Source organism: Rissa tridactyla, chromosome 9, assembly GCF_028500815.1.
Source record: "Rissa tridactyla isolate bRisTri1 chromosome 9, bRisTri1.patW.cur.20221130, whole genome shotgun sequence".
Taxonomy (NCBI): domain Eukaryota; kingdom Metazoa; phylum Chordata; class Aves; order Charadriiformes; family Laridae; genus Rissa; species Rissa tridactyla.
In genome coordinates this window covers 21604626-21674108 of record NC_071474.1, presented here as the reverse complement: position 1 = coordinate 21674108, position 69483 = coordinate 21604626, and the positions used below count along the sequence as shown (strand labels likewise).

The 69483-nt window shown below is 49.9% G+C and overlaps 2 protein-coding genes and 1 long non-coding RNA gene across 3 annotated transcripts; all 3 read left to right on the top strand.

Moving 5' to 3' along the window:
- The first annotated feature begins 15228 nt into the window (after positions 1–15228).
- LOC128914940 (nucleoporin NUP35-like) lies at positions 15229–24562 on the top strand. The gene is made up of 10 exons (XM_054214663.1): positions 15229–15256; positions 15981–15986; positions 18561–18688; positions 20222–20282; positions 20891–21032; positions 21426–21495; positions 21586–21714; positions 23274–23444; positions 23841–23871; positions 24347–24562. Exons 1-10 carry the CDS (start codon positions 15229–15231, stop codon positions 24457–24459), a joined length of 879 nt encoding a protein of 292 aa, XP_054070638.1. The 3' UTR covers positions 24460–24562.
- Positions 24563–32233: 7671 nt separating this feature from the next.
- LOC128914652 (uncharacterized) lies at positions 32234–36665 on the top strand. The gene is made up of 4 exons (XR_008468374.1): positions 32234–32427; positions 33058–33116; positions 35074–35170; positions 36222–36665. It is a non-coding gene; the product is annotated as an uncharacterized LOC128914652 (long non-coding RNA).
- A 325-nt stretch (positions 36666–36990) lies between these two features.
- LOC128914939 (uncharacterized) lies at positions 36991–62443 on the top strand. Its single transcript, XM_054214662.1, has 7 exons — positions 36991–37973; positions 39031–39191; positions 39761–39947; positions 46396–46474; positions 51826–52172; positions 60155–60240; positions 62383–62443. Exons 2-7 carry the CDS (start codon positions 39142–39144, stop codon positions 62441–62443), a joined length of 810 nt encoding a protein of 269 aa, XP_054070637.1. The 5' UTR covers positions 36991–37973; positions 39031–39141.
- The last annotated feature ends 7040 nt before the right edge of the window (positions 62444–69483 follow it).

The window sequence follows — 69483 nt, the reverse complement described above, 5'->3', positions numbered from 1 at the left end:
CCCCGCAGCCGGATAAGTGATTCCAGTCCTTCCGTGCCTTGTCCGAGAGCTGGAAAACCATCTTTTTTCCCCTGATTTTCCTCACCAGGGACTTTTCCCAAGGTGGAAATCTTGGGTGGTGGTTTGGGCGCAAACTCCAGTACAAACCTGGAGAAACCAAGATGACATGGCCAGAAAATGTCAGGGAGGCCAGAGGTACCACCTGGGACACCACCATGTCCAGCAGCTGGGGGACCTGCGACGGAGGAGCACAAAGATGCCACGATGTCCTCAGCATGGCTGAGGCATTTCATATTGGAGGAGCCCGAGGCAGTGAGAGTTGGTAGAACCGTAGCTCTCGCCTGGCCCGAGGGGCTGGCGGTGGGCCACATGCAAGTGGTGCTGGGGCTGAGACTAATGCGTTTGTGGGTTTGGCGTTAGTCTGTAAAGCTCGTCCTTGCAATTGGCAACTAGATAGCATGGCTTTGACAGGAGTGCTTGGGCTTCTGATTTAAAAGGAGCAGTTAGTTGCCCGGCTCAGCGCCCCTTGTGTTGAGCAGAGCGAGCTGCCACCCCCACTGGAGACTACTCCTATCCTGTGTTTTGGATAGCCACCTCCTGCCAGATGTGCTGCTGGATTCCTGTTGTCTTGAGGCTGGTTGAAGGCTCTGCTCCGCTGAGTTGAAATGTGGCAAATTGGGTCTCCCCAGGCTGGTTGTCATTTCCCACCTTGTTTCCTCTGGGCTCTTGGGGAACTCGTGGTTCCCATCAAGTCACTCGCTGCCTCTTCCGTTTGACGTGCATTCCCTTCTAAACACCAGCTTACAGAAACGGAGCCTTCTGACTGCTTTCTAGCGTTTGGTAAGGGGACTAAGTGAAACTCCTTGGCAAACTGAATCTGAGCCAAAAGCTCAGATAATAAGGGTTGAAATACAGCTTTTTAGTATCTGTTTACATTATGTCTTGCCTCTTCTTAAGACTCTTATGGAAAACTTTGAAAGAGGCTCTACATCTTCAGTGTCTTCAGTTTGTACTCCACCTACAAAATCTGCCGGCACACCAGTACAGCCTGCAAATTATACTACAAGGATTTCTACAATGAGACTTCTTGCCACAGCATATAAAGCTTCGACTACACTACCAGGTAATTTAAGGGGAACAGACGCATGTGTTTCTTTGTGCTGTCTCCTCTGAAGTTACTGAAGTAGTACCACTTGGAATTGGAAGAGTAAAAGTGAGGAAAAACTCGTGGGTTGAGATAAAGACAGTTTAACAGGTAAAGCAAAAGCTGCGTGCAGAAGCAAAGCAAAACAAGGAATTAATTCACTGCTTCCCAACGGCAGGCAGGTGTTCAGCCGTCCCCAGGAAAGCAGGGCTCCATCACGCATAGCGGTTACTCAGGCAGACTAATGCCATAACTCTGAATGTCTCCCCCCTTCCTCCTTCTTCCCCCAGCTTTATACACTGAGTCTGACATCATGTGGTACGGATTATCCCTAAATACATAAGGAAGGCGCTGGAGCCAAAGTCAGTAGTTGGCTGACCTATTTTACCAAAAAGTAACAGATTTTAACGTGTGATAAGTTGATGCTTTTTTTCTGCCAGTTTTTTACCTTAGTCTCGTTTCTCATAGCTTTAGGAATTATTTTACTGATAGGTCATTGCAGTTTCCTGTGGAGTAAAAGTACTTGGGAGTAGCGGATGTTCTTTACTTTGCTCTGGAGGCAGTAAATAGGAGAAGAAGAAAGTTTAGAACAGATAAGTCTGTGCACTTCTGGGCAGTATCACGAAGAAATTTTTTTCATGTGGCTTCTGCTGGTAAAGACCACTGGAAAGACTTAATACGTTGCCTTAGTGTCAAGCACTAGTTAAAACCCAGCATCAATGGTTTGGGTTTACCAAGGATGAGAACATTCCAGTCCCACACAGCACAAACCACTGCACGGCTTTGTTCCAATGTGTTCCTGATAATATCATTATTCAATCTGTGAGTGTACAGGGGCCATGTGTGAAAGGGCAGAGAATATTGAGAATTACGTGTTTGAAGACTCTCTGAAACACTTGTAAGGTCTTCAAGTAAACATTTTCAGGGCTAGCTCCTGTGGTTAGGTGGTGTTGCATTTAAAAATACAGTTCTTCCTGTTTGTTAATAAATTCTTCCTGTCCCTGCTGCTTTGCAATAAGGAAGGATTCTCTTCTAACTGTAGCTAGAGGTGACTTACATTAAAACCAAAGTTACGGACTTCAGCTAGTGAAGTCCGTAACATACTCGTGAAACTCAGTCCTGGTTTCAGTTGTAGGGGATTTATAGAATCATAGATTCATAGAATGGTTTAGGTTGGAAGGGACCTTATAGATCATCTAGTTCCAAGCGCCCTGCCCTGGGCAGGGACACCTTCCACTAGACCAGGTTGCTCAAAGCCCCATCCAGCCTGCCCTTGAACACCTCCAGGGATGGGGCATCGACAGCTTCCCTGGGCAACCTGTTCTTCTAAGATTGTGGACTACATTTTTCACAGGATTATGGCTTTAGTTTAACAGAAAACTGTCATGAATACTTATTTTCTTTTATCTGCCTCGATCACAAGCATGTTACTCAGTATCTAATTCACTTCTCTTAGATCTGCAGCATTTTAAATCCTAAAAGGATTTATTGTATTGGTTTAATGGTAGTTTCACTGCGATTTGAACAGGTATTTTTTTTGGTAAATACTTTTATAATTTGGAGAAAGTGTTGATTTGTCCTCCTTTTTCCCTCCCACCCCTCCTCAATGTAGCTTTCTGGTAACATTCAAAGTGAGTGACGTTTCTTTGGGTGATCCGTTTACACTAACATAAAATGAAGATCAAATGTTAGAGTACCTCATGTCTGCCTCTCATTTCAAATTGCAGGTATCTACCTCCACTGTGCGGCAGTTCTTCAGAAACGTAATGAGAGGTTTAACTGATATGCAATGGCATGTGGTATCTTAATTATACTTTAGTTAGGAATGAGGTTAGGAATTAGTTAGTACTGTGAGAAGATAGCCACGCTCAAATTTCTCTTAGTTGAAGTGCTTTCATAATAAAAGAAGAAAGGACAAAGATGACTTTATTAAATGTCTCAAATCAGGAGTAATTCATACTTCTAAACATTGCTATCATGAAATAGTCCTCAAACTTTGTTTAAAATCTTACCAATATTCACTCATCTCCATTTTGAGAGGGATAAGTTGAACAAATGATATTTTAGCAGAATATACCACAAAATTCATTTTGTATGGACATAATTGCTTTTTTTTTTCTGATAATCTGAGTCCATGTGTAAAAATACAAGACTCGCATCAGTTTTCTTTAATTTGGCTGTAGATGACGAGACCACAGATGAGTCTGCAAAAATGTACGGCTTAAGTATGTTTAGAAAAAGTAAAGTGATAGTAAGCTGTTCAGTTGTTAAGTGAGTGAAAACAACATGAACGGGCTGACAAACAACTCGGAATCAGGGGTTGGTTTACTGAATTTCAGACTGCTGATGAGAAGGCTCTGGAATAAACGGTCTAGATCTTGAGTAAAAACATCACTCCTCAGGCAACTTCATGCATTACTTTGTGGTAATGCTGCCTTTTTTTTAAGTGCTTAGACAGGACTGAAAGGTGTTTTTTTGACATGGTGTCTCCCAATAAGTATCAAAGTGCAATCAATACTGTCAAACTTCCATCAGTGTTTATAAATGAGAGTTCAGTTGGTGAAGTTACCTTTAGAAATGAATGCGTAATCAATTACTTTGTAAAATGTTTTTGGTCTTCTATTAAGGAATCCTTTGACTCAAGTATGTTGATAGTTCTGTGGTGTGGATTATCCAGTTATTATTAATAGACAATTTGTTTTGAACCCTGAAGGTAGTCCAAAATTGTTTATCAGATACAGTGCTGTAGCTTAATTCTGCTGTCTTGTTCCTGTTTGGATTCTGTGTTCATCTCCTGATAGATGTGCTTCTGAATTTCTGCTGTTTTGAGGCTGGTTGAAAGCCGTGAGTGTAGTGAGGTTGAAGGCCCCACTGAGTCTAAATGCAGCAAATTGTGGTCTTTGCTGACTTTGAGATGTGAAGATATGTTATCAAATGATTCTAGATAATAATTCCAGATAATAAAGATGGAAATACTGCTTTTTAGTATCTGTTTCCATTATATTATTCCTCTTACATTATATTATCCCTTTTGTAATTATCTCTGGAATCACCTTCTAAAGCATCAACGTAAAGCACTCCACCCACTTTCCCTGTCAGCGACAAAGCAACATTAATTGTAATATAGTATTAAATTGCAAAGTCCCATTTTCCAGCCATTGCTTATCATCATCCAGTTTATAATTTGGCCACCATTGGTTGCAGTGTCTTTTCATTTCATGGCAAGTCATCAGATCTCCTCCAAACTTGTTAAATACAACCCAGAGGACTACGGGGAGGAATCGTGGATTGGCTTTATCCCATATTCCACTTATATTCCACCAATATTCCACTTATATTCAGTTTATAGTCCATTTGTATCTAAACCAATATCTCCTCTGTGCATGCGCGGCTCTGACTTCCATTTGTCAGCAAAGGTAAACTTTTCCCCTGATACCAAGCATCTATGTACGACTTTATAGTCTTCTGCGGAACTAATTAAATTTGATCTAATTTAACTAATTAAATCAAATTCATTTGAATGATTTTAATTGAACTAATTAAATCAAATTCAGGAATTTGACTCGGTTTCACCCTTGCACAGATCTCTCTTTTGGGCGTTGCACCTTTGAGTGGCTCACTGCCCTGACACCGCAGGGGATTCGGAGGATTCCCTGATCAACTGGACGGTGCGCACTGGTGTCCTCTCCCATCTAATTCTCTGCCACCGGGGACGGCAAGACGGTCCGGGCAAGGCCTTATGGCTGTCCCACCCGGGTCACCAAAAATGAGGGTTCTTCAGCCGCTGTGCGAAAGCCAGTACACACACGGAGTGGAGATATTTGTTTTTATTTCAGTTCTGCAGAATCAGGTGCCGGGCATTTATCAACAGCCAGCACAGGTCATGTTTCCAACTGCCCAATCTTTCTATTGATGAAACACAGCTAGTTGGTCAATAGTGATTCACTCGCCACTCCTGACTGTACAGATGCAGCTCGGGTCATGTTTAGACCATTGAGGGAGGTTACCTAATTAGCATGCTCATTATTTGCAACAGAGGGGGTGTTTTAGCATTATCGTTGCCCCAGGTTAGTTTGGGATACACTCTGGGCTCGACTTTGGTCCAGAAGTTCCATTTTTTGCTGTCTTCTGTCTAAGTCAGCAGCTGCAGCAGAACAAACACGTGCGACACGTCCTTTGGTTTCACACCCTCTTTGACGTCAGGCACCTTCTGTGGTGTCTCGGCCACATCCCGGCCAAAACCTCTCGACCAACAGGCTTTTCTCTGTGGAGGTCACCGATGGGCGCCCAGGGCACAGGACGAAGGTGGCGCTCGTCCTGAGTAAAGTCCCCAGAGCACCTGGGGAGAAACGAGGTTTCTGCCTCGGGGCGCTTGGGGCTTCACCGATGGGAGTCCAGAAGAAGCGCCTGCGCGGGCAGATTCCGCGTCTTCTGAGGTGATTTTCCCGCATGTGCTGAGCGAGGCTTCTGGAGCGCCGGTGGCCCCTCGCTCGTCGGCTCCCGGCCCGCAGGAGCGGCTCCCCCCGGCCCGACACCCGAACGCGGTCTGCCAGCGCAGCCCCGTCTGTTTCTCGGGGAAAGCCCTTGGCCGTGCAGACGCCTCCGGGCCCAGCACAGGCTTCCCCCGGCCCGGCCCGGCCCGGCCCGGCCGTCTTGGCCGCGGGGCCGCCGCCCCTTCCCGGCCCCGCGCCCCCTGCGCCTCTGCCCCGCGCCGCCGGGCCCCGCGCGCGCCGCTCCCGCCGGCCGTTGGGCTCGCGCGGAGCCGTTGGGCGGCGCGAGGCGCCTCGGGGGTGGCGGTTGCCCGGCCGAGGTCGCCCGGCTCTTCCCCCCAGCGCTGCCCGCGCTCCGCTGGCCGCGTTTTAGAGACTTTTGGAGTTAGCGCAGCAGACGAGGCGATGGCTCCCGGCGCCCCGGCCTCACCCAAGGCAGGAGACGAGGCTCGGTTTCTGCCCGAGTTCCTCACGGGCACTTTACCCGATTCAGTGGGTCGGCCCATACCAGATTTACGCGGCCGCACAGTCAGCGTGTGGGAATTTTGGGCACTACTTGCAGGTCAGAGTTGGTTGCGTGCTGAAAACTTGTCCTGAAAGTCAAAATTTGGTCTGTCTTGCTGCTGCGCTACGTGACTGGTGCAAAGGCTTGAATTCGGCTTGAATTCTTGTGGTTTTGTAACTTACTAGAAATGAGCTCAACTCGTTGAATGAATGGGGAACTCAAGTGTACTCAATAGAGTTTGGCTAAATTCTTCCAAGTAAACTTAAGTTTAATACCTGTTTGAAACATGGCAGGTTTGGTACCAGGAAAGGCTGTTGGACAGGGAAGATAATAGGAACCTCTCCTAATGTAAAATCAATTCATACGGCTCGTTACAAGTCAATTGCGCGTGCAGACCTCAATGTTTAAAACAGAGATGTCTGCTGGCAACCTACAAGCTGCTTGGGCAGGCTGCTGGTTTCTTTGCAATGAATTCTAAGAAGTCACATACAGATTGCCAGAGTTGTAACAACTGGATGGAGAAAAACTGCAAAGCTCGTATTACTTACTATCTAGTGGTTGTATTTCCAGGCCGTGTGTCTGCTGTAATTGGGCTGGAGTAGTGACTTTTCATAGCTGTAAATGCTCCGCTCTTTCCAACCACTGACTTTATCTGACCAGAAACAGTCCTTTCCCATGCTTCTAAGGTGGTGGTACTGTATGTCTGTGTTCTTCTCTGAGCAGTATGAGTGAGTAGTTGACAGCCTCACTGATTAACTTCATGGCATGGGCGGCCTTGGCTTTTGTATTAGATCAGTTGGCGTTATTGAAATACCTGATGGTGTTAGCGTGCTAGTCATTTTGGAAGAGAAACTGAGGATTAAAAAACGTGCAAGACAATTGTCGATATTCCTGTCTTTCAATTTCAAGCAGAATTGGACTCCGTGATCCCTATGGGTCCCTTCCAACTTGAGATATTCTAGGGTTGGCGGTCCACTGGTCTCCTGCTTGTCGATCTTTTCTGCCCTGCCACCCCCCTGTCTAACAATAAGCTCCGCTACCTACTTCAACTGAGCAGTCAAGTGATAGTTGGTTCTTTTTTGGTGAATGCGATTCTGTTGATACAAGGAGAAGGCCTCACTGAACGAGCAGTCTTTTGTGTGTGTGTGTTGCCTTCTGAAAAGTTTATTCTGCAAGTTTGAGTTCTCTGGGAAGGAGGGAACCCGACTGTCCTAAAGGACAGGATATTTAAAAAAGCCCCAATAAAAATGAGCAGCTATCAGAAGGCATGTTGCTAGGCCTCCTGGTGCTCCAGTTTGTTTGATCTTGTACCTACAAAATGCCATGGTTCGGGCTAAAAATGTACTGAAATAGTTTTGGATGTTGAAATCCTTCTATGTTAAAAAGAAATAACTCCTTCAGTGCAGTTGCGCTAAGTGGTTGAGAGGAAAAGGAAGCGAGTGCCGAGGCTTACAAGTGGGGGTGATGCTCTCATGATTTCTAAGCCTTTTAGACAGTGAAAATCGGATGCTGGTGACTTGTGATCCTGGCATCCTTTCCATCGGGAGGCAGGTGAATGCGTGAGTTGCTCTACTCCAGCAACAGTGAGATGCCTGTTTTGAAGAAGTTAACCTATAAGTTTCTGAGCATCAGTACCTAAAGCTACTTGGTTTCCCAAAGCATACGGGATTGGTGTTAGGTAAGGGTTTTTTCAGGTCCTGTTCCCTAAAGCCCACCCGAAGCCTAACTAAGCTTTCTTCTTGTAGACCTTGTAAGGCTGAGTAATCAGCTGGAAATTCCAGAACGTAAGAGTTGAGGCTCCTGGATGTCCAGACTCTCTGCTAGACTCTATGTCAGAATGTAAAAACATTGTCACATAACTTTTCATGAACAACTTTTAGTCGTCTTGTATTAAGTCTACGTGGAAACGTCTGTTCTTAGTCTTAAAAGCCAGGAGTAACTTAAGGCAAACAGTTACTCTTCTTGTCTGGTGCTTAAGTTCCCTGGAAATGATCTCTGCTGATCCGAGAAGTGTACCTGTAAGAATGATTTGTTACGCTTTCTGTGTTTTAATGCAGGCCAGCTTTTCTATAATACAGAGCCCATTGGCTTGACACTTGAACAAGATGTTCAAATTTCCAGTGGGGCACCATCAGATCCCTTGTAAACCAGTGCAGAAAGGTATGCCGCTGCAAAGTGGCTACATGAGTACCATGGTGCTGGGACTGGAGATGGATCTTCTGCCAGTGAAAGTGGCCCATGGGTTGGTGAAAGAGCAGACCTACTTTGAGGATTTCATAAGTTGAGATATAAAAAGGATATAAATTGGGAGATAAATATCATAAGAAAGAGCCCCAAGTAGAACTAGAATGTCCAGCCCAGCAGAGCTGGGCTCAGCCTTGGTTTCTCTCCTTCCCCGTCCTTCATGTTCCTGGGTGAAAGCTCAGGAGGCCTCCACTGCCCTGGCACGTAGGTGCCCTCCATGCTTCTCAGATGCACTCGCATCCTCTCCTGTCCCCTTCATGAACATTTATATATTTTCCACATTGCTTGGAGGGCTCAGTTGCCCTCTCTTGCCCCAGAAAGCAGGTTCCTTTATATAGTGACCATGGAAAAAGTCCCTCAGATGGAAAAGGTCCTGAGGGAAAGGCCCTCAGGTGGCCCCACTTCCAGCACCACACCAGGCTGAGGTCAGAGGCACAGCCCGCTGGAAAAACCCTTCTCCCCCGTTCCGGTGAACGACCGTTGTGAACAATTAAAGAAGTCGACACTCTTGCAACTTCTCCGTTGTGTTTTTATTCATCTCTTTCCTGAGCTCCTTGTGTCCCAAAGAGAGATGGGTTTCTGCAAAAGAAGAGAGACTCTTCTAAAACAACAGTGCAGGTTTTGGGAGATCTTTGCCCACACGCAGACCCCTTGCGTGGCTTCAGGTCGGGACACTGAGGGCAGCGTAGCTGTTTCTCTCCCTCCATTCACCCTTTCTCTGCAGCCTCTCCAGCAGCAGCGGTTTGCTCCCAGGCTGTGCCAGACCTTCCCCAAAAGCCTTTCTCTTCCCACCAGGAAGCTAAAGGAGCAACGAGCTGGGAAGAAACAGTCCCCTCTCGGGCCCAGAGCAGCCTTGCGCTTAGTTAGGCCGTCTACACGTGGCCAAATAACATGGCCTCGTGTGTTTCCTGAGGCTACAGAAGAAAGGGCAACATTGGAAAGTGAGGACCTCGCCCCTGGTGATGGAAGAACCCAAGGGGGGGGACCTTAGCCATGACATCAATCATAGAATCAGAACTGAGGGCTCTTTGAGGAGTCCCCACTGTCCCTCCAGCTCTGCGTTTCTGCAAGGAAATAGCACCCAAGGATGGCACAGGTCCACATCACGTACCTGTTTTGCTACCGGAAGTCCTGTTCACTCCAGCCAGGGCCACTCCATCTTGGAGACCACTGATCTGGCCTTCAGTGGTTGGCGTTGCATAGATGTGGATGCCTCGTACACTGGTGGCACCAAAAGGGAGGGATCAAAGGTGTATCCCGCTAATATGGTCTTCTGCGGTTCTTTCAGCACTGACCAGAACATCTCAGGCCTTGATTTTAGCAATTGTTCTGTCTCAGGTCTTGGTGGTTGTGGAATGAAGACCTTGCAGGTGAGCTCCTCAGGCAGCCTAGCCTCAGAGCTCGCTGGCAGCAATTTGCTTTGGAAGGAAACTGTCTTTTCTTCCTGTCCTTCTCCTCTGCCCTTGAGAGGTTTCGCTGCCTGTGCTTGGCTCTGCGTTGATGCTTGGCTTTTCTGCAGGGATCTGCCTTTGAGCTGGCTGGTCACAGGCTGCCTTTTTCCAGAGGAGTCTCTCGGGATCCTTGGAAGCCCCCTGAAAGGACACAACGGGAGCAGTCTGCGTGAGGACACAATGGGTTTGCGGCCACATCGTGCCCCTGTGAGCCATGTGCCTCTCTAAGCCAGGCCCCCTGAGCCAGAACACTGGGCCGACACACGGCTGTCCCGGTGCACAGCTCCGGAGGCCACGCTGGGGCTCTCCTGAGGGGAAGGAGAGGAGCCAGCCCTGTGAAACTGGGGGCTCCCGGCAGCCTCATCCCACCCCTCCGGGCTCTGCCTTTTCCACTGTTGGGTGGTGATGAACAGTGAGAGTTTGGGGTGGGGAATGGGCTTGTGCTGGGTCAGCAGACAATCCTGTGCAGATGCCAGCCCTGAGCTTCCAGACTCACCTGATGTGAGACTTCTTCCTCTTCTCCGTCTCCTCCATTGCCTGGAGCTGTCGGGCTTTATTACGCATCAAGGTGGAATAAGTGTGCGAGGACAGTTGAGGAAACCTCACTGGAACTGGGAAAGAAAGACCTTGTCAGAAGAACTTGGCTGAGATGCTGCCGCCCTGAGGAGGAGCTGGGTGGTGCCAGTGACGGGACAGGGGCTCTTGCAGAGGGGTCGTTTCCCAGGGGCCTTGAATTGTCATCCTCCCACTGTTCCCTTGGGCACATCCCAACCTTTGGGTTCGGTTCTATGGAAGCCAAAGTGTCGTTAGCAAAAAAGGCTGCGCCAAGCTGTCATGAAGCTTCGGCACAAGTTGGAGTCTTTTGACAATCATCGCCGAAGGATTTTGCCCAATATATCACAGAAGCTGGTTGGCTATGTATGGAAAGGAGCCGGGAGTAGCTTTACCTTCTGTGCCTTGTCCGAGAGCTGGAAAACCATCTTTTTTCTCCTGATTTTCCTCACCAGGGACTTTTGCCAAGGTGGAAACCTTGGGCGGTGGTTTGGGCACAAACTCCAGTACAAACCTGGAGAAAACAAGATGACATGGGCATGACCCACGGCACCATCAGCCCCTGCTGCCATCACCTGCTCACAAGCAGATTTTGGCATTGCACACAAAAATGTTTTTTTCCCAAGCTGACTACACCCCATCCCAGAGGACCACCCCGGGAAATGGAGTAACCCTGCAAAGAAGTCCGGGCCATGATGGCAAGAAGGTGTCGCCTAAAGTCCTTCATCTTTCCCATCAGATCTGCCTCACAGGAGTGACCACGGGCTGGGGACATCCATGACAGTCGCTGCCTGGTGCCGCGGTGTCACAGGGAGCAAACGCTACCAGACCACAGCTGAGCAGCTAGAGGCTGCTTCCACAGATGTACTCACTCTGGAAAGATGATGACACGGCCAGAAAATGTCAGGGAGGCCAGAGGTACCACCTGGGACACCACCATGTCCAGCAGCTGGGGGACCTGCGACGGAGGAGCACAAAGATGCCACGATGTCCTCAGCATGGCTGAGGCATTTCATATTGGAGGAGCCCGAGGCAGTGAGAGTTGGTAGGACCGTAGCTCTCGCCTGTCCCGAGGGGCTGGCGGTGGGCCACATGCAAGCGGTGCTGGGGCACCGCTGTGGGAGTGCACAGGCCGTGGAGAAGCCAAACCGCTCACCTTAAACCCAGCTATTGCCAAGTTCTTCGTCCCAGACATCCTCTCCAGAAAGGTGCAAAAATACTTCATTTTTACCCTCCTGTCTTCGATGAGGAGCACTCCTACGTCCCTCAGGACAAGGGCGATGTTCTCCCTCTTCCCCAGGCAGTGGGACAGGAGGGAAGTGGTGCCTTGGATGCAGGCCTCCGCCTTCAGCCGGGACACAGAGGCTGCCGCGGCCACCTTGGCGTATGCGAGGGGCTCCACCTCCTTGTTGCCTGGAAAACCACAGGAGAGGGATGGAGACACTCAGCCAGTGGTATCCTTCTGCAGGCATTTCCCAAGGGCTGCGTATTACAATCATGGCACCACCCAGAGGAACCCCATTTTTGGGCCTGCTCTGCAGAGGGGGAGTTGCTTTCGGGAAGCATTTTGGATCCAGGGAAGGGATGCAATGACTGTGCAGCCAGCCCGGGTTTAATCCGCCGTCTTACCGGGCAGGTAGGCCTTGTCATCCGTCAGGTTGTGGCCAACTGCAAGGCTCACGGCCAGGTGAAACGTGGGGCTCTGGATAGTCACGGCCCTGTCTCGAACCTGGATCCGTTGGAGGACAGTGTCGAAGGAGCCGAGGGAGGGAATCCGGACCCCCTGCAAGTGGACGAGAAGGGAAGGGCCCCAATACCGCGCCCTGGGAGACAGCAGTCGTGACCGGCCGCCAACTTGATTTAAATCCATTCACCACCACTCTCTGGGCTTGGCCATACAGGCAGTTTTTACCCAGTGAAGTTTATGCCTGTCCAAGCCATGAGCAGCCAGTTTCTCCAGGACAATGCTGTGGGAAACGGTGTCAGAGGATATGCCCGCATGGGTCCCCAGCCTCAGAAACTACTTGAAAATTTCACTAGAAATCCTGCTCCAATACACTTTTTTCCTCTTCCCACTCTAAAAAAAATCCTCTGGCCAATGTTTTGAAATACTATTGAAGCAGCCAAGGCTTAATCCAGAATTACAGCATAAAACAGTTGCATGCAGACAGCAAGTGGTTTCATCTCATATTAAAACGTGTGCAAGCGGGACTTTCATTGGACATTTAATTTCCTTTTTCAATATATATAATAAAACTTATTTTCTTTGCAGAAAAATCTCAGTCTGAATAACAAAGACCTTTCAGGAACTTTAACAAGGTTTAGTAAAAGAATGATGTAAAAGAATTAAAGAAAAGCTCTGTACCCATCACTAGCTACAGAACACCATGGTTCCCTCTATTCCTGTGAAAACCAAGCTTTGAAAGTTGGCCAAGTGGTGAAAACAATCACAGGCGAGTCTTTATAAAAAGCTAATGTCGGTTTAAGTACGATGCATGATCAACCACTTCACGAAAAGTTTCCTGCAAGTCTTCAAAAGCAACCCAAAAAGTAATTGTGTGTTATGTACTACTGCCCAGAAGATTTAACAGTTATTGTCTATGTATGCACATTTTCTCTCACTTATTTAGAGGGATTCCATTTTGAGTAATGCCTTAACTCAAAAAAATTGTGACACTTTTGTTCAGAAGCCAGGCTGGCTGGTTTGTGCTGGAGCTGCTGCAGAGCCTTCAGCGCCTGCTCCCAAGGACCCCAGCACAGGCAGCAGCAAGGGTCAGAAATATGCACAGTGCTGGGATTGTGCAGGCAACAGGACGCCATCTCCCTCCGGACCAGAGCGTCCTTCTCCCCCAGAGGCTGGTGCTTCTCTTTGCTCAGGTTCCTGTCCGGCCGTTGGAGAAAAGCACACCAGCTTTTAAATATCCTTACTCTTGAAGCAGCGCTCAGCCATCTCTATGTATCTCTAAGGATGCTGTGATGCTATATGATATCAAGGAATGTAGACTATGAAAAGACTGTTAAAAATCTATTTATAAAGAGATATTCAAGAGTCAAAATATATGTCTAAACAGATAGCTAGTCTAATTAGATGTTCTATATAATAGGTGTTAACATATAAGCCTAAATAGATCTAACTCGTAACGGATATTCTGTAGAAATGTAAATAGCCAATTTGTATTCTCTGAGGATATATATGTGTGTAAATAGATACAGAAGTGGAAATGTCTGTGCCGTAGGAGGTTTCTAAAATGCAAAGAAAGCCTATTTCTACCTCTAAGGATTCTATGACATTATATTGTATAAAGAAGTTTAGACTACGAAAAGTCTATGAAATTTGTCCTCACATTCATCCTCATACGTCTCCTCCTTTTAGAAGGAGGAAGATAATTGTACAAGATACAAAGGAATTATATGTGAATTCAGTAATAGTGGTACAAACATTATCCTTGACAAATATATTGTCAAAATTGGGCCGACCAGTGCGCCAGGCTTTTTTCGTGCTTTCGCAAATAAACCTCTACAGTTTTTAAGAAGAAAAAGCCGTGTTTTGGTGAATCCCGGCCGCACGGCCGCACGGCCCCGCCGCCATGGCACCAGCCCCGGCCCTCCCCATGGCAAGCGCTGTGGCGCGCATGCGCGGGAGAATGGGCCAATCACAGCGCGGGCACCGCGCTCCCATTGGTCGGGTGGGGTCGCTTCGCCGCGCTCCGATTGGCCGGAGCGCATCGCCGGGGCGGGGCAGGGTAGGGATTGACGGCGAGGATTGACGACCAGTGGAGCCGAGCTGCCTAGGAGCGGAGTGGGCGATGGCCAATGGGCGCGCGGCGTGGGCGGGCCGTCGGCGGCGGGCCGTAAGGGAAGGGGGCGTGGGGAAAATGGCGGGCAGGTGGAAGCGGGCGCGGAGGGGCCCGTGGGGAAAGCGGGTCCTGGCGGGCGGGTCGTCGTGGTCTGGTCTGGTCCGGTCCGGGGCCGCGGCGAGCACGTCGTGAAGCATCGGGACCTCGTCAAGGTGAGGCAGGGGGCGGCGGGGTCCCGAGGCGAGACGGGGGGACGTGAGGGGGGCACGGGGAGCCTGCGTGGTCACTGTAGTGTCGGAGGGGGCTGGCTGGGCCCGGCTTCCCGCGGGGTCCCTTCGGCCGGGAGGGGTTGGGGTGCGCTGCTGGCGATGCCGGAGCAATGAAACCCGGAGCGGCGGTCCTGGAGCGGCGGCCGGGCCGAGCTGGTGCCGCCCCGCAGGGACGCGGGGCCGGGCCCTCGGTAGTTCCCCAGCGCTCCCCACAACCGTCTCCAACAAGTTTTTTTGCCCTACGTTTAAAAGTTAATGAGTTTCCTCTCAAACGTGCCCCTCCGTGCAATTGAGTTATGATAACGAAACCCCCCAAAATGAGACAACTCGTGGAGATCTGGACCGTTTCTGGACACATATGGCTTGCGTGCAAATGTCCTCGGGGTACAGATGGTCTGCACGTCACGCTCTGAGGAGACAGTCTGCTGAGAGAGGGGAAGACACAAGGTCCTGGGGTTTTTGTTTGTTTGTTTTGTGGGGATGTGAGTTTTTGGGGGGGCGTATGTGTGTGTGTGTGTGTGTGCTTTCAAAAAGAGAGTGCGATGTTGACTGCAGGTGGCAGCCTGCAGAGCTCTGCTGCTGCCTGAGCTCTCCCTGTCTTTTTCCCTCCTCTTTCAGGGCTGTGACTTTCAGTCGGGTAATTTTAGAAGAGCAGTTAAGTGACTTGTCTGTGTAAAAGTGCTGGTAATTGCAGGAAGGTAACTGCTTGAACCCGTTGTGAAAATCTTGGCTACAAGTGGAATTTCTGAAGGAAGAGCAGCCGTGTCAGGAAGCGAATGGCGAGTTGCGCGTCCTCTGAAAGGGGTGCGGGTGAAGCTGAGCTTGGGCGTGCAGCCTGCGCTGTCGGGGACGCTCGGGGGCTCCTCGCCAAAGCAGCCGGGCGTGCGCGGGCACCCGCAGGGTTGCGCTCTGGTCTGAGAGCGTGCCCTGCTTTTGCTGTTGGGAGAGGGAATAGAGCGTGTGCCCGGTAAAGCCAAGGGCAGCCAAAAGCTGGGAGGGAGCCTGCGCGGGTTTGGTGGCGCAAGGGCAGTTTGAAAAGATCGTGGCCGTTTGGAGAAACGGCCTGGGAAAAACAGCTGCTTTGTTGCAAGGAGGCAGTTTGGAAGGACACGTGGTTGCTGCACCCTTTAAGAAAAATATTCAGCTCAGGACGTACAGGGTGAGGAAACCTAGGCTCTGCTTGGCTCGAGAAAATGTCCGTAGGCGTCTGTGCCTGTCACCTGCGTGTGCTGGGGAAAGTGGCTCTGGGGGAAGTAAAGCTGCCAGCGAGTCAAAAAAATGCCAAGCTCTAGTGGCCGGTATCAATTACTGTGCCAGAGATGGTGCCCAATGCTTTTTCCTCCACTCGGCTGCAGCCTCTGCAAACCCCCACGGAAGAAGGAGGCCTTGGACTGCTACCCAGCTTTGGGCTAATGTTTTTTTTTCCTCTCTCGGCAGAGTGTCAACTGCCAGCGTTTCTCCATGGTTGCCCTTTTGTTGTGCGGTGACAGCGCAGGACCGATGGAAAGGATCCGGAGTGCTCTGTGAGTACGAGGTACGTCTGCGATGGGTGTCTGCTTTCTTCCGAAAGTCCTGGTAGTGTGGACTTTGAAGTTAACACGAAGGCTTCGTCAGCTCTCCTTCTATAGTTTTTGTATGAAATATTTTAACAAAACAGTACAAATAATATAAGGTCTGTTCTGGCGCACGTTAGGCCCATGCAAGGCGTACTTCCCTGCGTTTGCTTTCTCTTCCTGAAAGCACAGTCGTCTTCTCTTTCTGCGTGCTTGCTCTTAAGCGATGCTGTGAAAATAATTGTGGACTAAAAGGGGGAAGAAACTGTTTGTGAGATTTCAGATGTTCAGGAGAAGCAGGCTCTGTGTTCCTGATAAAAGCTTTATGCTTTTCAGTCAGTCAGTGTTTAGGATACCTTATAGCAGGACTCGAGAAACCTTACGGAGATACTGGCACCTGTCCTAAAGCAATCGAGGTCCAATTGCTTTTCCACGAAGCATCAGCAGCCTCGTAACTAGTGAGGGTGAGTCCTGCTGTGGTTTTGCCGAGTGGTTGCTTCCATGGTGTCCTTTGTCCGTAACATAAGGTGTGTCATTTTGATGTTGGTCGGAAAGAGATTTTCCAAAATAGAACCGTTTCTCACTGAAGGCGCTTGCCTTTTTATGAAGTTCCCGTCAGAGCGGGTCCTCAGAGATGAAGCACTGGGCCATAGAAGTCGTGAGCAAGGAGACTTTGCGCTCTCTTTGCACTTCTTTGCCGGCCTTTGTGCTCTCGATTGTAACAGTGGAGATATCATAGAACCCTGTTCCTATGGATTGCAGCCCCGGGGATTTGATTTCCTCCCCCCCACCCCCGACCTTCGAGAGTAAAACCATTGGGAGGGATCTCTTATCTCGCTGATTTTTCTATGCTAAATGAAACTTTTTTAAAAAAAAGCTGAAACTGTGTCATTTACAAACTGACTGGCAGCGTTTAAAACTGCCACTGCTAATTAGCTGTGGCGTACATTTGGCGAGGCGCACTGAAGCAGTTCGGTATTTGTTGCACGTGTTTAAAAGGAGAGGCAACTGAATGTAATGGGCTATTTTCCCCTGGTATTTTGACGGGGAGCTCTGGACTTGTGCATTTCTGTATGCCATCACCTCCTGGAACAGGTAGATGTCCTGTGAAACTAGATGATCGACATTCTTACGGCTTTCCTCAATAGACAAAAATCATTCCGAGGTTTCTGAGGTGATTTTCCCGCATGTGCTGAGCGAGGCTTCTGGAGCGCCGGTCGCCCCTCGCTCGTCGGCTCCCGGCCCGCAGGAGCGGCTCCCCCCGGCCCGACACCCGAACGCGGTCTGCCAGCGCAGCCCCGTCTGTTTCTCGGGGAAAGCCCTTGGCCGTGCAGACGCCTCCGGGCCCAGCACAGGCTTCCCCCGGCCCGGCCCGGCCCGGCCCGGCCGTCTTGGCCGCGGGGCCGCCGCCCCTTCCCGGCCCCGCGCCCCCTGCGCCTCTGCCCCGCGCCGCCGGGCCCCGCGCGCGCCGCTCCCGCCGGCCGTTGGGCTCGCGCGGAGCCGTTGGGCGGCGCGAGGCGCCTCGGGGGTGGCGGTTGCCCGGCCGAGGTCGCCCGGCTCTTCCCCGCGGCGCTGCCCGCGCTCCGCTGGCCGCGTTTTAGAGGCTTTTGGAGTTAGCGCAGCAGACGAGGCGATGGCTCCCGGCGCCCCGGCCTCACCCAAGGCAGGAGACGAGGCTCGGTTTCTGCCCGAGTTCCTCACGGGCGCTTTACCCGATTCAGTGGGTCGGCCCATACCAGATTTACGCGGCCGCACAGTCAGCGTGTGGGAATTTTGGGCACTACTTGCAGGTCAGAGTTGGTTGCGTGCTGAAAACTTGTCCTGAAAGTCAAAATTTGGTCAAGATAATTGTCGATACTCCTGTCTTTCAATTTCAAGCAGAATTGGACTCCGTGATCCCTGTGGGTCCCTTCCAACTTGAGATAGTCTAGGGTTGGTGGTCTCCTGGTCTCCTGCTTGACGATCTTGTCTGCCCTGCCACCCCCCGGTGCCTCCAATACAAGCCGCTGAGGGAAATATTCATGAAATTGAAAATAGTCATGTGAATTTCACCTGGTAGTTTTTAAAAGGGTTTAGTACAGCCTCAGGGTGTCAACTCGAGGAAAGAGGGAACCAGGAAGACGGTAACACAGGCCTCCCAAAAGGGGTGGTTAAGTATGTCACTGGAACTGGAAACCTTGCTGGGAGGAGAGTGCTTTGTAGAATACACTGTAACAGTTCTTGGATGTCTCTGGGGTTTTTTGTTTCTTCTGGTTGGTTGTTTTTTTTTTTTCCCCTTGGGGTAAACATACAAAATGTTCAGAGATATGCCAAGGTCTTTCAGTCAGTTTAATTCTTGATACTTGTGTAAGGAAGCAGGTTGTGACACCTGTGCGATATTTACATAGAACAATCCAACCTGAAGAGTTTGGTAGGCCAGATGGTTTTGCAGGCCTCCAGTGAAAGAATCAACAGCCTTCCCTGGCCAAAATTCCTGTTGAACTTTCAAGAACAAGTAGCAGCAGAGTAAAATTCCAAGACTTCTCAGGCTCTTCGTTTGTTCCTTTTGATTGCAGGGTTATCGTCCTCAGTACCAGAAGTCCCTAAGGGTAAAGATAGAAGTGGTGCTCCACCAGTCAGAAGCCTCTATGACGAATTCTTTAGACCGCAACTTGGATCAACACCTCTAGGCTCAAGAATACCAGTAAGTGGCTTAGATACCAGCCTGCCCGTAGGGGAAGATGTGAGGTAGTTTCCTGCTTCAGTGAATTCCTTTAACTGAGTTGTATCAACTGCCGTAGCAGAATGCCTGGTGGGTTCTTCGGCTCATGCTGTCGCGTAGTCTGGTTGCTTGGTGAGCCTGTTCCTGTGCGGCCCAAACGCGAGCTGCAGTGGTGGAGCTGTCTCCTACTGGGTTTGAGTTTGGCTACTGTAGAGAATGACAAATGCAAATCCTGCCTCTGCTATGCTTTGTCCATGACAAATGCAGTCTTGTTGCAGCTTTTCACCGTCCGGTAAATGTATTGGGCTGCTGATTGCCAGAAGGGTCCAAATATGTGTTATCTTTTCTTTTTGTGGGCACTAGAGGCATTTCCTGAACTAGGAGGAATTTTGCGCTGAGAGCGATATCTCGCCAAACTTTGGGCCGGGAGGTGGGGTTGATTTTGAAAGAGTAACAGTAAAATTTCTAGAAGGTCATTCTAACAATAAGCGCCGCAACCTCCTTCAACTGAGCAGTCAAGTGATAGTTGGTTCTTTTTTGGTGAGTGCGATTCTGTTGATACAAGGAGAAGGCCTCACTGAATGAGCAGTCTTTTGTGTGTGTGTGTTGCCTTCTGAAAAGTTTATTCTGCAAGTTTGAGTTCTCTGGGAAGGAGGGAACCCGACTGTCCTAAAGGACAGGATATTTAAAAAAGCCCCAATAAAAATGAGCAGCTATCAGAAGGCATGTTGCTAGGCCTCCTGGTGCTCCAGTTTGTTTGATCTTGTACCTACAAAATGCCATGGTTCGGGCTAAAAATGTACTGAAATAGTTTTGGATGTTGAAATCCTTCTATGTTAAAAAGAAATAACTCCTTCAGTGCAGTTGCGCTAAGTGGTTGAGAGGAAAAGGAAGCGAGTGCCGAGGCTTACAAGTGGGGGTGATGCTCTCATGATTTCTAAGCCTTCTAGACAGTGAAAATCGGATGCTGTTGACTTGTGATCCTGGCATCCTTTCCATCGGGAGGCAGGTGAATGCGTGAGTTGCTCTACTCCAGCAACAGTGAGATGCCTGTTTTGAAGAAGTTAACCTATAAGTTTCTGAGCGTCAGTACCTAAAGCTACTTGGTTTCCCAAAGCATACGGGATTGGTGTTAGGTAAGGGTTTTTTCAGATCCTGTTCCCTAAAGCTCACCCGAAGCCTAACTAAGCTTTCTTCTTGTAGACCTTGTAAGGCTGAGTAATCAGCTGGAAATTCCAGAACGTAAGAGTTGAGGCTCCTGGATGTCCAGACTCTCTGCTAGACTCTATGTCAGAATGTAAAAACATTGTCACATAACTTTTCATGAACAACTTTTAGTCGTCTTGTATTAAGTCTACGTGGAAACGTCTGTTCTTAGTCTTAAAAGCCAGGAGTAACTTAAGGCAAACAGTTACTCTTCTTGTCTGGTGCTTAAGTTCCCTGGAAATGATCTCTGCTGATCCGAGAAGTGTACCTGTAAGAATGATTTGTTACGCTTTCTGTGTTTTAATGCAGGCCAGCTTTTCTATAACACAGAGCCCATTGGTTGGAAGCGTGCCATCAACTCCTGGATCAGGTAGATGTCCTGTCAAAACAGATAATCGGCTCTCTTACTGCTTTCCTCAATAGACAAAAATCATTGCTGCATCAGCTCCTTGCTAATTTATGAAGGAGTTGCATCTTTCTTTACTAGCTTTGCAAAAGGTACGTGGATGTGAAATACTTTTCCACTCTGAGAGCGACTGAATTGCAATCAACTTTACTTACGCCTTCTTCAAAATGTGTTGTTGAACTGAGCACAGAGGTGGTTGTACTGGAGTGAAGCCACTGAGACGGATGGGTCTTCTTCCATCTTCATAAAGTTTCCTATCTTCTGTATGAACCTGTGGCTTCTTGCTAAGCTTAATTGTGCTGCCTTGCTCCTGTTTGGGGTCTGTGTTCAGCTGCTGGTGTCCAGGGCTGAAGGGGAAAGTTAGGGTGTGAGTCATAAAATTTCCTAGCATGCTTGCAGACGTGAAGGTCGGGTTGATTTGCTGGTTGTCTGTGTCTGCAGGTGAATCTCCCCCAGGCTCTTCCATAAGCAAATGAAACGCTTGCTACTGACTTGATTCTTTCCGTGTAGGCTCCTAAGCTTGTCTGTCTGGCAAAAGTAATTTGTGAAAGAATGCCATTTCAATTTGACAGCTTCAAGTACGTTCAGTCCTGCAAGCGTTGGGCAGCCTAGGAAGACGACTCTTTCTCCTGCTCAGCCAGATCCTTTTTATACTCGAGGTGATTCCCAGAGGTCAGAGGATCAATGGGATGCCGCATGGGTAACTGTATTTGGGTAAGTGGATTTCCAAAGTATTAGAAAAATCAGGGCTGAAATCTCGGCAACGTGTGGAAAGAGGTACTTGGACGTGCTCTCTTCTGGCATTCCTAGGTTCTGCCGGAAATACAGCTGTGGTTAAAGCCAGTAACTGCACCGATGTTAGTGAAGCACCTGAGCTTAAGCTGCCTGTTATTTTTTTTCAAGTTAGAAAGGCAGCCTTCTAACCATTGAGGTGTGGTGAAGTAAAAGAGCCTAGCTGAGAATATTCCTCAAGTCGCTGCTTCTAAAATGGCACGAACGCCCTTGGCTCTTTTGGATTTCTGAAAACCCTTCATAGGGTTCTGTTGTAGCACCAGACTCCATAAACTACTCATTGTAATTTTTTGCATATTTTTTCCCATGTTTCAGATTTCCTCAAGCATCAGCTTCCTATCTTCTTCTACGATTTGCTCAGTATGGAAACATATTAAAGCATGTGGTATGTCTTAGCTTGAGATTAATTTCTGAAAAGCTTCTGGCTCGTTCTTTAAAAGGCTGAGTGTCACAGTTGTCCCTTAATGTCACCTAGGTGTCCGACACAGGAAACTGGATGCATATTTGCTATCAGTCTAAGCTTCAAGCCCGGAAAGCCTTAAGCAAAGATGGAAGAATTTTTGGTGAATGTATCAGGATTGGTGTCAAGCCATGTACGGATAAAGTAAGTTAACAGCTGTTTTTATTGAAGTAGAAGGCACTGTGGTTTTGGGCTTCCTCTTTATTTCTCCCGACGTCTTCTATTTTTTCCGTTTTGAATTGCAAAGCCTAGGAAGTTAACTTCTGTGGGCAGAGTCTCTTCTACCTTACATAAGCGTTTGGCAAAATTTCCTGCCGAGAAGGTTCACGATTGGAAACTTCTGTGCTGCTTGGAAGTCACCCTGCCCCCACCAAACCATGTTCCTTTCTTTTCAGTAGGGGCTGGAGTGGGGCTGGCTGTATTTCAGGCTAATTTGATCACGGGCTATTAGTTTTTAGGCGTCGACAGTGCTCTGCCCATGAATTCCTGCAACTCTTTGCATTGGTTACCGTACAGGTGCGGGCTTCTGGTAGGGCTTCTGGTCTCTTCTTACCTTCTTTGCTGTTTTGGCGTCCAGTTTGTATCAACGACTGAATTGCCCAAAAGCTGAAACTCGAGAAGCAACGATCCAAGACACGTAATTGTCAGGTCTCTGGTCTTTGTTGCTTTGAATTTTCTGTCTCTTGTGCATGGTGTGTCCACTTTCAAATACCAATGAATAAGCCCATAATCCTTAACCTGTATTTTTGGAGGCAAGGGAGAATTCTGGAGACTAATGCGTTTGTGGGTTTGGCGTTAGTCTGTAAAGCTCGTCCTTGCAATTGGCAACTAGATAGCATGGCTTTGACAGGAGCGCTTGGGCTTCTGATTTAAAAGGAGCAGTTAGTTGCCCGGCTCAGTGCCCCTTGTGTTGAGCAGAGCGAGCTGCCACCCCCACTGGAGACTAGTCCTATCCTGTGTTTTGGATAGCCACCTCCTGCCAGATGTGCTGCTGGATTCCTGTTGTCTTGAGGCTGGTTGAAGGCTCTGCTCCGCTGAGTTGAAATGTGGCAAATTGGGTCTCCCCAGGCTGGTTGTCATTTCCCACCTTGTTTCCTCTGGGCTCTTGGGGAACTCGTGGTTCCCATCAAGTCACTCGCTGCCTCTTCCGTTTGACGTGCATTCCCTTCTAAACACCAGCTTACAGAAACGGAGCCTTCTGACTGCTTTCTAGCGTTTGGTAAGGGGACTGAGTGAAACTCCTTGGCAAACTGAATCTGAGCCAAGAGCTGCAAGTTGGTAAAGGATTGGAGTCGCTCCTGTAGGGATCGGGTCAAAGATTTTGAGAAGTATTTAGAAAGAGGTGGTTATGCTACGTATGTTCAGCTGGGCCTGAGAAAAAGATACTGCTTGAGGCTTGCTGCAAGTCTGACAATTTTTCTATTTTCTCTCTACTCTTTCAAACTTGGCTGCCACTGAGTACGTGCAGGGAAGAGATTTCAAGCTTCCACTGCTTCGCAACGGCATAATGCAACGTATCAATGCTTGCGGTGGGGGAAATGCGTGGTGGTGCTCTGTACTGACAGGCAATGTACCCGTGGTCTTTGCTGACTTTGAGATGCGAAGATACGTTATCAAATGATCCTAGGTAATAGTTCTAGATAATAAGGGTTGAAATACAGCTTTTTAGTATCTGTTTACATGATGTCATGCCTCTTTTTAAGACTGTGATGGAAAACTTTGAAAGAAGCTCTGCGTCCCCGATGTCTTCAGTTTTCACTCCACCTACAAAATCCGTGGCCAGCACACCAGTACAGCCTGCAAATTATACGACAAGGTTCCCCACAATGAGACCTCTCGTACCACCATATAAAGCCTTCGCTAGTGACTACCAGGTAAGTTAAGGGGAACAGAAGCGTGTGTTTCTGTGTGCTGTCTCCTCTTAGTTGTATGAGGCTGTACGCACGTTCACTTCAATGTGAGCTTAGCCTTCACCTTTTCCTCCTGTCATTTCTTTCAAGATGTGTTTCAAGTACAAACTCTCTCTGTTCAGTCTCAAAAATAATAACAACAATAGCAGTAGTGATGACGATAATAATGATGATAGTAGGAATCAAATAAAGCGATTGATGACTTGACGTGATTCCAGAGGTTTTGAAAATCTTTCAAACCTATTTTGTCAAAATCTAGTAACACTTTGGAAAAGAAAAAAACCCTGTGTATTTTAAAAAGAATTAACTGTGTGATCGCTGATTCTCTTTTCTCTCTTCCTCTTTCCCGCTGCCTTCTAGGTGTTTTTGGACGGAGAATCTCCTAGGAAAGGTGAAAGTATGGCATTTTAAACAATGGCATATGTGTTTGGCTGGTAACACACAGGAGGGAGTAAAACACCAAGTTGGTCAGGGTTTGAAGTAGGCTACTGGCATCCGTGGTTAGTTGTATAACTCCTGGTGGCGGTATTCTAACTTACGTCTCACCTGTTATGCCTTCAGTTAATTCAGCAGATATGTAGCTTGCACTTTGAAGGATGGTAATGTAGACGTGATTTTAAAAACTGAGTAGGTGTAAAGAGAAGTGCTTTTTTCCCATTTGTGCTCTATTGTGTGATTGTAGAAAACGTATCAGCACTGACCATTTTTTTTCCCTCTGTAATTACTTTCTGTAAATTACTTCCCAGTAAGTTGGAAATGTTTAAAATGGGGGCTTTGTTTCGCGATGCCTTTGAACTTATTTTTTGTTTGGTTGTGTGTTTTGTTTTTTTTGTTTGTTTGTTTTTTGTTTTTTTTTTTTTTGAAAGGTGGTGGACTCCTTGGAGGAAGAACACTGTGCACAGCTGGCTCCCCAGGACTGGGACTGTTCTTAGTATTTGTGATGTTAATGTTTTTTTTAGCATTCATTGCTGTTTTATAATTATCTCTGGCATCATGTTCTCAATGTCATAGCAACTTTTTAACTCGTTGTTTTATAGATAAAGCTAAATAAAGTTAAGTTTTTCCTTGTATTGTTTTTTAAATGGCTGTGAGGACGTTTTTCTGTAATGCATATAAACTGTGCTTCTATCAACAAAGTCATATTTTCCACTTCTTGGGAAGTAAAACTCAAGGGATCAGGGCCAGCCAGCATGGGTTTAGGAAAGGGAGGTCCTGCTTAACCAACCTGATCTCTTTCTGTGACGACGTGACCTGCCTTCTGGGCGGGGGGAAGGCTGTGGACGTTGTTTGTCTGGACTTTGGTAAGGCCTTTGTCACCATCCCCCACAGCATTCTCCTGGAGAAGCTGGCGAATCATGGCATAGACAAGCGTACTCTTTGCTGGGTTAAAAACCGTCTGGATGGCCGTGCCCAGAGAGTTGTGATTAATGGGGTGAAAGCCTCGTGGCGGCCCGTCACCAGTGGTGTCCCTCAGGGCTCAGTTTTGGGGCCGGCTTTGTTTAATGTCTTTATCAACGATCTGGATGAGGCGATTGAGTGCACCCTCAGTAAGTTTGCAGACGACACCAAACTAGGTGGGAGTGTTGATCTGCTGGAGGGTGGGAAGGCTCTACAGGGGGACCTGGACAGGCTGGATCGATGGGCCAAGGCCAACTGTATGAGGTTTAATAAGGCCAAGGGCCGGGTCCTGCATTTCGGTCACAGCAACCCCAAGCAATGCTTCAGGCTTGGGGAAGAGTGGCTGGAAAGCTGCCCGGCAGAAAAGGACCTGGGGGTGCTGGTGGATGGCCAGCTTAACATGAGCCAGCAGTGTGCCCAGGTGGCCAAGAAGGCCCACAGCATTCTGGCCTGTATCAGGAATAGTGTGGCCAGCAGGAGCAGGGATGTGATGGTGCCTCTGTACTCGGCACTGGTGAGGCCTCACCTCGAGTGCTGTGTTCAGTTCTGGGCCCCTCTGTACAAGAGGGACATTGAAGTGCTGGAGCGTGTCCAGAGGAGAGCTACCAGGCTGGTGAGGGGTCTGGAGACCAGGTCCTATGAGGAGAGGCTGAGGGAGCTGGGCATGTTTAGCTTGGAGAAGAGGAGGCTGAGGGGAGACCTCATTGCCCTCTACAGCTACCTGAAAGGAGGTTGTAGAGTGGTGGGTGTTGGCCTCTTCTCCCAGGTGAATAATGACAGGACCAGAGGAAATGGTATGAAGTCGCGGCAGGGGAGGCTTAGATTAGATGTTAGGAGGAATTACTTTACTGAAAGAGTGGTCAGGCACTGGAACAGCCTGCCCAGGGAGGTGGTTGAGTCACCATCCCTAGAGGTGTTTAAGAAACATCTAGATGTGGCACTTCAGGGCACGCTCTAGTGGCAGAGAGTGTAGGGGTTTTTTGTGTGTGTGTATGGTTGGACTCGATGATCTCAAAGGTCCTTTCCAACCATGAAGATTCTATGTTGAAATCAAGAGCATGTCTGAGAAGCTGTAAATTCTTATGTCCTATATAATGTCATGCAACACCTTGATTCTTCTTCAAGTTCTTCAGTTTTGTAAGTGAACTTTCAGCTTAAATAGTTTATTGCTGATGTAAGCAGATGCGATTGAAGTGACCCCAAAGTTCTGGTCTCTGTAGAGAAGTGCTGGGTACCGTTCATTGCAGTCCTTCGTGTGTGAAGATGGAGACTCTCTTCTGATTAGAAGCAGCGTGAAAGTAAGGAATTTCTCTGAACAGCCATTGTTTTATTTTGCTCAATTGTTTATTGCATCAGATTTCGATATAGTTTACTGCAGAAATCGGTTTATGAACATAGGAATGTAGGGATGAACTGAATTTTCCGTATGAAAAACGGAGAACTTTTTAATGATTTTTTTTTTCCCTTCTATCCTGTATGTCAGGCACCTATTTAGCACCTTGTTTAGCTGCCTTTGGAGCTCTGTGTGTTCCGTGAGAATCTGTCCCTTGTTGCAGAATTAAGTTCCAAAAAAAGCTGTTTTCTTTTTCAAGGATCTCTCCTGCCTCCTGGTGTCAAGACGGTAATCTTGACTACAGGGACAAGGATAACCTGATAAATGGATGTCTGTGGAGATCTTGGAACTTACAGTTCTGTGGTGTGGGTTATCCAGTTATTAACAATAGACTGTTTCTTTTGAAACCTGTAGTCCAAAATTGTTTTCAGATACAGTGCGGTAGGTGAATATTTTTATTGGAACCCAGACTGGGGGAGCTTTTGTTTTTTGGGTGCGAGTGTGTTAACTGGTTGTTGCTCTTTTGCCAAAACTCCCGTTTCCTCCTGGCAACTAAACGTGCAGCTGGCTTGGAAGAATCATAGTTGCAACACTGTCTGTCATGACATAAAGCACTGTAAAACGAATTTATTAAGCTGTTTAGATCTGTTAATATATTAATAACATACATTATGAATTCAACTAGTGACAGTTTCCAGTCTCCTGCTCAGAAATTTTCAGCAATCCAGACTGCAACAGAAGTTAGACCTTGTTCCATAAAGTCATAAAACTGTAATGAAAATTCCTCTTTATTTAAAAAAAAAAAACCCAAACAACAAAAGGTTTTGCTGCAAAGGAACCAACTTTTCTTGGCATATCCTGTTTTCTCAGCTGGCAAGTACTTTGACTTGCTGGGCTTTCTCACTGAGTGCTCTGAGATCTCTCTTCACAGCTTGCAAATTTGATTTGTTTACTGTGTAGGTTTGCACCGGTGGATAAGATCATGCTGCTGACTTCAGTGAAATTGAGCGAAGGCTTGCAATATTTTACAGGCATGCAATATGATAGCATGTAGTATCACTTTTCAATAGATGAAATAGAGTTAAAATTGTCCCATCATAGGATACTGTAATGGGATATTGATTTTTAGGTGCCACAGTTTCTCTTTCTTTGTAATTGCACGGTGCTTGTGAACGTATGAAAATGTTCCTTTGCAGATTGGAGGTCATAAAGATTGCAGAGGTCAACCTTATATACAGGCTAGAGGGCAGTCTAATATTAATTGCATCATTTTTTCCAGGTGCTGCATTAACAATGGAGCTTGCATATGTATTGAATAGTGTAGGTTTTGTTCTCGCTAATGGTAAATTGAACAACAATACATTAATTGTTATTCCTATGCACTTATTTAGACTTACCAGCTTTCCCGTTTCTAGCAAATGCAGTAGCTCTTTCGAATGAGAAGTATCAAACCGCTTTCACTCCAGGTAAATTGTAGGAATGAGATAGGATGAACTTACATCTTGACTTAAAGGCTTAAAGCATCTTTCTAAAAATTAATCTAATGTTGTTCACAGATACTTGCATAATTAACAATTTTAAATGTACTTTAATTATTTTTTTACAGCGACAACTAGCCTGATAGATATACAATGATTAACTGCAATATTAGTATTTTAATGGAGTAGGTGATGATAATGACTGTCTTTTCAGTTTTGACCATTTAGTCCTCACTGAGCATCTTACTAGGTGAGTCTTGAAATGTTTTTTTAGCTCTCTGTGTAATTGTCATTCTGGAACACAGAACTATTTGTTTTGGCGCCTCTGTCCTCCTGCTGGTTTTAGACTCCCGTTCTTGTCATAGTGACTTTTGTAAGCACCATATAGACGCTTTGCAAGAAGTAGGTTCTGCCCTGCAGAACATACAACCTGGAAATGTGAGATTGACAGAAATTGGGATCTTTGTTTTATAGATAAGGAAACTGATGAACCGAAAGATTAAATGACTGATCCCAGGGTTACACTGCAGATCTGGAGCAGCAGAACACACGTAGATCAGAATTTGTTTTAGCACTGTAATAGAATTCTTCACTTCCTGCTGATGTCAGTATGGAACTAGCAAATTTTTTTTAACTCAGTGTTGAGTAGCTTCTGCTAGAAAACTCTGGTTAAGGCTGCATTAGTGCGCCATTTTTTTTCCGAATAAGCATTCAGAGACGGAAATGTCTGCTCCCCTCTTCCCCCTGCTTTTGTGCTTGCTCTGTATTTGCAAACAGGAAGCCAAGTTTGTTGAGAGGGGTAGAAATAATGCCCTCACGCTACGTTTTACCTTGCCATCTGAAAACACCATGGCACTGCTTACCATCTAAAAATCACAGAATCACAGAATCTTAGTGGCTGGAAGGGACCTTTGAGATCATCGAGTCCAACCACATTAAAAAAAAAAAAAAAAAAACCACACAAAAAAAAAAAAGCACCCACCAACGAAACTCCACACCCACAACCCCACACACAACACCCCACCACAAACCAATAATCTTGGGCACTAGAGCATGCCCTGAAGAGCCATGTCTACACGTTTCTTAAATACCTCCAGGGATGGTGACTCCACCACCTCCCTGGGCAGGCTGTTCCAGTGCCTGACCACTCTTTCAGTAAAGTAATTCTTCCTAATATCTAATCTAAATCTCCCTTGCCACAGCTTCATACCATTTCCTCTGGTCCTGTCGTTATTCCCTTGGGAGAAGAGGCCAACCCCTGCCTCTCTACAGTTTCCTTTCAGGTAGTTGTAGAGGGCAATGAGGTCTCCCCTCAGCCTCCTCTTCTCCAAGCTAAACATGCCCAGCTCCCTCAGCCTCTCCTCATAGGACTTGTTCTCCAGACCCCTCACCAGCCTGGTAGCTCTCCTCTGGACACGCTCCAGCACTTCAATGTCTTTCCTGTAGTGAGGAGCCCAAAACTGAACACAGGACTCGAGGTGAGGCCTCACCAGTGCCGACTACAGAGGCACGATGACTTCCCTACTCCTGCTGGCCACGCTATTCCTGATACAAGCCAGGATGCTATTGGCCTTCTTGGCCACCTGGGCACACTGCTGGCTCGTGTTAAGCCCGCTGTCCACCCCCAGGTCCTTTTCTGCTGGGCAGCTTTCCAGCCACTCAGCCCCAAGCCTGTAGCATTGCCCGGGCTACAGGCATCAAGAGCTGCACACAAGTGCAAAGAAGAAGCAAAGAACAGAAATAGCAAAGGGGGCCCGGTGTGTCCCAGAGCAGTAGCAAATATTACGTGCATGAAGGTTAAATCCCACTCCTATGGAGAAGCAATAGAAATCTCTCAATAAAAGAACAAGGAAATCTTGGGTTGCAAGAAGGAGAGAGGGAAAAATACTCCCGTATCGGAAGGATTAAGTGCATAGTGGAGCTTCTGGAAGTGAGGGGAAAGAAAGCTTCCTTTTTCCCCTCCCAACAGAAGCCCTGTCAGATTGAGATTTAAGTGCCCGAGCTACCCTACAAAACTGATATATAACCCGATATTGCATAAAAGCTTTATTAATTTTTGGAAGGCATATGTTTGGTAGGAATGTTTTGGTGGATTGAGATTTCAGTGACAAATAGAAGTGATATATCAATTTTTCCATTCTTCCTTTTCTTTTCCCTCGGTTTTTAATAGGCTGTGTGAATTACTGCCTATAGACTGTGTGAATACTGTATGTATTTTCTTCCCAAGGATAAGGAATATAAGCTTAAAATTAGCATCTTGGCAGTAGGAAAGAACGCGTCTTCTGTACAGCCTGCACAAAACCAAAGTGTGTATGTGTATCGCAGGCTTTGCAGGCCTTGACCTCTGGAGAGGCCACGTGGGTTTGAAGGTTGGCAGAGACGATTGCAGAAAGTAATGAGCTCATGACCCGGCATTTTGAAGTGGTGCAAGAGGCTGTCTCGGGTGTTGATCCAAATGTGTCTAACTGGGATCACTAAAGTGACAGCTGCAGCTAAGATTTTTGCTAGATTTCATGTGGTCTTCCCTGCTGGCAGCTTGGTTTTGAACAAACTTCTCCGCAAAAGGTTCCCGGGACGAGGAAGAACTCTGTGAAATGGGAGCCGCGTTGATGCGGCGGAGGAGCAGGTGAGTGGGGGTTACATGGAGTTCCCCCCAAAGAGGCAGGTCACAGCCCCAACATGGATGCAAATTTGGGGGGGGGGGGGTGTTAAAAAAATGTTAAAACCTGTAACCGTGAGCGTGAGGCATCGAAATAGAGAACGTCTCATTTTTATATCTGTTGAAAAATAGTATTCATTTATCTATATAAAAGGAGTTCAAAATAAAAACCCGTATCTCCAAGGATTCTGTGATTCTATATGATGTGAAGTTTAGACGATGAAAAGATTTTTAAAAGAGATATTTATAAAGAGATATTCGAGTGTGAAAATATATGTCTAAACAGATAGCTAGTCTAATTAGATGTTCTATATAATAAGTGTTAATATAGAAGTCTAAATAGTTCTAACTCTTAACGGATATTCTATATAAGTGTAAATAGATAATATGCGTTCTCTGAGTGTGTATATATATGTGTAAGTAGATACAGCAGTGTAAATGTCTGTGCTATATGAGGTTTCTAAAATGTAAAGAAATCCTGTTTATATAAAGGATTTAGAAACTCACCCTCCCCTCTAGTCTCTTTTGAAGATGTCGAAGCGCTTTCCAAAGCCACCCCTTCCCCCTTCTCCTTTTCCCATCCCGATTTGGGGCCGATTCCCCCAAAGCGGGGACTTTCCCCCGTGGGGTCGTGCACCCTGAGCGGGAGCTGCTGCCACGGCACAAAAATACCCCAAAGGCCCCTGATTCTGGGTCTGCGCTGGGGGAACCCCCCCTAATTTTGGGGGAAGAATATCCCAATTTGGGGCTCCAGGGAAAGTTAAATCCACTTGGATTTGAGCAGCTGAAACGGAGGAAAAAAAAACCAAAACAAACCATTTTCATGCAGGAAAGCAAAAATCACCAATTTTTATGTGGTGGATAAGGCATTACCTCTGCCTCCCTCCCTGGTCCCTGGTGGACTCGCTGCTGTCGCCCCCCCCCCCCCCCCCCCCGGCCCTGGTGCCCGGCACGGAGCGATGCAGCATCCCTGGGGCTCGTTCCGGGGCGAAAACCCCTGTTCCGCAGGTTTTTGGTGCAGAGGCGCTGGCTGTCGCTGCCTGGGCTGCGAGTGCGGACAGGGCCGAGAGCCGGGAGCCCCGCAGCGGGTAAGTGGCTGCGGTCCGCGGCTGGGCTAAAGCGGGCTGAGAGCGGTCACCGCTCATCGCCCTAATGAGCGCCGAGAGCGGGACCATTAAGGGGGTGCTGCCGCCCGGCGGCCAAAGGCCGGTCCTGCAGGTGGGGAGCCGCGTCTGCGCCGTGGCCCCGCCCCGCCCCCTCGGCCCCGCCTCCCGGCCCTCCCTGGCCCCGCCCCACCGGCGGCGGGGGAAGGCCAAAAAAAAAAAAATCCCAATTTCGGGCTCCCGCGAAAGCCAAATCCGCCTCGATTTGTGCAGCCGGAAAGCAAAGAATCCCCCGTTCTCATGCCCAAAAGCAAAGGCCGACAACTTTTATGCTGTGGAAAAGCGCTAAAAGCCCCCCAAATTGAATAACATGGGAAAGCGAGAAAAAAGAAAAAAATACAAACAAAATCAATTTGGGGAAAATAGGGTCCTCCTCGGCCCCGCCTCCCGCCCCGAGCTGCGGTACCGGCTTCGGCGTGCGCTGTACTGCGCATGCGCAGCTCCCCGCCTGCAGTACCGGACCGTGGCCGCAAGGCGGCAGTGCGCGCAGTGACGCGCGCCCCCGCCGGGAAGTTTTCACGATGGCAACGGTTTCCGGGCGGATGGGCGGGAAGGCGGGCCAATCACAGCGCGGGCGCCGCGCTCCCATTGGTCGGATCGCCTCCCCGTGCTTCCATTGCTCAGATCGCCTCGCAAGGGTGGAGCGCGGTGGGGATTGACGGCGGCGACGGGCCAATGGAATGGGGCTTCTCAAGGAGGGGGGAGGGCGGAGGGGCGACGGCCAAGGGGCGCGAGTCGCGGCTGGGCAGGGCCGCGCCGCTCCGGAAGCGGAGGGGGCCGAGGGAAAATGGCGGCCGGCTCGAAAGCGGAGCGGGGCGGCCCGGGCAGAAAGCGGGGCCCGGCGGGCGGGTGCTCGGTCGATTCGGGCTCGCGTGGCTGCCACGAGCACGTTGTGAGGCGGCTGGACGGCGTGAAGGTGAGCGGGGGGCGGCGATGGGCCCCTAAGGCGGCTGCGGGGCGACCACGAGGGGTGATGGGGCGGAGGGCCGGGAGGACCCTGTGCGGGGCTGGGGGAACGGAGGGCCTGAGGGGGGGGCACTGTCGGGTCGGAGCGGGGTGGCTGGGCCCGCTTCCCCGCGGCGTCCCGTCGGCCGGGGGGGGTTTGCGGTGCGGTGTCGGCGGTGCCGGAGAAATAAAGCCCGGCAGGGCGGTAAGAAAGCGGTGCTCGGGCCGTGCCGGTGCCGCCCCGCAGGAACGCGGGGCCGGGCCCCCCGCAGGACCCCAGCTCTGCCCCCCAAAAGTGCCCGTGCGTCCTGGGGGTGGCGGGCAGTGGGGTGGCTGCGCTCCCGGGGGGAGTGCAGAGGGGAGGAGGAAGCAGAGCGGGGGGGGCTGGTTTGGGCTCAGGAGGCTCAGGAAGAGGGGGTGCTGTGTGGCTTTGTCTCGGGAAGAGGGCTGGAATCGAAATCCGCACCAAGCCCCCTCTCTCTGCGTGGAGGGTCTGTGCCGGCCCTGCTCCCAAGGGCAGAGGTGGGGTGGGGGTCCCCCGGCTCGTCCCCCTTGGCTGGGTGGGATAAACAGGCTCATTTCTCGCCTCTTCTTTTGCCAGGGTCACCTTCTGCGTCATGGCAAGAGAATCCTGCACGGCTGATTCTGCTTGAGGCTCAGGTAATGGCACGCGTGGAGCCGGGGGAGGCACGAGACACGTTGGCGAGTTTGGGGATGCTCCAGACAGTCCACGTGAAACCTGCAGAAAAGGCAACTTTGCTGCCAGTGCAGGGAAGCTGATGAGGAGTTGCAGTTCACAGAGAGTGCCTCCTTCCTGAGACCAGCTCAGGTGCCTTGGTAGTTTGGAATGTTTTCCTTTGGGGTAAAAGAGTGAACTTTCACCTTGGGTAAATTAAGAGTTGCCTGTTACCTCCTTTCGGGTCAGGTGTTTCTCTTCTGTTTGTTTGTACTGATTTCATGGGCAAAGTGGAAACAGCCTTTTCCTTTTTGATGCATAACTAAACTTTTATTAGGATGTGGTGTCAGTACAGTTAATTTTTGAGCACCTAGACGCCAGTAGAAATGTAGTGAGTGAAACGTGATGGAAACGGATGCGTTGCTTGATTTTTATTCAATTTTTCTTTTTATTAAGAGTGGTGATGGCATGTTTTTCTGTGGCTCAGTGCACGTTCTGTTCTGCGGAGCCTTCAGTCTAGGACTTCTAAGTACAAAAAGTTTGTCCCTCCAGAAAAGGACCCATCCTTTGTAGGACTGAGGTGTAGGCTTGGAGGGTCTTTTAAGGGCATGATCAGAATTAAAGACAAATTTCACTGAATGTTGCTGCTGTTGGTTCTTCTCTTTCCTTAAAGTCCCCACAGCTCCCCCATGGGTGGGAGCTCTGAATCATAATTTCTTTTCAGCCTCCAACACGTTTTTTTTTTCCCCAAGGAGAGGCTGTGTTTAAAAGTTAATGGGTTTCCTCTCGAATGTGCCCGTCAATGAAACTGAGTTATGATAATAAAACCCCCCGAAATTACAGAACTCACAGAGATCTGGGCCGTTTCTGGACACGAGTTCCTCACGTGCAAACGTCCTGGGGATGCAGATGGTCTGCACATCATGCTCTGAGGAGACAATTTGCTGAGATGGGAAGATACAAGGTCCTGGGGTTTGTGTGTGTTTGTTTTGTGGGGGGCATGGGGTTTTTTTTGAGGGTGTGTGTGCTTTCAAAAAGAGAGTGCAATGTTGACTGCAGGTGGCAGCCTGCAGAGCTCTGCTGCTGCCTGAGCTCTCCCTGTCTTTTTCCCTCCTCTTTCAGGGCTGTGACTTTCAGTCGGGTAATTTTAGAAGAGCAGTTAAGTGACTTGTCTGTGTAAAAGTGCTGGTAATTGCAGGAAGGTAACTGCTTGAACCCGTTGTGAAAATCTTGGCTACAAGTGGAATTTCTGAAGGAAGAGCAGCCGTGTCAGGAAGCGAATGGCAAGTTGCGCGTCCTCTGAAAGGGGTGCGGGTGAAGCTGAGCTTGGGCGTGCAGCCTGCGCTGTCGGGGACGCTCGGGGGCTCCTCGCCAAAGCAGCCGGGCGTGCGCGGGCACCCGCAGGGTTGCGCTCTGGTCTGAGAGCGTGCCCTGCTTTTGCTGTTGGGAGAGGGAATAGAGCGTGTGCCCGGTAAAGCCAAGGGCAGCCAAAAGCTGGGAGGGAGCCTGCGCGGGTTTGGTGGCGCAAGGGCAGTTTGAAAAGATCGTGGCCGTTTGGAGAAACGGCCTGGGAAAAACAGCTGCTTTGTTGCAAGGAGGCAGTTTGGAAGGACACGTGGTTGCTGCACCCTTTAAGAAAAATATTCAGCTCAGGACGTACAGGGTGAGGAAACCTAGGCTCTGCTTGGCTCGAGAAAATGTCCGTAGGCGTCTGTGCCTGTCACCTGCGTGTGCTGGGGAAAGTGGCTCTGGGGGAAGTAAAGCTGCCAGCGAGTCAAAAAAATGCCAAGCTCTAGTGGCCGGTATCAATTACTGTGCCAGAGATGGTGCCCAATGCTTTTTCCTCCACTCGGCTGCAGCCTCTGCAAACCCCCACGGAAGAAGGAGGCCTTGGACTGCTACCCAGCTTTGGGCTAAAGGTTTTTTTTCCTCTCTCGGCAGAGTGTCAACTGCCAGCGTTTCTCCGTGGTTGCCCTTTTGTTGTGCGGTGACAGCGCAGGACCGATGGAAAGGATCCGGAGTGCTCTGTGAGTACGAGGTACGTCTGCGATGGGTGTCTGCTTTCTTCCGAAAGTCCTGGTAGTGTGGACTTTGAAGTTAACACGAGGGCTTCGTCAGCTCTCCTTCTATAGTTTTTGTATGAAATATTTTAACAAAACAGTACAAATTATATAAGGTCTGTTCCGGAGCGTGTTACACGGCCAAAAGCCCATCTGCCAGTCCTTTTTGGCAGCCGGATGAATTGCGGCCCTGGGGATTTGATTTCTCCCTCCCTGACCCCCAAAAGTAAAACCATTTGGGGGGGATCTCTTATCTCGCTGATTTTTCTATGCAAAATTAAACTCAAAAAAAAAAAAGTTAACGTTGTATAATTTACCCACTGACTCGTGTTGTTTAAGGCGCAGCTGCCCAGTAGCAGCATCCAACGTATGAGGCGTAGTGAAGCAGTTGGATGTTGGTTCTAAAGGTTTACAAAGAGAGGTGACTGAACGTTACCGGCTTTTGCCTGCTATTATGACAGAGTGCTCTGAGGCACTTTATTTCTGTCTGGCTTTCAGTGATGCGTTTCCCCGGCAGCCCGGTAGCATCTCTCTCGGGCAGTGCCGCTGGCCAGATGTCCCTCATCGTGTAACACCCAAAAAAAACCTGCTGTCAAATTCTAGCTGTGTCGTTTGGAGAGAGAGAGCGTCATGGTGTCAGTTCCCAGCTGTGCAAGTGAAATTAGTGCCAGAGGAAAGTCAAATACTTTTATAGTGTAAGTATTTTTATTGGGTGTATATAAAGCTAACGCACACCTTTTCAGCAAAAGGAAGAGGGAAGGGACAAGGCATTTCCCAACACCAGTGAGAAGGTTTACTGTTATGCTAAGAACGTGTTCAAAATCATAGCAATTAGACTTAATCCTGACTTCAAGAGTTCAGATGGCGCTGGCTTTTGCAGGCTGTGCTGTATTTGGAGCTGAGCTGTTTCCCCAGAATCCTCCTGTAGCTCAGCTCCTGTCCCGTCCCTCGGTCTGACGGAATTCCTCTACTCTCTTCCGGGCTATTTTTCAAGATGCTGAGCTATAATTGGGGATTTTTGTTTTCCAGGTGCCTCGTTGTAGGCGTCTCGTGCTGCTCCAGAGATGCCCCAGCCCAGGTTTGCAGCCGGTGGCAGAGCCGGGAAGGGGCCAGCCCTGGGTCTGGGCGTTTTGTTCCGTTTTTGGGGGGGGAATAAAAGGGGGTGTGTGTCTGGGGAGCTGATGATGTCATTTGGGGTACCCCGATGTCATTGGGGCAGCGATGATGCAGTGGAGGAGCAGGTGAGTGGGGGATGCGGGGGGTTATGTGAGGGTCTCCCAAAAGAGGTGGTTCACAGCCCCAAAACGTCTGAAAATTCTTGGGATGCATTAAAAAATGTGAGAACCTGTAACTATGGGCATGAGGCATTGAAATAGAGAACAATATTTCATTTACATATGACAGATATATATATAAAAATAATATTAATTGATGTATGTAAAATAAGTTCAAAATAAAAACCTCTGTCTCTAAGGATTCTATGATTCTATGCTTCTGTGTTATATAAAAGATCCTGGAATATAAAAATACTTAAAAAAATGTATTTATAAAAAGATATTAGTGTCAAAATAGATGTGTAAGCAGACAGTCTAAATTCGGTATCATAAGTGTTGATGTATAAATCTAAGCAGATTTTCTATATAAGTGTAAACAGAGAATATAAATTCCCTAAATAGATATATGTGTAAATAAGGGAGGGGGTGCTGCCGCCCAGCGGCTGAAGGCCGGTCCTGCAGCTGTGGAGCCGCGCCTGCGCTGTGGCCCCGCCCCCGGCGGCGCTGTGCGTTGGTTCCGCAGCTCGTGCGCGCGCGCGGCTTGGCGGAGGCCCGCCCGGCCACGGTCTCGGGAGAGCGAACCAGGACCGCCGGGACTCGCACGAGCTCCGCGCTACCTGGGGCGCGATCGGTGCCGCCCGCCCGGCCTCGACAGCGGCCGTCGGCGCTCCAGTATCTCTTATCTCCAGTATCTCTTACGCGTTACCCCGCCCCCGTCAGTGCCCGGCAGTTTTCCGGGTGTCCATCTCCACGGCCCCGCGGTCCTGCAGGACCCGGGAAGTGCCCCGTCAGTCTTCCGCCGCGCGTCTCTATGGCACTTTAGTCCTCCAGGACCCCGGAAGTACCTCCTCAGCTGCTGGTAGCCCAGCGTGATGTCCTCTTCACCCAGCCCGAGTTCAGGTACCAGAAGCAGCGTGGTGAGGGTGGTGGCCGCCCCTCTTTCCTCTCCGCCTCTGGTCTTGCTCCTGGGGCCGTCTGGTAACGCAGGGTCACGGTGTGGTTCCACAGGCGTGGGACCCAGCTCTTGTTGTCCCACCGTCTGTGAGGGCCCCAGCAGGTGACCGGGAGGGGTGGTGGCTGGAGATGGGAGGAGGCCCCCAGGCTCGGGGGCAGCAGCTGAGCAGCTGAAGGAGGAGGAGATGGAGCGCTGTCATTGCTGCGTGAGGTGAGGGAGAGGAGGCAGCACAACTGCTGGAGAAGGGCTCCAGGGACACCAGCGCCTGCCCCCGCCCCCCCTCCCCGGGCACAGCTGGTGAGGGGAGGTGTTTAGCAACAGCAGATCGTGCCTGGATGTACCCGATGCCACAAGAAACAAGCGTTTCGGGGCCAGTTATCTACACGAAACACCTCCGTCGCCAGCACCGCTGCCCGCCCGCCCCCCGTGACATGGGACGGAGCCGCTGCCAACGGGCCCGCTGCTGGCCCGGCCCCGGCTCCTCCTCCTGCGGGGACGGGAGGCGCGGAGCCGCCGCTGTGGGGGACTGTGGCGCCGCTGAGGGACTGTAAGGTGAGGGGCAAGGTCTGAGGCGGAGCGGGACGGCGAGGCCGGGCGTCCTGCCGTGTGGGTGGGCCCTGGGGAGGCCCCGAGAGCCCGGCCGGGTCTGTGGCAGGAGGGGAGCTGAGCCGGGCCGAGCCTGCTGGGGCTGAGGGGAGGGCGGTGTGGTGAGGCCTCTGTTGGAGCTGGTCTCCCTGAAGCCCCCCGGCAGCCCTTACCCCGGGAGCGCGTTTCAGGAGGGGTGAGGCTGCTGGGGGGGGGGTCTGCAAACGGGGACGAGTGGCTGCCGCCTTCCCTGCGGCGGGGAAAGCAAGCTCGGCTCTGAACACCTCTGGGTCTTGGGGTGGGACCTTTCCCAGGAACCTTCCCACCCCCCCCGCCAGGGTGGGGGAGCAGGAGCAGCTGGAGCTGCTGGTAGCCCGAGTGTGGCCACAGCGCCTTGGAGTGGAGCTGCCAGGGGTGGACACTGGCAAGGCTGTGGATGGGGACAAGGCCGAGTACGCAGACAGGGCGCCAGATGGGAGCATCACTTGGGGAGGGCGTCCCGAGCGGGTGAGCTCCACCGGCTCTGCCACCGCACTGGGCCAGGGCTCTGGGAAGGAGGAGCAGGAGCCCCGGGAAGAAGAGCTGCTCGCTGACACCGTGATAGGGTTCTCCAGGGAACAGAGGCTGCACTGGCTGTTGCTGTCATCCAGGGGGGTCGGGAGTCCTGGGGTTGCAGGGACCAGAGGCCTCGAGAGCGCAGGTGAACTCCCAGAAGCGCTGCTCCATGGTGAAGTAGGGTTTGATATATTAAAGCTGTAAACTAATTGAAGTAGGTGCTTAATATATTAGAACTGTAAATTAGAGTAGGAGCTTAATTTAGGAGACCGGGTGCCTTAAGGCTGTACAAAGAGCAGATGCAACAGTTGTAGCACTAAATGTCAGAACTTATCTCCTATTTTTTAAGAAAGAATGCTTTAGGACAATATAACCTTGTAGTAGAAGCTTATCTCTCAAAACAAGGGGCCCGGGGTTACTGAGGAATGCAGAGACATGTCAAAGCTAACACTTTTGATGTGCCAGCAAGAATAAAGAAGTAGAGCAGAGGCCTGCAGTTCACCCAGAAGTCACAACGATGAAGAGGAGTGGAGGAAGTAAATGACCACCAGATGCCTCTGAAGACCACCGAGAGACTCTAATGCACATGCAGGAGTGGGCGGTAACCTGTAATAATGAGTTAATGAATAGGTAATCATTTCTTGGAAAACTAGTGAATATGTATACATAGTATGTATTTAAACTGTACGTGTAAATCAGTCGGCGCGCACATTAGGTGGAGCAATCCCCTGTATGCCCGGCGCTGCGATAAAGAATACCTGCTTAATAGTCACTGCTTTGTAGCCAAGCTAGCCTGCCTTCCTGCTTGCTCTCCTCTTGTTCCTCCCCTCGCAGTCACCTGTCCTGCACCGCACTCTGTGGCTCGGGCTGTCTGCTTTTCCTGGCTTGAAACAGCCTCAAAAACGAGGCCCTTGGCGGCCTTTTCTTGCCGTGATTCCCTTCCCCAGTACAGACTTACCTGCACTGGAGCTGGTCTCCTCGGCGAGTGAGTTTTGCTTGTTCTCCCTGTCTTTGGATACCGCTTTCATGGCCTCAAAAAACCTGGTGCTGCCACTCTCTCCAGTGAACAGAAAAGATCAAATGTGTGGAGCCTGGTCCCACATGGAAGGTTCCAGGAGGGAAGCGTTGTGGTTTTTCTCACTTTCTCTGGAATCCACTTTCATTTCACCAATAACCTTCATTCTCACTCTCTGACCTAGGCCGCGCTCAAAATTAGGAAGTATCTGGAGCTTACATGGAAGCTTCCACAACAGAAAAGAAGTGCTTGTACTGATTGTCTCTGGGAATGGCTTTTACTGCCCCAGTAACCTTGGTGCTTATACTCTCCCAAAGGCGAGGCTCCATTGCAGCAAACTTCCAGAGAAGGACCAAGCAAAAGGAAGGAGGGTAAGAAAAGTCTCTGTTTAGAATGGGAAATAAAGAATTCTAGGCCTAGGGATGAAAAAGGGGATAAAAAGAAAGACCCTGGGAACATTCCCCCAGACAGTCCTTCAGGGGAGAATGTTGAGTTTTTGGGTTGATTCTTCTTGTACAAAGGATAAAGATAAATGGAAAATGATTTGTTTTGTTTGGACTGCATCCCGGAGGGGCCGGGGGCGGCCGGGGCGGGGAAGGACGTGGACATCCTGGGTGGGGTCCCAGGGGGGATCTTGGGGACATCCCTGGGGGTCCTGTGTCCATCACGGGAGATCTTCGGGGTGTCCTGGGGCAGAACATGTTTGCATTTGCATTTGAATTTGTTTGGACCAAAGAACCCATAAGACCTCCTAGTGTATTTTGGCCTAAATTTGGATCCGATGAAGACTGGGTCTGTCAGACTTTAAACGTGCATGTGAATAATAAGGAATAATAAGGAATTAGAAGAAGGTGAATATGCTTTTTGCTGGGTCAAGATGAATAGATTCGGGGACACCCAAGTCCATTTTATATGTTCCCAGCCCAGACCGTCAGTGACGTTTCAACCAACAAAGAAGCTGAATCCCCTAAGGGGACCCCTTAGACTCTTAGTTGGGGGCGAGGAAGAGGGGTGAGTAACAGGGGAAGAGGACGGGGAAGAGGACTGCCCCAACCATTCCTACCAGCAGCTCAAGGTTCACCGGTAGGATAATTATCATTGTGGGATTTACAGAATTCCCTGAGTTGTTTGGGCAACTGTTAGAACAAGTGCTTGAACAATTCAAACCTCCATCCGGAGAAGCCCTGCTTCAGTTATGTGGATGACTTATGGGTATCTGGGGAGGGAGAAGGCAGGGTAAAAGAAGCCACGAATGAGTTATTGAACTTTTTGGGACAGCAAGGTTTGAGGGTCTCAAAAAAAAAAAATTAAAAAAAAAATAATTGCAATATGTGGAAACAGAAGTGAAGTACTTGGGATGTCTAGTCAGTGAAGGGAGTCGAAAAACAAATCCTGTAAGTCCTGAGAGCATCAAAGGAATAGTAGACTTAGCTCTGCCAAAGACCAAGAGGGAAATGAGAAAGTTTTTGGGGCTGACTGGGTACTGTAGACTGTAGATAGGGGGGCGTGCTCAAAAGACTAAAGGACTATATTCCAAACTGTTAGCTGAAGAACCGAATGTATTGATTTGGACAGAAGAGGAGGAGGATTTAGTGGAAGATTTAAACCAGAGCCTAATTAGAGCTCCAGTTTTAGCCTTATCTTCTTTGGAGAAAACTTTTCAACTATTTGTAACTGTAGACAAAGGGGCTGCGTTAGGAGCTCAAGAAAGCGGCAGCCAGTGGCCTATTTATCCAAACTCTTAGATCCTGTCTCCCGAGGGAGGGGAATGATAGAAGTTAGCACCCCTTACCAAGTCAAAACCATTTTAGCCCAAACCATGGGAAAACGGCTAACCAATTCAAGAATACTGAAGTATGAAGGAATTTTAATTGAAAAGGATGATTTGATTTTAACTACCAGCTCTTGCCTTAACCCAGCGAGCTTTTTGTGGAAAGGAGAAGTAGAGGCAAAGGATGAAGAACTTACACGCGAATGCATAGATGTAATTGAGTACCAGACTAAGATACGACCTGACTTAAGGGAAGAACCCCTGTCTGGGGGTCTTCATTTGTTCGTAGACGGTTCTTCAAGAGTGACAGAAGGAAAGAGGTGTAATGGATATGCGGTGGTGGATGGAGCGAGCCAACAAGTAAAAGCCTCTGAGAAATTAACTAGTGCATGGTCCGCTCGAATGTGCGAGATGTATGCCTTAAACCAGGCACTAAAATTAATTGGAGAAGGGGAACGAACAAAATATACAGACTCTCGTTAGGCGTTTGGGGTAGTGCATACATTTGGTAAAATTTGGGAAGAACGAGAACTAATAAATAGCAAAGGGAAAGAACTTATATATGAGGAACTTATAAAACAGGTGTTAGCAAATATACTAATGCTAAGTGAAACAGCAGTTGTACACGTTAAAGGTCACCAGAGAGGCAATTCAATTACCGCAAGGGGAAATAGATTAGCGGACAAAGTGGCAAAAGTGGTGGCCTTGGAGCAGGAGACAATTAAGATTTATAGTCTTGTTCCTCAAGTACTGACACTAACGACCCCGTTGATATTCATGGAAAAAGAAAAAGGACAATGACAGAAGCAGGGGCAGTGGAGAAAGAAGGTAAATGGATTCTGCCTGGTGGAAGGGAAATGGTTAACAAACAAACTATGAGAGAAATAATGGCAGTGTTACATCAGGGACGCCGTTGCGGAACCCGAGCAACGTGCGATATGGTTTTGCAGAAGTATGAATGTTTTGGCATTTGCACCGTAGCAAAGCAAATTTGTGAAAGGTGTATTATTTGTAAGAAAATAAATAAGAAGACTCTTAGAAAACAACCTCCAGGCGGACGGGAACCAGGGTTAAGGCCATTTGAAAGTATACAAGTCGGTTGTAGTGAACTACGACCAATAGGCAGGTCTAAGTACCTCTTAGTCCTGGTAGATCACCTTACTGGATGGGTGGAAGCTTATCCCTTAGTCTCAGCAACAGCTGCAGGGGTGATAAGCGTAATGCTAAAGCAAATAATTCCTAGGTATGGAATAGTGGAAAATGTGGATTAAGCCATTTTATCTCAAAGGTGCTACAGGGAGTGATGGAAGGTTTAGGGATAACATGGGATTATCACACTCCCTGGCACCCCCATCATCTGGAAAGGTTGAAAGAATGAATCAAGCCATTAAGAAGCAACTATCTAAATTAGTTCTTGAGACAAAATTACCATGGATTAAGTGTTTACCAATAGCAGTATTGAGAATCCAGACTTCCCTTAGAAAGGGTACTGGTCTCTCGCCTTATGAAATGCTTTTTGAACTACCCTACACTGGAGGTAGGGAAGGTGTGCCCACATTTCAAACCAAGGACATCTTCCTTGAGAAATATATACTGGGGCTGTCGTCTTATCTCTCTTTCCTCAGAACTAAAGGCCTTCTTGCTCAAACTCTGCCGTTGGAATTTGTCGTCCATCTGTATAAACCGGGGGACTGAGTACTAGTCAAATCCTGGAAGGAGAGTAAGCTCCAACCGGAGTGGGAAGGACCATTCCAAGTACTCCTCACTACAGAAACGTCAGTAAGGACAGCGGAAAGAGGTTGGACTCACTACGCCCGGCTAAAAGGACCACTTGAACCCCCACGGACAGATCCAGTAGAGCAGTGGATCATACATTCCGCTTACAGCCTGCTGCGAGTAACCCTAAAAAGACAATAAGCTGTGGGTTGGGGTGGGATCCAGTCGGGAGGTATAAATATGTGTATGCTGTGAATTTTAAGAAGCATTTTGTGATGATACTGGTCGTAGGGGTGGTGGTGCGTTTCCCACTAGGAAGCTGGAGTGCACACCCAGATTACCCAGTTAGGCTTGTCATAAATATCACTACAGGAGATACCCCACAGACCGTACGCTTTGATGCCTGTCAAGTACTGAAGTGTGGGGATCTAGAGGCCCAAAGACAGTGGAGTGGTGAAAACAAGTACCTGTGTCCAGAAATCTGGAGGGTCGCAGGGAGATACCCCAAGGCTGCACCTGGTGAACGATGGAGTGAAGTGTTGTGGACCATTCAAATTGGAGGGTGGACCGTTGATGACCTAGGCGGATGATGTCTAACCTAATATGCGGAATAGGAGCAGATGTGCCTGGAAGAGATCCAAGGGGAAGATTTAGAATAGACATAGTGGAAAGTAGCAGTCAAGCGAAAGGGACAACTATTACTAGTAAACTTCCAGTAATACAACAGTGGGGGACCATCGAATGATCCAGCTTTGGTAACGGTTACCAAGATTAAAGATCTTAGACAAATACCTGAAAATGAAACAGCGTCCGGTGAGATGAATGCTTGGGTAGAATGGGTAAAATATACCATTAATAGTTTGAACCAAAGCAATTGCTATGCTCGTGCCTCAGGAAGGCCCACAGCACAGATATCCCTTTCCCATAGGGTGGATGAAAGATTCCGTAGGGATGTGGTGTATGATAGCATTATACCAAGAAAAGACCACCTGGGGAAATGAGACTTGCCATTCACTTCCTTTACTGTTTCCTGCCTTGGAGTCTAGAGATGTTAAAGTACCACCAGTATTTTCCACAGCAATTGGTAACCACCCAGTGTGCCTCTCATGGCAGGATGTGAATGCCACCAAACCTGTGGGGGTTTCACCCTATGCACTGAAACTCTGAATGTGACCGAGGATGTAGGAGGAAATCACTCAGCGTTACGAGTGCCTCGGGCGGATCTCTGGGGGTATTGTGGAGGGAAGACCTCGCGATCTGTGTTGTCACCTAACTGGAAAGGTACATGTGGGACGGTACAATTGGCAATAGCATTCACCCTAGCATTTGAAAAAGGAACAGGATCCCTGAGCTCAGGTAATAGTGTAAGAAGAAGTTTAGGTGTATCCTTTGATGAACGGATATATAGATCCCAGCGGCATCCCTAGAGGAGTCCCGGATGAACAAAAAGCAACGAATCAGATAGGAGCAGGATTCGAATCTGTCTTTTTTCTGGTGAGTAACTATAAACAAAAATGTAGATTGGATATATTATATTTACTGTAACCAACTGAGGTTTATTAATTATACCAGAGATACGCTGAAATGAGTAACAGAACAATTGGATGCAGCCAGCCGAATGGCATGGGAAAATAGGATCGCCCTAGACATGATCTTTGCGGAGAAGGGAGAGGTGTGTGTAATGGTAGGGAATCGGTGTTGTACCTTTATCCCAAACAATACGGCTCCAGATGGTACTATAACTAAAGCCCTTCAAGGGCTCCCCGCTCCAGCTTGACAGGAGTTAGCTGAAAAAGTCTGGAATAGACACCTCACTGACAGGTTGGCTGGATTCCTGGTTTGGAAAATGGAAGGGTATGGTGGTATCAACACTGACTTCTCTTAGAATAGTAGCAGGAGTCTTAGTGGCTGTAGGATGCTGTATCATTTCCTGTGTGCGAGGATTAGTTCAACGATTAATTGAAACTGCCCTAACGAAACAAGTGGAAGTAGACCCTCCCCCATACCCTGGGAAAATGGTTCAACTCCAGGAAAAGAACAAGAAAGAGGAAGATGAATGTGAATTGATGCTTGCAAACCTAGAAGTTTCTTATGGGAGTATACCCGGATAAGTAAGTGCAAAAAGCAATAAATTTAGAAAATGAAAGGGGAGGGATTGTAAAAAAATCTAAGTATTGTTTTTGCAGAGGAACAACTTGGCCAGTCTGCAACGATGTAGCTAGAGAATGATTAACAACACAAAGGCTGAGCAAGAGACAAGCAAGAATGCTCATCCCTTAGACAAAGGAGAAACCAGTCTATGCTGAATTAGTAGTTTAATGGGAAGATGAACATTTAACTGAGACCAGCTACCATGGGCAATAATACAAAAAAAGGAGCAAATAAACAGGTGAAGTACAGGGTTTAGCAGGGGTGATGGGGAGAAGTAAACGGAGGCGGAGTGAACAGAAATAGTTTTAGGCGAATCGGGTAGGCTGTAAACCCTGGAGTTTGGGAGCCAATGGGGAAACAGGGGAGAGAAATTTCTGCCGGGAACAGGAAATAAAAATTTATTTTGGGAACTCAGGTATGCCTCCCAGCTAGGTCACCCGTTCTTGCAAGAACGTCTAGATAAAATGTGCTTCATATCGATCACTGCCCGAGTCATGGTTATTGGATAAGGAGCGTTTCTAACAGTACTGCTTTCATTGCCTGCAAACCTTGGTGCTAACACTGCCCATTAGCGCGGGATTCAATAACACCAAAAGTCTGGAGCTTACTGTAACATGGAATGTCCCGGGAGAGAACAGTTGTGCTTATTCTCGCTGTTTCTGGGAACGGCTTTTGTGGCCCCCCAGGCCTTGCTGTTTACGCTCTGCCAGGGGCGAGGCTCAATTGCAGCAGCTTCTGGAGCTTGCTGCCTCGTGGAAGGTGGCAAGAGGGAAAAGTGGTGCTTGATCTTACTGTCTCTGGGATCCACTTCCATTTCACCAATAACCTTCGTTGTCACTCACTGCCTAAGGTCATCCTAAAAAATAGCAAAAGCCTGAAGCTTGCTCCCAAATTGAAGGTGAAGGAAGGGACTAGTTGTTCTCGCGCTCTCTGGGAACAGCTTTCATTGCTCTACTAACCTTGGTGCTAAAACTGTCCCAACAGCAAGGCTGAATAACAGCAAACTTCTGGAGCTGGATCAACATGGAGTGTCTGGGAAGGAAAAGTTGTGCTTTTTCTCACTGTTTCTGGAATCCGCTTTCATGGCCCCTGCCGTTCTGTGATTTTATGCTGCCAGCTCAGTGTGTCTTGCTTAAGTCCTTGTTTTGTGGGTGCTGTTACCCTGCCCTGATTTTTTCCAGCGTGGCTCCGGCCCAGGGACGCAGGGAGTGGGGACTCTGAAGCAGCATCCTCTGGCAGGGGGGCTGGCATTTGTGGAGGGTAAGTAGATAAATCAGGGGAATCTTCTCTTGTCTGTGCCGGACTGACTTCTGAATGCCGTGTGGTTAATAGGGATTAATGGGAATTAAATAAGAATGGGAGAGACACGCTGGGAGAACTAAACTGCCTTGAGAATAGGCATTAAGTGTGGGGGGGCATGTTACCTGGGAAGTATCTGGGGAGATGGTTGCTGGCATGGCTGGTGTCCTGGGTTGAGCAACAGAGGACTAATTTCTCTTCCAGTGCTGGGGAAAACGCCACTTTTGGAAGACTATAGTGTCTGAATTTGTGAAAATATTTATTTTATAGCCAGCTAGGCTACGTGGGATTCAAGGTCTTGGTGTTTTCAAGCCTTGCCACGTGCGGGGATGAGGAGGAGCGAGGCCTGGCTAACAAGATTATTTCATACCATGAACGTCATATTCTTTATAAATTAGAAAGTTTGCTGCATAGTTTCTCTCTCCGTTGATGGCAGCAGTACAGAGAAACTCCTTGCCCCGGTTCCAGACCCATGAGGCCTTCCCTTCCTCCTGAAGCTGTTGCTCTCACAGTGTCCGACTTTTACTGTCCACTGCTGGGAGTCACAGCTTCCTACTGATATAATTGGCTGAGTATAATTCTTGTATATCTTATATTAGTATCCGGATTAATACTGGTTCTTTAGTATTATTGTTAATTATTTAGTCTTATCCTATTAAATCTATTTATATTTCAACCCTTGTGTTTCCTTGTTTTCCCCGATTCCCCTTTCTGGGCGGGGAGGGGTCATCGGGTGATAGAATGATTGTCTCAATGACAATAAATTGTTATGGGTTTTCTCAAACCGTAACAGCTGGAAACTGGGATCCTTTGGATGGTGGCTTTCACAAAGCCTCAGGGCAGGGGGATGTTGGAGCTGTACCCCAAGATGTGGGGCAGGGTTTGGGGGCACCACCCAGATCACGGCAGCAGCTCTGCTCAAAGCCAGCCAGGACTACATATTTCTAGACCTTGCAGGCACACACAATTTGAAAGTCACATACCATCCTGGGAGAGGTCTGGAGGCTGCTGGCTCACCAGGGCGCTTTGAGGGTGTTCAAGGCTCACCAGCCCCCCTCATCCTTGCTCACAACATGAGGACTCGCGCTACACAATGCAACGTCCAAGTGGTGTGAAAGGGAGATACTGAATCATAGAATGGTTAGAGTTGGAAGGGACCTTAATCCTCATCCAGTTCCAACCCCCTGCCACGCGCAGGGTAACCTTCCACTGTACCAGGCTGCTCAAAGCCCCATCCAGCCTGGCCTTGAACACCTCCAGGGATGGGGCAGCCACAGTTACTCTGGGCAACCCGGGCTGGTGTCTCACCACCCTGCGAGTAAAGAGTTTCTTCTCGATATCTGTCTAAATCTCCCCTCTTTCAGTTTAAAACCATTATCTGTTGTATAAAGACCAGAAAAAGCTGAAGGGCTGGATGTTGATCTGTTCTTAGCTCCATAAAATTACAGCAGAGCTCTGGTGAAAGGCTTCCCTGGCAGATACTGCCCAGGACAGCATGGATTGGGGTGTCTGTGGCGTTAGGAGCCTCCCCATCCTCCGGAGCCAAGCGCTCTCCTGGCTCTCAATGACAGCAGCTCCTCTGGGAGATGGCTCAGGCATTGGCCCAGGCATTCTGCAAGGTAATTACATGGTCTTTAGTGGCTCCGGCTATTAGACAGCTAGGAAGTGCTGACATGTGTCGGTTCATCCTTGTCTGGGCTGTGATGGAGTTGGGTATGGAGCAGCGTACGGAGCTGGCACGGGGATGCTGAAAACACCCGGCAAGAGCTCTGGGAGCTGGGCAGGGCACATGGGAGTGGGGCAGGGATGGGCAGCCAGCTTCCCCAAGCACCAGACAGCTCAGCTTGGCTCACCTCCAAATCTGGCTTTTCTGTGTCTTTTGGGTTTTGTTTTTTTTTTTTTTTTCATCTGGGCAAGTCTCACGGGGGCAGCTGTTGAGAGGCAAAGAAGCTGAATTGGATTGTTGTGCCCACATGAAGTAGGCTCTGGTTACACAGCCGGAGAGAACAGGATCCTAAATTGGATTTCGCCGCTCACTTGGAATGGGCTCCAGTCATGTGGGATTATTGGGGATTTAAAGTTTACATATAGGAAATGATGATGAGACCATGCCCCAGACAAAAATCTGGGGAGCGCCGTGTTCTACTTCGTTAATAAACGGGGAGAAATCTTGCAATTAACAGCTAAGCTGTGAACAGAAGCATCGCTGGCAATGCTGGCGTGGTAATGAAAAGTTTGCAGGATCACAGCATGGCTATTATGTTTGTGAAATGGCTCCTCTGTTTGTGAAACACAAAGGCCCGTGTGCTAACAGGGTTGGCTCCTTCCTCTGGGCTGCCCCCCCAGGCTCCGCATCCCCTCCGTGCTGGGTTGATGCTCATGGGGGATCTGGAGGGGACAAAGCAGATCCCCGAGAGCTGGCACCCATCCGTAGATCTGCAAAAGCATTGTGCCCCAGTAAAATCAATGATGGATTATCTTTTTTTTTTATAAAAAGCATAAAATTCGGGATGCTTCATTGGATTTGCCTGGTGTTGAGACTTAGTTTCTCTGATTTGTTTCCCGTTCCTCTTGTCTCCCCCTTGTTTTGGCCCCGGAAATGTCGAGGCTAATTGCCAACATTATTTATCCTCTTGTTCCAGCCTCGCTCACCTTAGTGCTGGCAAATTAGGCAGTTGTGTGCGAGCATCGTCACTGGCGTGGGCAGCCCCTGCCCTGGGAGCTGAGTCGGGCAGGAAGAAAAAGCTTCATTTTTGGGGAGCAAAGCTCCTGCAAGCTGCTTAGCCAGAGACAGTCCTATTTTTTTGCCTATTTTTTGCCAAGGGATGAATTGAAGTGTAGCTGTGGGAGCTGAAGTGATGGGGGCGGGGATCGGAGCCTGCCTGCAGCTGGCTTTGGGGTACAGCGGGGTCTGAGGCTGCCTGGGTCCCTGTGGAGGGACCCTCTCTGGTTTTGGGGACGATCTTGGTGGGATGGGGAGCAGGGCCAGGTGCCAGCAGATGGCACTCCTGAATGCACGGCAGAGACTTGCTTAGCAGAAGCTGCTACGAAATGGTTTTTCCGGCTTCTCTGTGCAGCTGCTCTGGGCCGGGGCTGGACGCTGTGGCCCAGCACGGTCTCCAGGCTCGCCCTCCGTCCTTGCTCTCTGTGCTCCTCACTGCCACTGTCTGCTGCCTGAAGAGCCTGCGCCCCGCACCTCTTGCTCCTCCTGGCCCAGGTGCTTTCCCAGTCTCTGCTTTGGTCTCCCGCTGTGTCCAGGGTGCAATGATGTGGGGCCAAAGGTGGGGGTCTGCTCAGGGACCCCAGCCTAAGGTTTTGGTGCCCAGGTTGGAAACGTGAGCATCACCAAGAGCGTGGAGGAGGGCTGGGAGCAGAAGCGTGTGGAGGCTTTTTATTTTCTGTCCCTTGGGTGGTAGGCTCTCACCTCTGCCTCGAATTACAAGTCATGTCACATCTTGGGAGGCTCGAAATTGTGTTTCTCAGCAATGTTCCCAAAGAGATTAGAAGCACTGAAATGGCTGAAATACCCTCTGAGCTTGGGGCGGAACAAGGCGCCAAACACAGCAGGGTGGGAAGGGCAAAGAGCTGCAGCACCCTCACGGGGGCGGAGGGGAGGGCTGGGCTCAGCTCGTTGCTTGCCCCCTCCCCACAGCCCTGTTTGATTTGGGGTTATTTTTCCGATGCTCATTCATACGGGTGCAAATGGGATGTGGGAAGAACTGGGGTGGCCACTTTCCTTCTGGCTTGGGTTGGAGAGACCCAAGCACCATCCCAAACAGCACAAGGTGTCTTTAAGCTGCACTTAAATGCTCCCCCATGGAGCAGGGTGTCGGTCCCCAAATTTACAGATGGAAAGTGAGGAGCTGTGATTTAAGGCAATTAAGTAGGGCCAAGCAGCCAGGCAGAAGCCGGCCGTGAGTATGGAAGGGATTGATTTCCAGGGCTGATTTAGAGGAGGTAGAGATTCAAAACTTCTGAAGCTTGGCTGTTTGTTTTCAGTTGGCATATTGCTAACAGCAGCCAAAATTGCCCAGCTCCGATTCTTTGCAGTCTCTTTTTGCTGCTGGAGCCCTCGCGACGGGATGCAGCTGCAGAGAGCTGGGTCGTCTGCGGGGCTGCATCACGGTCCTTGCAGTCCCCCTCCTGTTCCTGGGACCGTGCAGAGCCGTCTGAGGTGTCACCAAAGTGGATTGGTCCCCAGGTTCTGCTTGGAGGGCCTGGCTGACCGAGTGATTGGCGATCAGCCGGCTGAACTGACACATCATCCCACAATTACAGACCTCCTGGAAAGAAAGAGTCAACCCAGGCAAAGACCAAGCCGCTTACAAATACTGAAGGAGCCATTAAAGATGCAAAATCATTATCTCCCGAGCAATCCAGCGACACTCACGGGAACATTAATGCCAGAGCAGCACATAGGAATGATGAATGTAGATGTATGTATGGATCTTGGGTCGTGGAGTGGACAGAAAGACGAGCTGGATAAAAAACATGTCCATAAATGCGGACATCATCCCAATTACAGCCTGGAAAGAAATGCAGGGTGCAAGGAATGGGTGAAAGGGGTATCAATGAAGTGGGGCACCAAAGAGTGGTGGCCTTGGATGCCAAAAAGCTGGAGCTGCTGGGATCGAAGGAGGAGCTCACGCGAGTGGGTCTGTTCGGGGAATCCCATTGGGATTCACCGCTCCGGTCTCCACTGGCTAATTACGTTGCCATTACATTCTTCATGACTGGTGAGACTCAGCAAAAGCCTTGGTGAGGGTTGCCTTGGAGGTCAACGAAACTAATGGAACTGAATTGAATTTCCAGTGAGAATATTTACGTGGCTATTTTCAGAGCGTGCTTTTTCCATACCTCTGGAAAAATGCAAACCGAAAGGGCTCCCACAGCCTGGTGGGACCTGCTGCGCTAGTCCTGGCTGCAGCTGTGCTGGCGGGGAAGATGGTCTTTCCACTGTGGATGGTCACATCCATGGTGGAAGAGGTGCAGCACAGTGGGTATTTAAATCCTCCTGCCCTGGTGAGAGAGAACCCCACACCAATTTCTATCCGGCTGTGCAGCTTTATCTCTGCAATAACAGTGTGCTTAGTGTGCAGGATGAAATTAATACAGAGCCAAATTTACCTTGGGAATATATGAGCAAGTTTTTAAATGAATATTCATTGGAATTTTCCTGCTCTTACGTCTTGCTTGGCCCATCATGGCTGTAACCAGGCAGCTGGGTCAGCTCTTCCCGGGGCATCACTCGTCATGTCAGAAATGCTGGAAATGTCCCAAAAGAAAATATCCACCTCTCATTTTCTCTGCAGCGTGGGAAGCCACGGACGTGATGCAAATCCTGCCGTCGACGTCCATGCTGCGGTGTGGGGCTGTGAAAGAAGAAGAGCCCTGCCCGGGGTGCAGCTCCTGTCTCCCATCCCAAGGGCGCCGGCCTGCTGGAGTGGAGGGGTGCAGGTGGAGCTGGGGGTTTGCAGCCCCCAACGGGAAGGTGCCTGGCAGCCGGGAGCCGGGTCAGAGCTGCAGGACATGGGTGGACTCGGCAATTGTAATAAAAGCATGTGAGCTGACCTGCGGCCAACTCTATAGAGAGCTCTCAATGCTACAACTAAATGAGCTGGTGGAAGACTCAGGCAAGACTAAAATTAAAACAGGTCAGGTACAGGCAGTATCGCGGGGCCGGGAGGCAGAGTTTCAAAGCACGCTCTCTGCAAGAGAGGAAAAGCAGGAAAAAAACCCTTCCTGCGTATGCAGAGGACATTTCCAGAGCTCTAATACTTTGATTATAACAGATCTTAAGAGAAACTGTGCTACTCCTTGAAGATGGGGAAAAAACCCATAGCTGCTCTAAACTGGTGGAAACCGAGCTGCTAATCAGCAGAGAATAATGATCAATTTATTGGACGTGATGCATTTAATGATAAAATACCGACTGTCTTTCCTGATTCGTGTGACTAATGCAGAAGGGCATAGTAAAAAGCATCAGCGTACAGTGAGTGCTGGAAGAAATACTGAGGTGGGGCAGCAGGTATTTATATGAGGGCAAATGGACAAGGAGCAAAAGATGAAGTGTATCAGAGCTGGGCAGCTCCAGGAGGGGATGCGGCTCGCAGGCTGTATTTCGGGAGGGCGGAAGAAAATATGCCCATGGAGGCAACTTCCCTGTCTCAAGCCTCTCTAGGCTGCAGAGATTCCCGCCGGCGTGTTAGGGACGTGCAGGTACTAAAATGAAGGCTGGCCATGCCGGTCCCCACACTCAGTCAGGTGCCACCCCAACATGGCCATGTCCCTTTGCAGCCCTTTGCGGTCGTCCCGCTCCCACAGCCTGTCCTTTTGCAACTGGCTGCTGCAGCTCCCAGCGTGCTTCTAAACAAGCCAAGAAAAATTAAGACCAGGCAATGATTTTTTTCCTTTTTTTTTTTTTTCCTCCCCCTTTATTGCTGACAAGCGCAATCTATAAAGCAGTGAGAGAGAGGGAAAGGCAACGAGACTCGTCCGGATTAACCAGCCAGGGGAGCATCAAGCTGGGACCAGTGCTGTTGGAGGGGAGCTTTGGCTGCTCGTGCAGAGGCTGCAGCAGCCTGTGATGCTGGCAGAGGGACCTTGCTGACGTCCTCTCCTTTGGTGGCCTCCATCCCTCCGTCCTGGCTGTGCTTTCAGACACTGCAGGGACCCTGTCTTGGTCTCCCCACTCTCCTGCATGATGGCAAGGCATGTCTGCTAGCTTGCTGGGGATGGCTCAGGGGGGCTGGGATGCTCTCCAGGACTGGAGAAGGCTTTGCTGAGCAAAAACCCTATCTCTGAATGAACCAGGGGAGCACTGCACGAGCAGAGAGACAGTGTTACTGCTCCAAGGGTCAAGAGAAGCCCATAAGGACACACAACCCTTTCGATGGGCCTGATACTCAGATGGTGTGGGAAGAGCCGAGGGAGCCCGGGAGCCACCGATGAGCATCCCAGGATAACGGGCCTTACAGAGCTCGTCTCCCACCCTTTCCATGGGAAGGAGGGATGGATTTAAGCCACTGAGGGATGATGAGTTGGCTCTGCTCTGCTCCTGGACCCTCACGTGCCTCTGCCGGTGCAATAGCAGAGCCCGTAGCTAGATGCCACTCAGTACTAAGGCATCATTATTTTTTACAAACTAAGAGAACATTCCCTAATGTGCCTTGGAACATTATTGTAAATAATTAAATCTGAACTGCAGTTGTCACAGTAAATGAACAAAAGATTGTTCCGCTTCCCATGTGCAAAGTACAAATCACAGACTTTTAGTCTCCCTGAATTTTTACTGCCAATTTAAGGAAAGCAGTGAAGAAACACCCGATCTAAAGTCCTTAGGTTGGGAGCAGATCCAAAACCCCTCCTACAAACTCAGCCCGTGGGCAGATCAAATCAATTTCCCTCTCTGCGAGGGCTGGAGGTGCTTTTGGAAGCAGGACTGCAGCAGCTTGTTGCGATGGCTCTATCACACAGGAGCATCTTGCTTGGTCTATCACACAGGAGCATCTTGCTCTGCTCCTAAAGCAGCTGTTAGAGCCAAGCAGGCAAATAATGTCCCTGAAGGGTGGGAACCAATGACCAGGTATGGCCAGGACTTCGGAAATGCAAAATACAGCCTGTGTCTGGGGAAGCTCGCTCCTGTATATCACAGGGAGCCCTGTGACCACCTGGACTGAGCTCTGGAGGGCACCTCCTGCCCCTTTGGTCGCCTCGATTTCAGGCTGTTGGTGGTGAGGATGCAGTGATTTGATGACGGATCTTGATGGCTGTGATGCATGTCTAAGGTCCACATCTTCCTAAGTCTTCCCACGTGGGTTTGAATTCAGTGCAAAGTGGGGACGTGTCACTCTGCCTCCTGCCGTGTAAATGAGCTCTGCCCTTCATCTTCCTCCCGTCTGCGGGGGGAAAGGCAGGGATGGTGGTGGAGGGGAAGGAAGGCTGCTGCTTGCCCAGGGCTCAGTGTTCGGTGCAGGTGAAGAAAGGATCTCGCATCACGGAGGGGACAAGAACCTGCACGTGTCAACAAGGCTGGGTCCTCATCTTGGTTGGAACCCCCCAAACACGGCTTCAGCAAGGGAGAGCAAGCAGCAGAATAATCACCTTCCTCTACCCCATCCCAGGTTTATGATGCAAAACGTTTTAAAAGGGGGAATAATTAAGTGCTGCTCGTAAAAGAGTCAGTCGGCACCACTGACGGGCTCCTCTGACCCCAGGAACTGGGTGGTGCCACGGGGGGGACAAATGCTCATCCTGTGCCGGGAGCGGGGCTCATCCCATGGACAGAGAGACCCGGGGTGGGGGGGGAAATAAACATCCCAGTTTGCTCTGACAAGCAAGACAGAGACTTTTCATTTGCTGAATAGGTCCCCGTGGCTGAATCGCTTTGCAGACTGTCCGGCACAGGGGGTGTTTCTCTTGGCGAGATCCAGCCACGGTAAATAATCCAGAATTTGTGCGTGATGGATGTTCACTCCCTGCCAGCCTGTCTCCTGAGAGTTTATATAATTTCCTTTCCCGCAGCTCAGCTCTTAATTCAGCGTGATTCATGGCAGGTCCCTCTGACAAAGGCTTTTACAGCCCTGCCACCCTGGGGCGGGCAAGGATGGGGCAGAGGGCACTGCGCCAGGTGGGAGGATGCTGCTTGCTGAGGCATCGGGTCTCCAAGGGTAAAACTTCTTTGGATGGGGTGGGGATGGGGTGGGATTTGATTTTTGGAGGGAGTCATCCCTTCTTCCTCTGCGTCATCTCCTGCCTGGCCATGAACCCAGCAGAGGCAGTGGGAGCCTGGGCAGGGGGTGATTTGCAAGGTGGGGGGACCCTCCGGGCATCCCTCTCTGGCACTTTTTGGCGGGGGGTGAGCAGGGAGGGCTGTGGTACCCCAGGCATTGGGGAACGAAGAAGCAACTGTGCAAATGGCCTTCAAATCTTGGCCAGAGCTAAGGGATGGGGCAGTCCCACGTCTGACATCTGATGAAGCACGAATCCTGCAAACCTGGACGCTGCAGGACGCTGCTTTCGGGGGCTCCCCTGGGGACTCTGGGACAATGGGGTTGTGGGGAGAGGATGCTGGGTCAGGTCCCAGAAAAGGGACCTTCGTTAGTGCCATTTGCTGGGCTGGTCCCCTTCCCCTCCCAGCCCTACCCGTTAGCTCCCATCCCAATTCGTTCCGCACTCAGGGGTGATATCCTATCTGCAATATTAAGACAAATGTAATGGAGTATATAGGTATCCCCCCACCTTAAATCAGATAGACACCAAGGTGGAGGCAGCTGATAAATCCCCTGGACACTTACAAAGGCAGAGGAAAGGCAGGCAAATTTAATTAATTCTTATCATCTCTGGCAGAGGCAGCGAGCAGCAGGCAGGGAGAGGGATCCTTTTGGCCTCTTTTCACCTCCGAGGAGCAGGAAGGGAGGGCAGGGGAGGCTGCGGCCCTCTGCCTGGACTCAGGGCTTGGTGGCCGCATCCCAGTGACACCCAGCGGGTCTGGGGCTCGTGCCAGAGCGCAGGAGTCTGTTGGGAGAAGAGGAAACAGAAACCCGTCAGCCTGCTGCTCGTGGGCTTGATCCGAGCACCTAAATGCGTCAAAACACTGGGGCTGTTTAAATATCTATTTCTAGGTACTGGAAGTATGTCTTAGCAGAGCAAACCAGGCTCGACTGCTCATCCTGGACAATAAACACCTGTGAATTGTGAGGTTTCTGTGACGCAGTGACAGAGCGCACCCATTTCTGCTTGGAAAAATGTTTTTGAGCTCAGCGGGTGGTATTTATCTCTGGTGGTTGACTCTGTAGGTGGGAAAGCAAAGCAGGGCTGGATGCTGCAGCGAGGGGCAGATCAGATGCGGAGTGTGGAGCAGGGCACTGGTGATACCGGAGAAAGGCAGGAGAAGACGGCATGGGTCTGCCTGTGGGATGGAGACCCGCTAGTGTGTCCTGCTGCCAGCGTCTTCTGCAACTGGTCCAGAAGCTTCAAAGCACCCTGGAGGGGGATTTTGAGCAGAGTGGGGATTATGGGTTAGACCGGTGGCGTGCTGCAAGGGGAGAGCCGCTTGGAGCACCCCAGATTGCCAGCAGCTGCTGACCTGCCCCAGATGTGCTGGGCTTGGGGACCTCTGAAAGCTGATGTTTCTGGAGGGGCTGCGGTGCAGCTCACGGCCCCCAGGGCTCCCTTTAAGGGAGTTGTCAACAGCCTGAGCTCCCCCCAAAAGCCCCCCACCTCCCACGCAGCCCTGCCTGCCGTCTCCACTCCGATGGGGCAGGGCACAGAGGACGCAGCAATGGAATCCCGGCTGGTAGATGGCGTGGGCTCAGACAGCCAAGGATGTGAAGCAGCAACAGCTCCCGTGAGACCTGCATTCCTGTGCCAGCAGAGGGGAGATGTATTTCAATGTGGCAGGTGAGGATGGCTTAGTGTCCCCTGAATAAAAACATCCCCATCCCGGGGGCAGGACCACACTCATGTGCCCCAAGCTTGCCGAGCATCCGAGGCTTAGTGCAGAGCCGGAACACCAGCACAAGAACCAACATGGCAAGGTCTGATGTGGTGGCCAGGGCTGCCGTGGGATGTGGCCCCCCCCCAGGGGGTGGCTGTCCCCTCATCAGGACGGGCCGAAGCTCCCAGTGTGGTCCTCCCCCATTTCATCGGCGGGCAGGAGAGGATGGTCCCCGCCTTGCACAGGGTGTTCAAACTCCATCCAACTTCACCAGCGCTGATCAATTACCCAATTTTTAATGTTCCTGTCCTCCTGAGAAGCTTCGTTTTGTTTTTTCTTCCCCTTTTCTCCCTATCACTGGCCATTGCATTTTCATCTTAATCTGCCAATAGTTCATTCTCATTTGACATATTAATCCATGCTTCTTTCTGTAAAGATAACTCATCCCTGCTTGATGGCAGGAGTGCATAACCAGCACCACGCCAGGAATATTTTAGTGGCTTTGAAAAGACAGTGGAATAACAAGTAACCAGATCTGAGCTGGTGTTGCCCATCCGTTTTAAGAAGCCGGAGGTCCCTGGCAGATAGCCGCTGGGCGATGCTGGTGTGGGAGCTTTGCTCTGGCTTGCAGGTGGGTGAGTCTTTGGAGCAGGAGCTGAAGGGTCACAATGCCAAGGTGGGGCTGGATGCTAGGACTTCCCCCCCCCCCCCCCATCCCCATCCTCACACACACGTTGGCACTGAAATATTCGGCTCTTGGCACCGGATTAATTTATTTGCTGCTGTTTATCAGGTTTGCAGCTGGCTGGCGTTTTTAGTACTGTTTGTATAAAGAACAGCATCAGTGTACAACAGCAATTATTTCTGTATAAATAAGAGCATGGATGCTGTCAGCTGCCTCCAACGGGCTCTGCGGTGGGAACTGAGCTGATGCCACCACCCCATACCCCGAGGTGGCGGTGGGGGTACGGGAGGTGCCGCACAGGGTGGCAAATTTCACGGAAAAGAAGATTTGACAGCAAAAGCTGCCCAGCTTCCCCTGCACCCCTCCGCTCCCTCCACCAAAAATGCACGGCTCCAGGGATGCTCCCAGTGCTGTTCCCTTAAACACATAAAAGGGCTCCATCTGCTTTTAATTATTCAAATGAGCTGACAGGGTAATCAATATAAATGGTTAAACGTGGCCAGGATTAGTGTGTCAGCTCTGCTGCAGCACGGAGTAAAAGCTCTCAAGATGGGGGATTAGCTGCTGCCCTGGTGCTGTGGGTGAGTCGGGTGCTGGGGGTCCCCATTGCCCATGGCGGCACCACAACCTGGGCTGGGAGTCACCGGGGGGAGCACGTGTCCGCGGCCACTCTGGCAGACGCAGGATTTAAAACAATAACTTGCGGTACTTCTGGCTCTGGCTGCTTTTTTTTTTTTTATTGCTAATATACTGCTAATTGCGCTCTGCTGTGTGGTAATACTAATAAAGCAAGATTTAGAAAGCAGGAGGCTTAAGAGAGTAAATCAAGGGCAGGGCACAGCCTCGGCAATCTGCATCCCAATTACCCGCAGCTCCCCAGCACTGGGGAAGGACGAGGGACCCTGCCATGATGACCTGGGCACAGAGTCCCCACCACACCGCGGGGTGGAGGGGTTTTGCCGGAACACCAATATCTCCCTAATGCTGGAGGACCTGCATCACTGTGCCTTCCCCAGCAGCAAAGTTTCTCCTGTCCTGTTTCACCTCTCGGGGCTTCTGCCGTGCTGCTTTTTTGCTGTGTTGCCATGGCAATCCTGCCTGCCTCCATCCCTGGTCCTGTGGCCAGTGAGTGCCACCAGCCTCCTCCTTTGGGGGACCACCAAAGGGGTTTTGTTGGGGTCACAGCGCCCATCTCTCCAAACACTTGTTAAACACTATTAAAAGACAAAAAGAGGGAGGTGGGGAGCCCCTGGGCGATTCAATTCATCTCTGCTGGTCCCTTGTTGAAGCCCCCCCCCGCCCCCCGGGTGGCTGTGTGCCTTGGCGGAGGTGTGCTTCAGCAAGCTAGCATCCACCTTGGAGCAGGGTCGTGCAGAGACAACCACCTGAATGAGAAGAGCTGAAACGGCTGTGCTGAAATTGTCAGCCAGCCACAGGCTTTCTAGGCTTTTCTAGCCCCCAGCGATGGGAGAGCCAAGGGGAGGCCGTTCCTGTTCCATCTCCTCCCGAATGTTCATTTTCTTCTCGTGTTATGGCATGGAAATGTTTGACTTCACAGCCTTAGCTTATATTGCCGGGGAAGTAACTTAACCGTGCTAAGTGTTGAAGCTGCATTTCTTTTTGATGATTTCAAAGATTTATTAAGTTCTCCCAGGGAGAGAGAGGAAAAAAAAAACCATACCACGCCAGCAAATAAGATTCAGTGGTAGGCCCAGCAAATAAACTGAAAATATATGTGCAGCATTTAGAGACTTTGCTGGAGCGTTTGCTTTCCGCCGGCTTCTATCTACAAACGCGTCTCTGTGATGCTTGGCTTTATCCTTGGCTATAGAAGCTTTGACTCCCAGAGATGCTGCTCTGCTCTTAAGGTTCCCCTTTTATTTAGGGGTTCGGATACAGGAGCAGAGTAGGGGATAACTAAAGGTTTGCTAATAGCCTACCCACTGGAAAGCGTTCACCCAAATAGCTCAGCTGATCCTGAAACATCGTAAGTGCTCTCCGAGCAGGAATCTGGAGTGGTTCCGGGGCAGCTCATAAACGTGAGACATGGATCCAGTTCACCCCCGCCTTAGTTGCAATTAATTAATGGACTGGGTCTACTAATTTACTCCCAAATCCAGTCACTGGGAGATGAGGTCACAGCTGGCAGAGAAGTACCAGCAGGATGCAGAGTTTTCTGCAAAGTAAATTAGCAGCATTTAATTTCACAAGAGTCCAGGAAAAAAAAAAATGTGTTAAGAAGTGATGGAGGCCTGGAAATGAGCCGGGGCTGGAGCCAGGAGAAGCACGGCCAGCTGTGAGCTGGGCGAGAGCCGGAGCCAAGCCTATAGCCCAGGATTTGGATTCTTTCCCTTTCTATTGGCACTTTGTGGAAAAAAATAAGCGGCGCAATCTGGTGGGGCGATGCTGGCGTTGCTGCTGCTGCCTGAGCCCTGGCCAGGTTGGCAGGGGCCATCCCCAGCCTCTCGTTACCCTCCCGTGATGCCACCTTAATGAGTCTCTCATTGTGTCACCTTAGGTGAAGCGCCTTAAAAACTCCCATCTGCCAAGGAGCAGGCGATTGCCAAAGAAATCGGTAATCTTGTTCGACTGCGAATGCTCCTGGTATGAAAGAAAATAAAAGGTTGGGGGAAATGCTAAGGAACTGCAATGTCAGCAGAATTTGGGCCGCGTTGAACGCGGGGTGCTGCGTGCATCTTGGTGTTGCCGGCACCTCGATGGCAAGGGCCGGGCGACCCCTTCCCTACGAGGCTCCCCGGGGGCAGCTGTGCTGTGTTAATGAGCGTATGTCTTCGAAGGGAAGACATTTAGTTGTAAACACGCTGTTTTGCAGCAGCAAAGGGGAAATCTTTGCTTGGGGAGGAGACCCCGGGGAAGGGCAGAGGTTAGAGCTGGTGTTTTCGCATCGCTTTTAATTTCATCTTTGAGAAAGATTTAGCTCGCGGTATTTGGCTCGAAACCAGGCTGGATGGGGCTTTGAGCAGCCTGGTCTAGTGGGAGGTGTCCCTGCCCAGGGCAGGGGGGTTGCAACTAGAAAATCTTTAAGGTCCCCTCCAACCCAAACTATTCTATGATTTATGTATCTCAGTTTTACCAGAACAGTCCCAGTTTCCCCAGCACAGAGTATAAAAAATAATGTCCTTTTGGTGCTATCACTTCTTTTCAGCCCCTTTCAGAGACGACCCAGTGGAAGGCATTCACTGCCAGCACACTGTCGTGGGGTGCTGGGCGCTCCCTGAGAGGAGCCAGGGTTACGTGCTGTGCCCAACACAGGCGTAAACACTATCAAAACCACTCTCTTGTCCCCAAAACATGCTAACGATGCTCGGCTGCCTTTTCTGAAGGGCCTGCCCAACATGGTGCGTTACTGGAAGATCCTCTGCTCCAAGGAAGAATCCCGTCTTGCCGAGAGGAGCGGGCAGTGATGCCAGCAGTCATTAAAAACAGAGGTTGGATTTGAACCAAGCGCCCGGCTCTTACTGTGTTTCTCCATGTGCTTGAAAACCCACAGTCCCTCCTGCCCAGGGAAGCGGGAAAGTGCAGGAGGATCCCGTCTGGCTTGGATTTATTGTCACACAAGCCTCTGTCTTTGGTGAATGCTGAGGGAAAGCTTAAAGATGCTCGAGAGGAGCGGAAGAGGGGCTTAAGTGCTGTAAGAGGGAGAAAAACATCCATGTGCTCTCCCTTATGACTTTATGGCATCTCAAGCGAGATTTCTCTTTTTTATTTTTCTAATTGGTACCCACTCCTGGCACTGGCAGTGCTGCTTAATGGTGTGTTTCAGAGAGGTGCTGAAGCCGGCTTCTGATTTTTACTGAAAAGGACCCATTTTCTCCCCATTTATTCTGCAGGGAGATCTCTCTTCCATCCCTGCAGGGGAGCAACTTGAACACAAATTAGTGTTCACGGGGGAGGGGGGGTCAGCCAGCCACAGGAATGCTCAGAGGAGGGGGCAGAGCCCGGCGGGACCCAGATGAATTTGGGGAGCCCCTCATGGGGTGAAGCAGGTTGCTCCGCTCCATCAACTCGCTGCTCGGGGGAGTTGAGCCCCACAGGTATGGGAGGAGTAATCCCCAGGGGAAGCCGGGCTAAATCACCGTCTCCCCACACAGACGTGATTTGAAATAATTTCCTTAAGCGTGAGGTTATTGCAGGTAGGTTATATATTGATTTTTTGAAGGCTTTTCAGATGAGCAGAAACACCGCTCTCCCCTCATCACAGAAAAGACTGAAGGGTTGAGGTGGGTTTTAGTTTGGGGTTTTTTTTTTTCCTTTTCCTGTTTTTAAAGAAGAGGGAAATGCACCAAAATAAAGCAGAGGTGAGGCATGGGAAAAAAGCAATGGGTTCAAGGTCTCCAAAAGAGCTCTAACTGCCCAATTATCCTCAAAGAAAGGGGAAAGGCAATGAATCGTAGTTCCCAAAGCCCCACGGGTGTTCTCCCCCCAGCCCTCGCTCCCTTTCCCCCAGAACCCAGCATCCCCCCAGCCTGGGCAGGGGATGCTTGATGAGGGAAGCACCCAAGATAAATCACAGTTAATCTCAGCCGGCTTTACATGAAGGGTAACAGTTCTGCAGGTTGTTTGCTCACCTGTTTGATGAGCTGATGGAAAATAAAGTAACATTCTGCCCGAGCCCCAGCTCATCACCGGAGGCAAGTATTCCTCCTCTGCCCTGATGCCTTTGGAAAGGTCCAGGGGATGTTTCCAACAGTTTAGGGGACTTTTTTGCCTTTACCTCTCTTCCAGTGGTGCCAACAGCCTTGTGCCAGTCGAGAAATTAGCTCTCAGCACCTTTATCGTCATCTAAGCCCATCGGTTTGGCTTTTCCTGCACAAGCGCCTTGCTGTTTTCTCCCCCCACATATATATTTAGGTATTTCCCCATATCCAATTAATTTGGCCCCTGCCACCAAAGTGTTGCACCACCTCGATCCATCCTGCCTTTCATCCTCCTGCAATAAAGGCATCTCTTGTTAGTGGCTCGCTGCTGGGCTGTGTCTCTCTGTCAGGCTTGTGTAAAACACCCCCAGAACCTGTTAGATAGAGACGTTTATTACCCTCTTCTGCAAAGCTCGGCACTGGCGAGTGGAAGGGAAGAGATTCATTGTGTTCTGCAGAGGTACCTGAGCCTGAGACCCCCGGATGAGAGGCAGCCGGAGGGAAGGAAAGCTCGAGCGATGCTATCATTAGTCAGAAAAAAAGTTGGGGCTGTAACCCCAGGAGCTGCAACGGAGCTTGCCAGGGCATCGTAGTGGGTTTTTTAGCACTGGCCACTGTATTACCATAGTGCTGAGCAACAGTGCCGGACACGGGCTGCTTCTCTGAGCTCAGTGACAAAAAACAGGGCTGGAGGAATCTGTACTTTTTTTTTCTCCTTTTACCCGTCACAAGCCCTTTGAGGTACTGGAATTGTTTTCCACTGACGATGCATTTTATTTCCCTCCTTTTCCCTCCCAGCCCAGGGATAATAAATCCAGCCTGTCTGGATGGTTCAGGCACATCCAGGGAAGGGGTTTATGCTGTAGGGTTCATCCTGCAGCCAGCAGTGCTGGGGATGTCCCACCAGCGGGGTCTCGCTCCCAGGGGCTTAAGGAGATGCAGCTCTTGCCTGGCTCCATGTTCCCTCACCGGCAGTGCAGAGGCATTTACTGGGAAACGTCCATTTGGGAGCCCCTTTCCCAGCAGGCGTTTGCGAGCAGGTCATTGCCACTCCTCTCCTTTCCCTCCTGATGGATGCTCTGCTGTTCCAAGTCAGCATCAGCGGGTCTGTCAGAAAAATTAATTTTGTAATTAAAAACATTTTTTTTTTTTGGTGGTGTTTTAACGTCTGGGCCTGGAGTAATTATTAGTAGCTCCAAGGAGACTGTGCTTTAGAAAAATTGTTGGTGCTGCTGCAAAGGAATTTATCTGATTAACGTCAGCCTTCACACGTAGCCGCTGGAAGCGGGGGGAGGATGGACGAGGAGGGGAGTCCTGCTTCTCTTGAGCAAATTGATTAATCATGGAAAACAAGACAGAGCTTGGCAAGTGCTGGTTTTCCACCTCGGATGTGGGCTGGGAGAGGAGGAGAAGAAACCGGGTCTCCCTTTGCCTCCCTGCACATGGGTCCTGGGCTGTGGCTTGGGAGACTGAAGAGGCGAGGAATGATGGTTTTGCCCCTTGCTGGAATAAGGAGGTAGAAAAACACACAAAGAGAGAGTGGGCAAAGCCATGGGTGATTCTTATCCCTATGCACCACTCCTGGATGGGAGTGGAGGGGCTGCTGCCGCCAACGGGGCTGGGGGATGCTCAGCAATACCCTCTGTGGCCACTGGCACAGAGGATTTAGCTTCGCACGTAGCCAAATCCCTCTCTCAGCATAAGGTCAAAGGTTGCCTGAAGGAAGCAGCTTTTCCCCCAGCTCTTCCCTCCTGGTTTCTTATTAGAGGCTTATTCCTTTCCTGAAGTGTAAAGGTTTAGATCCCTCCCAAATCTCCTCGCTCCTGGAGGGTTTTTTGCGGTGCTGTTTTAATCCCCGTAGCCCCGGCTGCTCTGGCTTTGGGTGAGCCTGGCTGTGGGAGTGGAACCGGGGCACTGGAAGAGCTGAGCAGAGGAGCATCGTTACTGAGCAGAGAAAGCGGTGGGAAGGCACCCAGTCGCTCCTGCATCCCCCACTTCTGCAAGCATCTCCCGGTGGTGGGGTCCCCCAGGACGCCGGATGAATGGATGGATGCAGCAGGAGGGGGCCAAACGCTGCACAGCTCAGGACCACCTTCCCCTCGCAGCACCCGTTTACCCGATTACCAGATTTCATTGTAACATTATCGGCTGCTTCTCTAATGGGTTCTGCAGGCTCCAGGCAAATCCTACCCTTTGTGCTCAATTAGCAGGCTATACCTTGGAGAGTGGGAGGTAATATAAATATTTTCCATGTAGTGATAGGACTTTTTTTTTTTCCCTTTTTTTTTTTTCTCGTGGTGGTGCTGTCATTATAATATTGATTTGACATCCAGGTGTCAGGAACAGCTGGATGGCAGAAAAAATGGCAACTTTAATTCATTTTGCAGGCAGGGGAGGCGGGGAAAGACTTTCCTCCAGGCTTTCCCCCCCCCCCGCCCCCCCTTCCCTCTACGATGCTCCATGTTCCACCCTGACAGGAACATTTATAAACTGCCACTGTGGGGAGTATTATTAACAGCTCGATTCCTTAAAGATGCAATTAATTATTCACCTGCTTCCAAATCAGTTTAAGCAGCTTCTAAGCTGCAGTGTAAATAAAACCTTCCCAACTTGCCTCTCCTCTTTCTCATGCGTGCACACATACATATTCCTGGTATTCATAAAGCTGAGCTACTTAAATTGAGCCAAACTAGCAGTTATTGTGAATTACTGCAGCTCCATTGGCTTCCCAGGCTCTCCGCTGAGTTATACCAGCCAGGATTTTAACTCATCCTTGTGGGGATGGCAACTGTTGCTATTTTATCATTTGCCGTATTTTTAGGCTATTTTTGCCTTGTTACTAAATCCCTCCTGTTTTGCTGTGTCTCCCCCCTTGGCCCAATCACCCTTTTAACTCTTTGTTATCTAACAAATCATCCCCTAAATGATCCCCTGACTTGAGCATCAACAATGGTTTTGTGGAGGTGCTTTTCTTTTTTTTTTCTTTTTTTTTCTTTCTTTCCCTTTTTGGAAAGATGTTGATTAGGTCTCAGGTGATGGCTGCTTTCAAAGGAGAAAATACCAACTGTGCTCCAGGGCTCTTCCAGAAAAAGGCTGTGCCAGCCCTGGGAGAGGCTGATTTGGGGACCCAGAGGGGACAAGCTGTGTCTTTGCTCTCCTCTGCCTTCCCTGGGTTTGGATTTGGATGGCCAAAGCAGGTTGAAATGGCTTTAGGGTCATGGTGTTGGGTCCCTTGTGGCCCTGTGGAGTTTCTTTTATTGTGGTTAAGTTTCCAGGCTGAAGTTTAGGTCTGGAAAATGGCAGATATTTGAGGAGAAAAAGTTTCAGGAAGAGGTTTGGGCCTTTTTTCTCTAGCAGAAAGCTGAGACCTGCGATGGATTTTAGTGGGAGAGGGCAGCGCTCCTGGAGCAACTTGCCATCACCACCCCAGAAATGCCAAGCACTGAGGGCTAAGGGGCAGTGGAGGGGCCATGGCCAACATCCCCGCTGTGGCTCTGCCTGGTCTGGGGAGGTGGGGACTGTCCTGCCACACACTTGCTCCCCTACGGCACAGCTCTCTGCTCCCAAAATGCTGGGGGCTGGAGGAACAGCTCGCCACCAAAGCTATTCGGCATCTCTCCCTGCGAGCTTCCGTGGTCCTCACCAGGGAAAATCTGCAAATCCTGTGACAAAAGAGTGAGCACAAATGCCCGGAGGAGGCTCGTCTCCACAAATAGACTTCAAAAAGCAACAAAAAAAAAAGAAAGAAAATAAAAAAAATAATTGAATTGATAGAAATTCCCTTTCCCGTTGCAGGGTCCGTCTCCAGCAGGAGCACAGCTGCCGCCTCGCACGCCTCAAACAGGCCAGGCCAAATCTTTGCATAGATTAGTCGCTAACAATGGAGTTAATAACGATAATGGCACAAATGTCCTGTGCCTGCGTGAGTTACACTTAGAAAAATCTACTAGCACCAGGTAATCACTGCATTTCATAGAATCAAAGAGATCAATCATGGTGAGAGCCCATTCACCAGTCAGCTGTGCCGGGGGCTTAGCAGGTGGGCAGGGAACGCAGGCGGCTTGCAGTGCCCCAAAAGATTGCTCCTGTGGGAAAAAGGCGGGGGTCCCCCAGGATCAGAGAGGAACTGTGAAGCTGGTGGGCTTGTCTGGGGAGGTGTCAAAGCCCCGGTGGGCTCCAAACCCGGCTGGGCACCCAGCAAAGCCTCTGCTCCACTCTCCTCTCGAGGATGCTCCCCCCTTCCCCGTGGCTGGGGTTGACGGGGCTTCCTCTGATGGAGACAGATTGTTTGTTGCTGTTTCTCCATCTGGCTGGAATCACGTCTGTCTTCCCCCGTGTTATTTGTTGCCTGATTGCCACTTGTAACCCATCCTTTCTCCTTTGCTTTCTACTGAGGAGATGTCCTCAGCTGCGTGTCCCCAGAGCTGCCCTCAGGACCTGGTACCCTACGTGGGATCCCAGACCAGCGGTGCTGGAAATCCTGCCCCGGGTGGATTTTCTGCTCTGAAAAACAGGACCTTGCTCCAAAGAGCATCCATAAACCCACAGTCCTGACAGCAGTGAGCCAGCAGACCGGGAATGGGCAGCCGTCCTGTGGCAGCTCTGCTCCAGTAAGCAGTGGGAGATGACAGAGAGTCTGTCCCCATCTGCGGTGAGTCCAGGGGCAGACCGTGCCTGAGCTGGCAGCCACGGGGGCCAAGCATAGTCTTGGAGAAGGGATAACAAGAGGATGCTAGTGGCACGTTATGGGCAGCTTGGGGTCTGCAAATCCTACTAGACGGCTCTTTATCACTTATTTAGAGAGGGCTGGTGCGCTGGCAAGGGGAGAGACCTCCAGCCTCCCAGCTCCTCTTGCCACTGAACCCTGTGGGAGCAAGGCACTCCGGTGAGGGGTGGTCCAGGGGCAGCCGCTCCCCTGCCCATCTCCTGTCTGTGTCAGCCTCCCTGCTAACCAGCCAACGAGCAGATTGGAGCTGGGAAAGGGCTCCATGTGCTGTCGGCTCTGAGGGCAGGGCTGTTGCTCCTTGTCTGCATAAATCAGCCAGCTGAAGGCATGGGGAGATGGAGGAGATGCAGCTCTGCCTGTCACTCCACTGGCCTCTCTGTTGACCACCCCTCTACTGCCAGCTCTGCTGGCCCAGACCTGCTGGGCTCTAGCCACTATATTAGATGAGGATGCAGCCCAGGGACCCCCTCGGCCAAGCGGATTTCAGACAGAGGACTGTGCCTCTTACTCTGGATCTCACGGCTGCATGCTGCAAACCTCCCAATGAAAAGGGAGAAAACCATCCAACTAGTCTCACTGCTCTGCTCTGAACTTGAAACACCCCTGCAAACGGTGGCAATGCCCCCCCCCGTGCAGACAGCTGAGATGGTGTCTCCAAGGGTTGGGCACTTGATGGTGATTTTTAACTTTGATATCTGCATGGAGGCCTCGGTTGTATGGCACTTTTATAATTCCTGAGGCAGATATTATTGCAGGGCACAGCCCATTGCCCCAGGCTCGGTGATGTGCTCTCCAGAGGTTGACCTGAACTTTCTCAAAAGTAGTAAGCCTTCCTCCCAGCTCCGTGGCCAGCACCCTCGCCGTACCCAGCAACCTCAGCCAAGGATGCTGCAGATATTGCCCAACAGGTAATAATGTCTTTGCCCACACAGCTGCTCCAGGAAGGGATGAAGGGGTGGTAGCAGGGTAAAATGGACCCCAGAGCCCCCCATCTGGCTCTCCCCTCTCTTCTCCCAACCCTGCTTGGCCCATTTTCTCCTTTCTCCCAGCAGCAAGCCTCTCTTCCTCCTCTCTCCTCCTTTTTCTCCACTTCTGGGAGGCTCCTTGATTGCCTGGGTCCCTTCATTAGCGTGATACCTCCTGGTAAAATGGTAAACAGAGGCATATGAATGAGGTGTTGATTGCAATCAGCAGGGAAGAAGGGGGGCTGAGAGCACTGGAGAGGTCGACGATGCTTCCCAATCACCTGGTGGTCTGGGGTGGCTGCTGGAGAGTATCTGCTCCGCAGCCCGCCCCATGAGGCTTGTACTGGGGAATGGATCCTCTCCAGCAGCTGCCTGAGTACCTCTCTGGGATGCTCCCCCTTCCCTCTTGTGAGAGCTGGATGTGGTCTTGGGGAGCCCATCCTCGCTGTTAGGGTGGGTGGGATGAGGAGGGGATGAGTGCCAGGACACCCTGTCCCAGGCTGATGCCAGAGGGCACGCTGGAACTCTCAGAAAACAAGAGCTTAAAGGGATGAGCATGATGTAAAGCACATGAAACCTGGTGGGACGAATCCTATGACTGGAACGTGGCTATCGATGGCTACAGGCTGTTCAGAAGGGACAGGTGAGGAAGGAGGGGCGGAGGTGTTGCCCTCCATGTTAAGGAAGGGATAGAGTGTGAAGAGATGTCCCTAAAGAACAGCCAAGAGGAAGTTGAAACCTTATGGTTAGGAATTAGAGGCTGAGGCAACAAGGGGAACCTTGTGGTTGGTGTCTACTACAGGCCGCCTGATCAAGGGGAACCTACAGATGAAGCCTTCTTCTTCCAGCTACAGGAGGCATCATGCTCAAAGGCTCTCATCCTGCTGGGGGATTTCAACCACCCTGACATCTGCTGGAAAAGTAACACAGTGAGCTGTAGACAATCCAGGAGGTTCCTGGAGTGTCTTGATGATAACTTCCTAAGACAGGAAACAGACAACCCTACCCGAGGGGATGCCGTACTGGACCTTATAGTCACCAATGCGAGTGAGCTCATTGGGGATGTCAAGATTGGAGGGATAAGTGCCAGATGAGGAGCCTAGTCAGGACCCTGAATTTTAGGAAAGCAAACTTCCAGCTCTTCAAGGAGTTAGTCAACAGAACCACCTGGGAAATGGTCCTCAGGGACAAGGGAGCAGAACAGAGCTGGCAGATCTTCAAGGATACTTTCCATAGAGCACAAGAGCTCTTGATCCCCAGGTGTAAGAAATCAAGCAAGAAAGGGAAGAGCCCAGCATGGCCGAGTTGGGACCTGCTGGTCAAACTAAAAGGCAAGAAGGAGCTGCACAGGCAGTTTAAGTTGCATCAGATATCCTGGGAAGAGTATAGGAATGCTACCCGTTAATGTAGGAATGAGGTCAGGAAGGCCAAGGCACATCTGGAGCTGAACTTGGCAAGGGATGCTAAGAATAATAAGAAGGGCTTCTACAGGTATGTC

Excerpts from the sequence above, each read along its gene's own strand:
- LOC128914940 (XM_054214663.1), top strand. The coding sequence starts at position 15,229 with ATGGCGAGTTGCGCGTCCTCTGAAAGGG. Across the intron at positions 20,283-20,890 it reads GCCATCAACTCCTGGATCAG|CTTCAAGTACGTTCAGTCCT; the intron begins GTAGATGTCCTG and ends TCAATTTGACAG. Across the intron at positions 23,872-24,346 it reads CGGAGAATCTCCTAGGAAAG|GTGGTGGACTCCTTGGAGGA; the intron begins GTGAAAGTATGG and ends TTTTTTTGAAAG.
- LOC128914939 (XM_054214662.1), top strand. The coding sequence starts at position 39,142 with ATGCACATGCAGGAGTGGGCGGTAACCTGTAATAATGAGTTAATGAAT. Across the intron at positions 46,475-51,825 it reads GGGGCTGGCATTTGTGGAGG|CGTGGGAAGCCACGGACGTG; the intron begins GTAAGTAGATAA and ends TTTTCTCTGCAG. Across the intron at positions 60,241-62,382 it reads TTCGACTGCGAATGCTCCTG|TGGTGCCAACAGCCTTGTGC; the intron begins GTATGAAAGAAA and ends CCTCTCTTCCAG.